The sequence below is a fragment of the Lethenteron reissneri genome, chromosome 67 (assembly GCF_015708825.2).
Source record: "Lethenteron reissneri isolate LAM-NWPU_2019-01 chromosome 67, ASM1570882v1, whole genome shotgun sequence".
In the NCBI taxonomy this organism is placed as follows: domain Eukaryota; kingdom Metazoa; phylum Chordata; class Hyperoartia; order Petromyzontiformes; family Petromyzontidae; genus Lethenteron; species Lethenteron reissneri.
Window position 1 is genome coordinate 2,521,365 of NC_083845.1, and position 68,330 is coordinate 2,589,694.

A 68,330-nucleotide genomic window follows, 5' to 3' on the forward strand; every position below is an offset into this window, starting at 1 on the left:
GCTGCTACTGCTGCTGCTTGCTACTGCTGCTGCTTGCTGCTGCTGCTACTGCTGCTGCTTGCTGCTGCTGCTACTACTGCTGCTGCTTGCTGCTGCTGCTACTGCTGCTGCTACTGCTGCTGCTACTTGCTGCTTGCTGCTGCTGCTACTGCTGCTGCTACTGATGCTGCTAGTGCTGCTGCTGCTTGCTGCTGCTGCTACTTGCTGCTACTGCTGCTTGCTGCTGCTGCTACTGCTGGTGCTACTGATGCTGCTGCTTGCTGCTGCTGCTACTTGCTGCTGCTACTGCTGCTGCTTGCTACTGCTGCTACTGCTGCTGCTACTGATGCTGCTGCTTGCTGCTGCTGCTACTTGCTGCTACTGCTGCTTGCTGCTGCTGCTACTGCTGCTGCTTGCTACTGCTGCTACTGCTTCTGCTACTGATGCTGCTGCTTGCTGCTGCTACTTGCTGCTACTGCTGCTGCTGCTTAGTGCTGCTGCTTGCTACTGCTGCTGCTACTGCTGCTGCTTGCTGCTGCTGCTACTGCTGCTGCTACTGATGCTGCTGCTTGCTGCTGCTGCTACTTGCTGCTACTGCTGCTTGCTGCTGCTGCTACTGCTGCTGCTTGCTACTGCTGCTACTGCTTCTGCTACTGATGCTGCTGCTTGCTGCTGCTACTTGCTGCTACTGCTGCTGCTACTGCTGCTGCTTGCTGCTGCTGCTACTGCTTGCTACTGCTGCTGCTCGCCACGGGGAATTTCAGCCGACGAGGAAGTGTTCGCTGTTGATGGAAAAAAAACCTGTTCTATGACCCGCCAGCATCGAGTGAACATTCACACCCCATGCGTGTATAGAGTAGAGCAAGGCCGTAATTATAATAGATATTGGGGGGGGGGGGGGGCATCACCCCCCAAATATTCAAATATGCTCAAAATATCCCCCCCAATTTATTGCTATAAAATAGATTTATGTTTATATGATTGTGGTTATGGTTGTACTTTATTCATCCCTAATCTTGGCCATTACATCACAATGAAACAAGAAATGGTAAAAAAGTAAAAACAGAGCAATGTAATACAATACAATATTAGACATTATTGTAAAAAAAAAAGTCCATCCCATGTGTTAGTGAATTTTTTAATATTTTAGGCAGGAAATGAGTTTTGAAATTTAGATTTTTTTTTCTGGTGGGGGGGGGGGGACCCCCAGACCCCCTGGAAGATTTGGTCCCCCCAATGTTGACTCCATGGCTACAGCCTTGCAGTATAAAGTCCATTCTCATCGATCCATTATCCAGCCCTCTGCGGTCGATAAAGGACGCGTGGTTGTCTCATGGTGAGTCCGGTCACCCCTCCCCCAAGCCCGTCATGGGAATGTGGAATTTCCACCACCGGCTCTGCTGTAGGGCTGGGTACAGGTAATTACCACCAACGCCTCTCAGTGGTCGTGTGAGCAGGACATCACGTGTTTGACTTGTTAGATCCACTGCTGAATTAGGTCTTTCCTGCACAGGTTCATGGTGGGGGGGGGGGGGGGGTGAGGTTATTTGACCATACTTCACCACCCTGGCCAGCACTGCGGGTGATGGAAACGGCAGGGAGCGTCGTCGCGGGAGCATAGAAGTAGAGCACAACAGTGTATGCCGTCGCCCCGACGCAGCCGATGCCGACGTGTTCGCCATGGGTGTTTGGTCACTTATGCAAGAAGCACAGGAACCAGTGCAGTCTGGGCGATTTGGCACGACGTTTGTCAGCGTTATTTTAAATAAATATAAATAAATATATAACGTTTCCACACCTGGACTTATCAATTTCTGTGGTTTATGGAAATTCGCCGAATTTAACTTTCCAAATTCAATATGGTCACTCCATTCATGTAAGGCGCTGTGGTTATTTACAGCTGCTGCGACAACGCAAAAACGAAGTTCAATCCCCGGCCACGACTAACGCCAGCGGTGAGTCACTGCGCAACCCCCAGGCACACGCACCGCAATCGCAAACTCGCACGGACCAGAGCGGTGAAGTATGGCCGGTCAACTCACGTGACCGACACGGCGTGGATTGACCTCGCAATGAGTTGACAATTCAACAGTAACCAGCGGCCAACCTGCGTTCGTTAAATTCTGATTATTTTCTCGGGAGCACGTGGTTACGGGCAGTTCTCGGCTTACGAACACAATTCAGGAACGAATTGTGTTCATCGTAAGACGAACGGTTCCCAAGTCGAAACACAATTACGCACCGTTGTATTTAAGTGCCCTATACGGCCTGTGTTGTGAAATGTTCAACAGAAAGAGAAGCCACTGTTAAACTCATTATATCTCGCGAAGGATCGCTCCTTGGAACAAAATCGATTCTGCGGTTCAGTTTACAAGCGCGAGTTCGCGTTTAAAGTCAATGTCATTTGTTATTTTTCATGGAAGCTGGTTCGTAAGTACGGGCGTTCGTAAGTACGGGCGTTCGTAAGTGCGGTTGTTCGTAAGTCGATGACTGTCTGTACACAGGCCGTCGTGCTATCGTTGTGCGTTCCCGCAGTGGCCAATCACTGCGTTCGTTACTGACATCCCACTGGAATCGGTTACCGGTTACTGACCTTTGTTAATCGGTTCTGAACCGGTTACCAGTTGACCGGTTGACAACCCAGCAAAGCACTCAACACTCATCGCGTTCATCAATATCAGGAGATACAAATATAAATGCAGGGACTTCTCTACTTACGAACGAGTTAGGTTCCAGATGTCTGTTCGTAAGTCGCTTTGTTTGTAAGTCCAACGTTACTCCTGTCGATTCCAAACATGCTGTATGGCATGTACACTAAACACGCGGAATGGCTTCATAAGTTGTATAATCTGCTTTAGACGTAGATTCCACTGCTTCTTCACGTTCTACAGATGTAGATGCCACTGGTTCTTCACGTTCTAGAGATGTAGATGCCACTGGTTCTTCACGTTCTACAGATGTAGATGCCACTTGTTCTTCACGTTCTAGAGATGTAGATGCCACTGGTTCTTCACGTTCTACAGATGTAGATGCCACTGGTTCTTCACGTTCTACAGATGTAGATGCCACTGGTTCTTCACGTTCTAGAGATGTAGATGCCACTGGTTCTTCACGTTCTAGAGATGTAGATGCCACTGGTTCTTCACGTTCTGTAGATGCCACTGGTTCTTCACGTTCTAGAGATGTAGATGCCACTGGTTCTTCACGTTCTGTAGATGTAGATGCCACTGGTTCTTCACGTTCTGTAGATGTAGATGCCACTGGTTCTTTATATTCTGCAGATGTAGATGCCACTGGTTCTTCACGTTCTAGAGATGTAGATGCCACTGGTTCTTCGCGTTCTGCAGATGTAGATGCCACTGGTTCTTCACGTTCTAGAGATGTAGATGCCACTGGTTCTTCACGTTCTGCAGATGTAGATGCCACTGGTTCTTCACGTTCTAGAGATGTAGATGCCACTGGTTCTTCACGTTCTAGAGATGTAGATGCCACTGGTTCTTCACGTTCTAGAGATGTAGATGCCACTGGTTCTTCACGTTCTAGAGATGTAGATGCCACTGGTTCTTCACGTTCTAGAGATGTAGATGCCACCACCGCCATCTACTGCGCGGCGATTGAACTCGCGACTCTCGGTCCGAACAGGCAACTGGAACACGCGGGACCAGGTTTGTTCGTATCTCTGAAAGTTCGTCAGTAGAGGAGTCCCTGTTACTGGTAGGAACCTCCTGGTTACACCAGCCCACAGGGGATTATTGTGTCCGTCCGTCGTGCAGGGAGGGGATGGGTGGGGAGGGGCTGGGTGGGGAGGGTGGGGCTGGATGGGTGGTGGGAGGGGCTGGGTGGGGAGGGTGGGGCTGGGTGGGGGGTGGGAGGGGTGGGGCTGGGTGGGGAGGGGCTGGTCACTCCGTGGTGCCCTTATAAAACTCAACGTTTAACCTACTCACGCCGGCTTGTGCCCGCCCTCACAGTCGGGCATATTTGCGGAATACACCACGCCGCCGTTGACCCTGGCCATTGACCGAGCAACCCAACGTTCCTACCAGCTCCCTCCGCAGGAATGTGTTAAAGATGACATTTTTGGATAATGGACCCTTCTTCATAGCACTTAAGGGTCATTGCCTGAAACGTCGCCTGTCAAACGTTTGCTCCTTCGTTGACGAATGTGTTCGGCTGTTGTTCGTGAGCTGCTCTCGAGACCGCTGCCAACGTAGCAGTAAGGGCCCGTCCATAAATGACGTCACGCGATTTTTGACCCCCCCCCCCCCTCGTCACACGACGTCACAAAGAGTCAGACCCCCCCCTCAAATATGACGTCACAAAGCTCTGCCGACCCCCCCTCCCAAATAAAACATGCTTCAAATCGCTTTAAACTATTGTCATTGTAGTGCGTATTTAATGTGGCGCTGCACTCTGATGTTGTGGGATAAAACATGTATTAAAAAGTCTATTTAATTAAGTAGAACGTGTTGTCTATATTTATTTAAAGTTGCGCATTTTGATGTGACGTCACATTTCTCAAACCCTCCCCCCCCCCTTGTCACACATCGTCACAAATATCTGACCCCCATCCCCCCCACTAGGTGCGTGACGTCATTTATGGACGGCTCCGCAAGCAGGTCGCGTGCCAGCCACGCGGGACTTCAACTTCAGTCTCCAGGGAACTTTGAACTCGAGCGCCACCTGCCGTTGCTTCAAGCGCGTCGGCGCCTTCCTCCTGCTGTGGCTCCTGTTGATTGCGGCTGGGCACAGCCACCGGCTGCGCTTGCCACATGAAGGTGGTCAAGCTCACACAGCCGTAGCGCCAGCAGCCAGCGAGGTGGTGCAGCGTCATCGCTGTGGTGTCTCTATGGGTCTGTGCGTGTCTATGGGTCTCTGTGAGTCTGTGGGTCTCTATGAGCCTGGGTCTATAATCGTCTCTGGAACTGAGTCTCCACGGATCTCTTAGTCTCTGTGGGTGTATACGAGTCTCTCGGGGTCTCTGTGAGTCTCTGGGCTTCTGAGTCTCTGTGAGTCTCTATAGGTCTCTAAATCTCTGTAAGTCTCCATTGCTCAATGGGTCTCTGCTGTTGTGGAGTAACACATGCAGCCAGCTATGGCTGCAGGGTTTTGGTAGTACATGTTGTTTATGTCATTGTGAAAATTCCGTCACAGTTACTATGATCACTTTCATTGCTTTCATGGCTTTATTTTGGTGATTTCGAAAAGTGTATTGGTTTGGCCATGTTTGTTTGTTGTAGTACAGAGTTAGACTGATGGCTTTAATCTAAGTTGTCTTGTGGTTGTTGTTGTTTGACTTGCATCCTACTGGGATTTTTGCACACTGTGTTGGTGTACGGTGCTTTTTCTGCAAGATTTTGTTGTCTTTTCTTGTATTTTCTGTTTGCAGTCACATATTCACTTTAAGATGTTTTTTTGTTCATGTTTTAGTTTTTTGTTTGTTGCGGTTGCACCCGATTCAAAAACCGAATGGCTCACAGGGAAATACATAATAAATGAACTTGAACTTGAGTCTCTGGGCCTCTGAGTTTGTGAGTCTCTGTAGGGAGGCGGAGTCGGTGGTGGGCGGGCGGGGGGGATGGGGGGCAGGCGGAGGAGGATCTTCTGCACTGCACCTAAAGAGGCAGTGGTGAATGAATGATGATAATGTTCATGACTTAGGCCCATCTATGGCAGTAATTGGCCGTGGCCTTGCCCATACAAGGAATCCTGGAACGGGAGTCGACGAGTTTTTGACGATGCAATGCTCGATTGAACGGGAATCGACCGATAGTTTTACGAAACAAAGCTCCATCCATGCTCGAACACGCAGGCACGTGTACTCATCATGTCATAGCCATGCTTCATCCTCGAGCAAAATTCCTTTCATCCTGTTACAGCGCCGGCTGACTGCGGCTCACTGCAAGGCCCCCACCCCCAGCCCCCCCCCCCCCCCCAGCTTGGGGTTGCACGGCCACCACAGTCCGGCACCACGACGCGACTCGCAGTCTGCATCGTCTCGACGAGTCTCCACCACACGGGGCTGCACCTCGCTCCCGCTCTCCACGTGGTGGCCGCGTGGATTTGTCTCCGCGTTTGGAGTCTTGCGTGGGTGTCTCTGTGGGTCTCCTCTGGAGGAGGCTCGTGAAGGACGCTGCTGCTGCTGGGCAGCTGGAGGCAGTCGCCCTCCAGCAACAACGGATGGCAGAGGAGCGACGCTCACAACAACGTGCAGAGCGCCGGGCGGATAAAATACAGCAAGTTGGGGGTACATCTACCAGTCATCTCAGTCAGCCAACCCATGGCACCTGCTGGGTCTGTCCCGAGACCTCCTGTCAGCGAACCTTCGACACTTCACGTGGCCTCAAAGTGCACCTGGCCTGGCACAGGCACCGTGGTTACGTCACTAAGTGGCGAATGGCGGGGATTGGTATGGGTCTCCACAAGTCTGTGTGGATAGTATAGGTCGATATGTATCTCTATGGATTGCTATGAATCAAAATCAATGTACCATATGAACCTTGTGGCGGGACCCCGGGGTCCCGAATAACCGGAAGTCAAACTCGTAACTAATTTATTTTTGGCGACTCCGTCCCACCGCGCACATGAACGCCGCGACCCGCCTGGCGCGGATCGTTCTGTTGTCGTGTCGTGTCCAAGCGCAGCGGCGGCGAGGACGAACGCGCACAAGAGCTGAACAAGCGAATGCTGCACTCCGTGCTCGGGTACGGGCAGGATCATCGGCAATCCCTGTCTGCATCCGCTATTCGGCGAATCGCTCGCCGTTCCCGAGGACTTCCAGAAAACATTCGGCGGCAATTTCATCGCGAGTCGATGCAAGGGGCGCATCATTGAGTACGTCAGCCTTTCCAGCGGCACGTGCCCAGCGGCACCATCCACGGCCACGGCGCCGTGCCCGACATCGTCGGCGGCAGCGTCGCCATCATCTGCTACGTCGTCTCGCATGACAACACGGTTGTCCTCAAAATTGTCGACTGTCCAGCAGCGAAAGCAGTCGTCGAACGCGCCGTAGTCGTATCAACTTTGATTTGTGCATCGTGCAGAGCTCGTCGAGAGGAACAGATTGCCGTGTCGTTCGCCTTCAACAGACATAAAATGACGTCGCAACGCAGTTTATGCGAAAGCCGGGGGCTTATGGGACCCCGGGGGCTTATGGGACCCCGGGGTCCCGCCATAACGTTCAACTTAACTCTGTATCGCTATGGGTCTCTAAAGAGTATCTTATCTATACAAGTGAAATGACAGTAGAGTCAATCTGTGGTGTGAGTGGACTGGTGGCCACGGGAGGTAATGACAGGGGAGTCAGCTTGCAGTACGAATGGACTAGTGGCCACGGGAGGTAATGACAGGGGAGTCAGCTTGCAGTACGAATGGACTAGTGGCCACGGGAGGTAATGAGAGGGGGTCAGCTTGCACTACGAATGGACTAGTGGCCACGGGAGGTAATGAGAGGGGGGTCAGCTTGCACTACGAATGGACTAGTGGCCACGGTAGGTAATGACAGGGGAGTCAGCTTGCAGTACGAGGGGACTGGTGGTTACGGGAATAGGAGCGTGGCCAGGTGACAGAAGAAGCCGTCAGAGTCTGCTGGTGAAGCGAGTGGTCTACAACCAGCGAGAAGGTTCGGGAATGGGGGCGTGGCCTCGGACCGTATGTAAGGGGGAGATGGCGCTGGAGACTCGGGGCTGTCGCAGTGGGGTCTATTCGAGTGATCATGTCTCTACAATAAAGAAACCATCTCAGGACGAGTGTGCCAAGTCGTCATTACACATGCATCTATTGGCCTACGCGTCAAACTCTCCCCACAGGTTTTCTATAGGGCCCATAATTTAGGTCGTGTGGCCACAATCACACGACTACTGCGGCTGGGTCTTTAACTCCCATTCATGAATCGGCAATGATGTTGCGATGCGGGTGATGGTTAACCCCCCCCCCCCCCCCGTGTCTTCGATGAGTAATGTCAAAGGCAAGAGGAGGTGCGGCAACGACGACGATGATGATGTTTGAGTCTCGAATGAAGAGGTGCTTATGATTCTGAATGTCCGCGTTGCTCCACTCCGTTCGCGCAGCAGCAGCGGTGGCGGCGTTCCTCCGGATCTGGGTGGTGGGATGAGAGCGACACCCGATGAGGCGAGTTCGTCGAGGTTCTGGTTGAGGTGGTTGTCGCTGGCAAGACGTCAACGCGTAAACTCCCACCGCACGCAAATCATTCCTCTTACAGTCCTCCGTCACCAACACCCCCACCTCTACTCCATAGCACATCATCATCATCCTCCTACTCCCTGCCCTGGCACCCCAGCTATGACCAGGCCAACCCCTATCAGTACCCCAACACCAACCCTTATCACTACACCAACCCCTATCTCTATCCCTACACCAATCCCTACAGCAAACCCCTATCACCACCACCCCTACACCTATACCAAACCGATCATTACCCCTATTCTTATCACTACACCCCCAACACCAAACCCTATCACTACCCCACCTCAACCACTCCCAGCTGTCCTCCCGTCACCATAACGACACAACCCCCACTCTTCTCCATCTCCACCACGGTCATCTCACGTGCACATTGTATCACTGCTGTCAAGCGCCTTGGAAAGAAGACGCTGCTGCGACCGAGAGACGAGACGTTCAGCTACGCCCGCGCGTCGTCTCTGCGGGTATCTGGTGGCAGACACAGGCAGCGATGACTGCCCTCGATACGGCAAGCCACGCGCGATGGGCCAAGCGGTCCTCCCTTCCACTCGGCTACCACCAACCCCCCAGGGGCTCAGCAACACCATCATCATCATCATCACCATCATCACCATCAACACCATCAACACCATCATCATCACTATCAACACCATCAACACCATCATCAACACCACCATCAACACCACCATCAACACCACCATCATCAACACCATCATCAACACCATCATCAACACCATCATCAACACCACCATCATCAACACCACCATCAACACCACCATCAACACCATCATCAACACCACCATCAACACCACCATCAACACCACCAACACCACCATCAACACCACCATCAACACCACCATCAACACCACCATCAACACCACCATCAACACCACCATCAACACCAGCAACAACACCACCAACACCACCATCATCACTGCAATCGCGGCAGCCCTTGCACTTATTTGTTCAAACCAGTGCCAGTGTGCGGCAAGCGACTTGCGAGCGAAGCGTCGTCGCGACGGGCAGGGTACGTGTGGTGCTTTATTTGCGCGACAGTAACCCTGTGTGTGCACAGTGCCGCTACGCCGCCAATCTCTTACAGACGTTCGCTTATCCGACCCTTGCACAGATCCGCCGATACACCAAGTCTACCGCATGCCACGCACAACATCTACACCGAAGCACTGCGCGCGCAATTATTCTGTAGAGCGACCCATTGCATAAGTGTTGTGCACGATCGTATAATGCGTCTGTGTGTTTACGTCTGTGGCGAGTTCGTAGTTCAGCGATTCGCGCGCTGAACTACGAACCCCGGCGACCCGAGTTTGATTCTGCGCTCACGGCTACCAACCACAGGCACTGGCACTCTCTGCGGGACAGGAGGGGGGGACAGGAGGGGGGGACAGGAGGGGGGGACAGGAGGGGGGGACAGGAGGGGGGGACAGGAGGGGGGGACAGGAGGTGATGACACGCAAACGCCGCAACACGGAGGCAGCCCGAGGTGGGAATCCAACCCCGGCGTCCGTCTTGCTGCGACTTCTCTCCCGCTCCACCACGTGCTGGGACCTTCTTCACAGCAGCCCGGTTCAATAACCACAACCACCACAAGACAAAGATCCCCCGTATAGCCTCAACAGGCTGTTGGGGCAAGTGCTGTAAACGAGCAGCACCTATGAAGGCCGGCACGGCACACGAGGGGGTGGGTGGCCAGCACCGCGCCAGGCCGCCTTTGTCTCCCGAGTGCCGATGTTTACACACCGCACCAGGTACTCAGTTTAGGCCGAGTCAACCTAGGGGGAGGCTCAGAACAGGTTCAGACAATCGTGTTGGCCGTACCCAGGTCGCCGGGTGTTGTAGCGCAGCGACCTAACCGCTGCGCCACCGCTCCCCACCACCACCGAAACATCGGACACCGTTGCCAAACAACGAGCGGCACAACCCCCGCACGTCGTGTGGGCACGCGGGGGGGGGGGAGGTTGTTTGACCGTACTTCACCACGCCGGTCGCTGCGGTTTGGTAAAGACGTAAGGGAGCCTTCCGTGAGACGTGGGAGCTCGCAAGTCCCGAGTGCCACGCTCGGCCTTGCTGCCCACCACGTAGCCCAGCAGCAGCACTAAGCCTATAACACCTGTTATGCACGGTGGTGGTGGTGATTCCACCCCCCCCGCCCCCATATTCTCCAAGAGAAACGACCGAAGGCACGGAGACGCGAGGGCGACAGAAACTCGCGCAAAGTTACCGGGACGGACGCAGCAGCAGCCCGGCAAACGCCTTTCGCGAGGGGCCACAAAATTTGCCGCATCACAAATACGTGTCGCCCAATGACGACGACGTCTCTCTCCGCACGGCAACAAACAACGACGTCGTACATTCGCTCTCCGCGCGCGCCGCTCTTTACGCACACGAGGCCATCGGCGAAGGGGCTGCGTTTCGCGGGCGGCTATCGAAAATGCCCTGCCAGGCGGGGGGTGCCCGGTGGCTGCCATCCACGTGGTGGGCTGTGCCCCACGGGTGGATGGCGTCTCTCCTCCGGACACGGAGCCGACTGCTCGGCCTCACCCTACAGTTACGAGAGGGAGAGAACTCACTAAAGTTACAAACGCCCGCATGGCCCGGGGCTGTCGTCAGGTGGAAAAAGAAAACGGCGTTGATTTTTACAAAAGAGAAAGAAAAAAAAGACGCCCATTTGTTGCAGGTGATCCTGACGACTATTTTAATTGCATGGCTAAACAATTAACTAACAACAGGGAGGATAATAACGCTACGTACAGGGGGGGGGGGGGGGGGCCTTGGCTTCAAGAAAAGGCGCTTTCAAAAAAATCGAGATTATTTTGATTAAATTGCCCCCTCAACCCCAATGTTTAATTCCCAAAGTTGTACAACAACGCCATCGCACGCTCCACGGGATTTAGATGATTTTCATTTAAATGTTTCATCTCGCACTTGCAAAGTGGGCCGGCGTAGACGTGACTATATATATATATGTTTATATACTTGGGTCAATCCCCGCACAGCCGGCAGCTATTAACCAGGGTGACCAGTCGCCGAGTCTCAACTGAGCGGCGTAATCCCTTGAGGTCAGCTCACGATGCACCGTTCCCCGACACCGGGAGGGAGGGAATGTTTGCGTTCTGTGCAGAAGGCCACGTCATTGTTTAGTTATGATAACCACATTATAATGATCAGGCCCTGTTTATACCCGGCCAGGAAAGCGTCACCGAGTCGCTTGACTCTTTAGTAACGAGGGTCCTGCTGAGTTTTTCGCAGTTCGGGGGGGGGGGGGGGGGGGGGGGGGGCGATGGTTGCCGTGTACGATTCCAAATCGAGTGATTTGCGGTGTGATTTTGCGACGAAAATTTGGCAACATTCTTACCACAACACCGGCACACAGCGGCCTACTAGCTCTTGCGAACGACGCCACTGGTATTTTTAGCGTCCGCTGCGAGTAAAATTGGACGGCCGCGCCATATTATTATTTTGACTGTCAAAACACAGACACGCGCGCGTGCACACACACCGCGGTGTTAACCAGGGTGGCCTGCCGGATTCGAACCGCGACCGCCGGGCCACGGCTGGGCCACGGCGGGGCCACCGCCCCTTCGCCGGGAGAGCGTGACGGCCGAAAACCACAACAGCCCATTAAAAAAGCAAAAAGACACCGATTTAGTGATCTCCGTACAAAATACAGAACCCCCGGCGTCGGACGAGGTGACGACGCAGGGGGAAGGAGGTATCTTCATTTTGTTTATATATATAAAATTTACATTTTGTTGATAAGGCCTTGCTTCACCTAACATCGATCGCCGCAAACCAGGGCTCGATTGCCACCGACTGTGTTCTGTGTGGCCGGCAGACTCCAGAAGGTGCCGGCAAGCCGGCGGAGAGTAAAAAGTAAAAACCGCGGCGAGAGAGGCGGTGCGCGAGACGCGGCGCGCCGGGCGCAGGAAACACCCCACTGCGTCGCCGGGAGACGGTAGTGGCAGGGCCCCCAGAGAGGAGCACGTGACCAGTAACCGCAGGCGCCGCGAGAGGAATCCTGGATGCGGCGTGACGGCCGAGCACAGGCGCGCTTTGTAAACGAAGGCCCGGCCCACCCCCCCCCCCCCCCCCCGCCGGTGAAACGACGGCCACCTCGGCTTCTCCGGCCAGTGCCCCTCCGCGGTCGGTCCACGTTGGGCTAGAAAAGTGTAAAAATAGAGGAGGTCTTTAGGCTCCGTGGCGAGTGCAGAAGATGTTGAGCGGTTAATAAAAATAGATATATACAATCGTTACGCGACACGCGGCTCCCGACAACGCCCCGAGGCGCGTCACGGGGGCCCAGACCGAGAGGCCAATCGGCACACTGGCGTCATGTGACCTCGAACCACCAATCGCAGACTCCCGCAGGTCACCGACAATTTTTTTTTTTAAGGCTTTCCCAAACGAGGTTGAGAACGTTTTTCCTGCGGCTCTGTCCGTCTGTCTGTAACGGCGGGACCGGGGGGGGGTTGGAGGGGGGGGGGATTGGAGGGGGGGGGGGGTTGGAGGTGCGGGGGGTGGGAGGGATTCACGATAGCGCTCGTCAAGGCGGTCCGATCTGAACGAAACTTTCGGTATGAAGTTGCGTCGCTTTAAGGGACTCGGCAAAACCGGACAAACGTTCACCGCGCCCCCCACCCCTCGGCGGAGCCGCTCTCAGAGCCCCCCTCGGTCCCCATCGCCGTGTTGGATGCGCGCGATTCTTTCCAGATAGCTTTGGTCCCAAGGTGGACAGTTCCCCCCGGCCACCGCCACCGTCGCCACCAGCACCGCCACTCGTGCCGCCGCACGCGACCACCAGCCGGCGTGCGGGGGGGGGGTCCCCCTCGCGCTACGACACGGTGGTTTTCTGGTTTTCCGCTCGGCCATTCGCCGAGCCAGAAACCGGCGTGGCTCCGTTTTGTGCCCGTGGATTAAAAAAGGAGCGGACGCTGCTGCTGCTGCTGCTGCTGGCGGCGACGGCGGCGACGACCGGGGCGTGAGGCCCGCTCAGAGCGTGAGGCGCGAGAACGTCTCGGCCAGCGCGGCGCGGGCGCTGGCGTGGGCCCGCGGGGCCGCAGCGGCGACGGAGGAGAAGGAGGATGAGGAGGAGGCGGAGGAGGCGGAGTGGTGGGATGGCGAGGAGGGTGCCGCCCCCCCCCGCCGGCGCCCCGAGGAGCGCTTGCGCAGAATGAAGTTGTAGCTGGGCGAGGTGACCATGGCGTAGTAGACGTTGGAGCCGTCCGGGATCGCAAACTCTGCACGGCAGAGAGGGGGGGGGGGGGGGGCACCCAGCACAGGTGACCCGGCGTGGGAGGTGAGCACGGCAATTGTAAAGCGACACACTTCTCTGTTCCATGGAATTCGGTGAACCTGTGCTTTTGGATAGCTCCGGTATTCAGAATCAGAATGTTTGTTTCTTTCTACTGCAGGAGGAATCCGATGAGCTTTAAAGCTCTTTTTTACAGATGTAGGGGCACGGGGTAAGAACGTCACAACAACAAACAATACAACAAACACGATAGGAAAGGTAAATCAATTATATCCTTGGTTCTTTCGGTAAAGTCACGTAGAAGGGATGATGATTGCAACACAAGCAATCATCATCAGGTGTGAAAACCAGAGCAAGAATTTTATAAAAAAAATATGATTGCTTGTGTTGTAATGAAAACGTCGTGAGAATTGTATTGTTTTACTTTTATTATTTCCCTTCAACGTGACTTTACCGAAAGAACCAAGAATAAGAATCCCTGCAGTCACGAAAGCTTTAAATGTAAATAAATCATTTAAAGATGTACAAACACAACTAGTTTTTTATCTCACCAGGAAAAGACCACTGAGGCATTAACTGATGTTTCAGAAGTGGCCTGGCCACAAGCAATAGCTCAACAAAGTGTCAAGTCACATGGATATTTATAGCAGCAAAACAATCTAAATCATGAGATGTTGTGTCACGTGGTTTGTGAGATGTTTGGGTCACGTGGTTTGTGAGATGTTGGGGTCACGTGGTTTGTGAGATGTTTGGGTCACGTGGTTTGTGAGATGTTGGGTCACGTGGTTTGTGAGATGTTGGGGTCACGTGGTTTGTGAGATGTTGGGGTCACGTGGTTTGTGAGATGTTTGGGTCACGTGGTTTGTGAGATGTTGGGTCACGTGGTTTGTGAGATGTTTGGGTCACATGGTTTGTGAGATGTTGGGTCACGTGGTTTGTGAGATGTTTGGGTCACATGGTTTGTGAGATGTTTGGGTCACATGGTTTGTGAGATGTTGGGTCACGTGGTTTGTGAGATGTTTGGGTCACATGGTTTGTGAGATGTTTGGGTCACGTGGTTTGTGAGATGTTGGGTCACGTGGTTTGTGAGATGTTTGGGGTCACGTGGTTTGTGAGATGTTTGGGGTCACGTGGTTTGTGAGATGTTGGGTCACGTGGTTTGTGAGATGTTTGGGTCACATGGTTTGTGAGATGTTGGGTCACGTGGTTTGTGAGATGTTTGGGTCACATGGTTTGTGAGATGTTTGGGTCACATGGTTTGTGAGATGTTGGGTCACGTGGTTTGTGAGATGTTTGGGTCACATGGTTTGTGAGATGTTTGGGTCACGTGGTTTGTGAGATGTTGGGTCACGTGGTTTGTGAGATGTTTGGGGTCACGTGGTTTGTGAGATGTTTGGGGTCACGTGGTTTGTGAGATGTTTGGGGTCACGTGGTTTGTGAGATGTTTGGGGTCACGTGGTTTGTGAGATGTTGGGTCACGTGGTTTGTGAGATGTTTGGGTCACGTGGTTTGTGAGATGTTTGGGTCACGTGGTTTGTGAGATGTTTGGGTCACGTGGTTTGTGAGATGTTTGGGTCACGTGGTTTGTGAGAGGCTTGGGTGAGGTGGTCTGCGAGCCGCTCGCTCTACCGCTGAGCCATCCGGCCAAATTGCACCTCCATTGATGCTGGTAGTTGCTGGCCACTTGGCGTTTTTGGGCCTTTGGGCCTGTGCTCAGCAAATGTGATTTAAAAATAATAATAAATATAATGGCAAACGCACAATCATGATAAAATTGCAGAATTTTAATTTTTTTACAATTGAATAAAGATACGAAAGTGGGACGCTCGATAAACGGTCGTTGCGAGCGTTGTCCTCTGACCTTTGCCCTCGCCGATGACCTGCACGAGCAGGAAGTCATCCGGATTCTCGGCCTCCATGTTGTGCTTGGTCATGGCCTTGCGGATGGCCACCGGCGTCTTGTCCTGGCTCGTCAGCTGAGAGGACAGAGAGAGGGGAAAGTGTCACGGTGCGTCACGGCGCGTCACCATGAACGCGCGCCACAGCGTGTCACTGTCACGACTCACCAGCACGCTCTTGTAGAGGTTGCCGTTGGCCCTCTCCAGGCTGACGCGCACGATGCACTCCCCCTCCGAGCGGCGGCTGCACGCGGGCGACGCGGCGCGCGCGGCGCTCGGCACGTCCGATCCCGAGCGCTTGTGCGTCCGCGCCCCCGCCGGCCTCGACGAAGGGGCCGCCAGCATCGCGCCGTCGACGGCGGTCGCCGCCGCGGCCCGGGGCCTCTTCTCGGGAGACCCCGGCGTCGAGGCGGAGGCGGCCGCCCGGGGGGGGGGAGCCAGCGATGCGTCCGAGCTGCCCTCGAAAGCCGTGTCCGTGTCGTCCCACTGATGCATTGTGGGAGCGCGGCGAGAGAGACGGGGGATCATTCGTTGTTGTTGTTGCGTTTGTTTCCTCGGGAAACTCACGACCTCGCGAGGCTTCCGTCCCGACCCGGACGCCTGCCGCAGTATACAGGGTGCTTCAAAAAAATGTTTAACACTCATATGGGACTATCGTTTTTAATGGAAAAAGGAACGGATAATAACAACACACTGTACCACGATAACAAATGTCACGTTAATAGCTACAAAAAGTCAAAGAGTCTCCACGTGTTGGCCATCGTTGCGACGCGTGCCTGGAATCTCCTCCAGGTGGTCCCCAGAGCCCGGAGGCGGCACCACTTCTCGTGGCGTTGTTGCAAATTCTCGGAAGTGTTCACATGTTGTTGAAGCACCCCCCTGTGTTTGGAGTCTGCGTCTCTCTCTCTCCCCGTGGTCACGTGGATATTTCTCCGGGTCCTCCGGTTCCCCCCCCCCCACATTTACAATCAACCACGGGTTTAGAGAGTATTTGGCTGCGGTAGATTTCCAGGTGATGATGATGACGACGATGATGATGATGATAAGCCACTTCGTAGAGCTGTCATTTGTGATGGCAAAGTCGCTTCTGACGAAGAGCGATATGGCTCAGCGGGCATTAGCTGGTGACATTAAAAAGATGGTTTGATAGAGCATCAACATCCTTGGTGTAGCGGGAGGGTCCTGCAAGGCTGTCCCAGGAGGGGCGGTGTTGCTGTGACTGCTACGCTCAGGGATTCGCAGGCATTTTTGAGCACTGAGATTGTGTTGCTCAAAACCAGCTACGTTCAGTCTCACACTCCTTCTCTCACACTCTCACTCGCTCACACGCTCACACACTCCCCCTCACACTCTCCCACACTCCCTCTCTCACACTCTCTCTCTCACACTCGCTCACTCGCTCACACACTCCCTCTCACACTCTCCCACACTCCCTCTATCACACTCCCTCTCTCACACTCGCTCACTCGCTCACTCGCTCACACACTCCCCCTCACACTCTCCCACACTCCCTCTATCACACTCTCTCTCTCACACTCGCTCACTCGCTCACACACTCCCCCTCACACTCTCCCACACTCCCTCTATCACACTCTCTCTCTCACACTCCCTCTCTCACACATGCTCACACTCCCTCTCTCTCTCTCTCCCCCTCACACTCTCCCCCCCTCACACTTTCACACTCTCTCTCAGACTTTCTCTCTCACACTCTCACACTCTCTCTCACACTCTCCCCCCCTCACACTTTCACACTTTCTCTCACACTCTCCCACACTCCCTCTATCACACTCTCTCTCTCACACTCCCTCTCTCTCTCTCCCCCTCACACTCTCCCCCCCTCACACTTTCACACTTTCTCTCACACTCTCTCTCCCTCTCTCCCCCCCACCCACCACCCCCCTCCCTCACTCACCTCTGACCCCTCCGGGCCGGGTGGCATCACAAAGATGCGGATCTCCGGCTCCGAGCCGCTCGTGCGGATTTGGGGGGCCGCCCGCCCCCCGGCGGCGGTGGGGGAGGGGGGGGGCGGCGTTGGGGGGGGGCCCTCCCCCTCCGAGGCGCTGCCGCTTGAGCCGACGCGGCCCGACTGGCAGCGCCGCACCCTGGGCCCCCCCCCCTCGGCCGCCAGGAACGGGGAGTCGGCCCCGGAGAAGACCCTGCTGAGATAGGGAGAGGCACCGGGGCGGGGAGTGGGACGACAACAACAACAACGATGTCAACAACAACAACAACAATTATTACTCCGGAGAAGACGCTGCTGAGATAGGAAGGGACATCGGGGCGGGGAGTGGGACGACAACAACAACAACGTCAACAACAACGTCAACAACAATTATTACTCCGGAGAAGACGCTGCTGAGATAGGAAGGGACATCGGGGCGGGGAGTGGGACGACAACAACAACAACAATTATTACTCCGCTTCTTCTAAACTATAAACTCACACATTATGTAGTTAACCAGGTGAGCCGCACGGAGCGACGGAGATAACTTGTTACACGCTTTCATTTAACTCGCTCTGTCTGTTGTTGTTGTTGTCGTTGTTGTATCCTCAAATCTTGTAACTAAATTTTAACCCACTTCCCAATGTGGTATCGACTGCAAACTTGGTGTACGTACGTCATACCGATGACAATACTAAATTCTATCATAAAAACAACAAAATATATATTTTTAAACATTATTTTTTATATGTTATGTTTCAGCTTGGGTCTAATTGTCCACGGTCAACTCACGTTGGCTGTAATTGGCCACGGCCCCTACGTTACAGCAAGCTTCGGGGCCATTTCCTGGAGTCGTGGAGTTCTGCCATTACTAGTACAATTCAGAAAAGCGTGTTTTTTTTAAGTTTAAAAAAAATATTACTTATTCAGTAGCGACCTAGCCATCACAAATGGTATGCTCAAAGGGAGTGGAAATTCATAGCAGCAGTCGAATACTCGTGAGCGCGCGTCGATTCTCAAAACGCGTGAGGGGTAAAACCTGAGGACCCGGAGAACGATCCACGCCACCACGTGGAGAGAGAGAGAGACACGCAAACTCCAAACATACAGCTGCAGGCGTCAGGGTCGGGGTCGAACCCACGACCTCCTGTACACCAGGCGAGGTAGTTAACATCTCCTAGCCACCGTGATGATGATGAGAGGGACACGCAAACTCCAAATATACAGCAGCAGGCATCAGGGTCGGGATCGAACCCACGACCTCCTGTACACGGCAATGCGAACGGCGAGTGGATGAGCGGATAAGAGGGTGAGCGGGTGAGTGGGGGAGCGGGTGAGTGGGTGAGTGGGTGAGCAGGTGAGTGGGGGAGCGGGTGAGTGGGGGAATGGGTGAGCGGGGGAGAGGTGAGCCGGTGAGCGGGGGAGAGGTGAGCCGGTGAGCAGCGAGCGGGTGAGTGGGTGAGCGGGTGAGCGGGGGAGCGGGTGAGCGGGTGAGTGGGGGAACGGGTGAGCGGGGGAGAGGTGAGCGGGTGAGCAGCGAGCGGGGTGAGTGGGTGAGCGGGTGAGCGGGTGAGTGGGTGAGCGGGTGAGTGGGTAGAGGTGAGCGGGTGAGCGGGGGAGTGGGTAAGCAGGTGAGCGGGTGAGCGGGTGAGCTGGTGAGCGGGTGAGCGGGGGAGAGGTGAGCGGGTGAGCGGGGGAGTGGGTAAGCAGGTGAGCGGGTGAGAGGTGAGCGGGTGAGCGGGGGAGTGGGTAAGCAGGTGAGCGGGTGAGCGGGTGAGCGGGTGAGCGGGGGAGAGGTGAGCGGGTGAGCGGGGGAGCGGGTGAGTGGGTGAGCGGGGGAGCGGGTGAGTGGGGGAGCGGGTGAGCGGGGGAGAGGTGAGCGGGTGAGCAGCGAGCGGGTGAGTGGGTGAGTGGGTGAGCGGGTGAGCGGGTGAGTGGGTGAGCGGGTGAGCGGGGGAGAGGTGAGCGGGTGAGCGGGGGAGAGGTGAGCGGGTGAGCGGGGGAGTGGGTAAGCAGGTGAGCGGGGGAGCGGGTGAGCGGGTGAGCGGGGGAGCGGGTGAGCGGGGGAGTGGGTAAGCAGGTGAGCGGGTGAGCGGGTGAGCAGCTGAGTGGGGGAGCGGGTGAGTGGGGGAGCGGGTGAGCGGGGGAGCGGGTAAGCAGGTGAGCGGGTGAGCGGGTGAGCGGGTGAGTGGGAGAACGGGGGAGCGGGTGAGAGGTGAGCGGCCGAGCGGGTGAGCGGGTGGGCGGGTGAGCGCTAGCGACGCCCATCTGTCTCACCCGCTGAAGTGGCGGATCACTTTCTTGCGGGGGCACGGGGACAGCGTGCTCTCCACGGGCGGCTCCAGCTGGCGCGACAACAAGTAGCTGGAACACAACAGCATCGTCGTCATCGCCGTCGTCATCGCCGTCATCATCGCCACCAACGGCGTGACCATCACAGTCATCATCATCGTCGCCAGCATCATCATTGTCATCATCGTCATCGCCCTGATCATCATCATCATCGCCACCACCGTCTACATGACCATCACTGTACCATCATCATCAACATCATCGCCACCGCCATCGGCGTGACCATCACGGTCATCGTCGTCGTCAGCGTCGTCACCACCACTCGCTGGGCCACTCCAATCCATTGCTCTTCCCCCCTCGCGCTGGGAGAAGCTCGCCACCGCCCGCGCCGCCACCGCCGCCGGGTACCTCTGCTGCACGCACACACACTAGGTACCTCTGCTCCTCGGAGAGGCTCGGTTGGCTGTGGAACCAGGCGAGGAAGCGCTCCTCGGGGCGGAGGCTGTAGCTGTTGCACGCCGACTGCAGCAGCTTGATCTGGGCCAGCACCTCGAACTCCTGAGGCGGAGACGCAGCGACACGCACGGTCGAGACGCGCGGGGCGGGCGGGGCGGGCGGGGCGGGTGGGGCGGGCGGGGCGGGCGGGGAGGGCAGGGCAGGCAGGGCAGGCGGGGCAGGCGGGGCGGGCAGGGCGGGCGGGGCGGGGCGGGCGGGGCAGGCGGGGCGGGCGGGGCAGGCGGGGCGGGCGGGGCAGGCGGGGCGGGCGGGGCGGGCGGGGCAGGCGGGGAGGGCGGGGCGGGTGGGGCAGGCGGGGAAAGCAGGGCAGGCAGGGCAGGCGGGGCAGGCGGGGCAGGCGGGGCGGGCGGGGCGGGTGGGGCAGGCGGAGAGGGCGGGGCGGGCAGGGAAGGAGGGGCGGGCGGATGAAGGGGAGGAATTATGGACTGACGGATCACTGGATGGTGATGATGGCGGTGGTGCGAATGAGAGGCTTTCACAACCAATATCGTACATAATAAAAAGTGTTTTTTTGGTTCCCCCGCTTAAATATTAAATTAATATTGATATAAATACAAAATGTATACAAATATATTAATATTACATTTAACATATTACATGTATAGAAATATAAATGTTACATTTATGCGATCTAACCTAAAAAAAACTATTATGGTGCGAATGATGATGGTGATGATGGTGATGATAATGATAATGGTGGTGATAGTAATGATGGTGGTGGTGATGATGATGATGGTGGTGGTGGTGATGATGATAATGATGATGATAATGGTGATGATAATGATGATGGTGGTGGTGGTGATAATGATGACGGTGGTGGTGATGATGATGACGGTGGTGGTGATGATGAAGGTGGTGATGATAATGATGATGGTGATGATAATGATGAGGGTGGTGGTGATGATGACGGTGGTGATGATAATGATGATGGTGATGATAATGATGAGGGTGGTGATGATAATGATGGTGGTGGTGGTGACAATAATGATGGTGGTGGTGGCAGTGATGGACAGATGAACGGAAAAAGGATGTGCAGATGGATGAAATGGTAAGTGGACGGATTGACAGAAAGGTGGACGGTTTCAAGCATTGGATAGACATATGGATTGATGGACAGCTTGATGGATGGATGTATTGATGGATGGATGTGTGTATTGACTGATTGATGGATAGATGGGTGGTTGGAGTGATGGGTGGAGGGAATGATGGGTGGTTAGTGCGGACTGCCCGAGTGTACGAAGGCACCCACCCGTCTCCTCTTCTCAAAGTTGACGAGTCCTCCCTGTGACACGCCATACAAATGAAACGAATGAAAGCGATAAACATCGGCGATTTTAAGCGAGGTATTAGCGCCGAGCCAAGAAAGCCCTGCCGAGTCCCGAGACTCACTCGGTCGGGAAGGCCCCGCGGCCGATGAATGTTTAGCCGATTCCACTCGGCGTAGCATGGCTTGATGTGTGTGAGGAAACCTGCAGTTCGCATGTAAGGCTACAGTGAATGCGAGTGAGTGTGTGGTTGAGTGAGAGCGAGTCTGAAAGAGTGAGTGTGTGGGTAAGTGTGAGTATGCGAGTGAGTGCGAGTGTGAGTGAGTGTGTGGGTGAGTGCGAGTGAGTGAGTGGGTGAGTGAGTGAGTGTGTGGGTGAGTGTGTGAGTGAGTGGGTGTGTGAGTGAGTGAGTGTGTGGGTGAGTGAGTGGGTGAGTGTGTGGGTGAGTGTGTGAGTGAGTGGGTGTGTGAGTGAGTGTGTGGGTGAGTGTGTGAGTGAGTGGGTGTGTGAGTGAGTGAGTGTGTGGGTGAGTGAGTGGGTGAGTGAGTGTGTGGGTGAGTGCGATTGAGTGAGTGGGTGAGTGAGTGTGTGGGTGAGTGCGATTGAGTGGGTGGGTGAGTGAGTGCGAGCGAGTGCGTGAGTTTAGTGCGAGTGTAGTGGTCAGCACACTGTACGACCAACCCGGTGACCCGAATTCGATTCCCGCTCACGGCCAACGCCGGTGACGATTATCTGAACCGGTCCTGGGCCTCCCCTAGGTCGACTCAGCCTCAAATGAGTACCTGGTGCGGTGTGTAAACATCGCCACTGGGGAGACAAAGGCGGCCGGGCGTGGTGCTGGCCACCCACCCCCTCATGTGCCGTGCCGGCCTTCATAGGTGCTCACACACAGCACTTGCCCTAAGGCAACACGGCGGACCTCAGTGTGCGTGTGGGTGAGTGAGCGGGTGGGTGAGTGCGTGTGGGTGAGTGTGCGTGTGAGTGAGTGCGCGTGTGGGTGAGTGCGCGTGTGGGTGAGTGCGCGTGTGGGTGAGTGAGTGGGTGGGTGAGTGTGCGTGTGGGTGAGTGAGTGGGTGGGTGAGTGTGCGTGTGGGTGAGTGAGTGGGTGGGTGAGTGTGCGTGTGGGCGAGTGAGTGGGTGCGTGAGTGAGTGGGTGCGAGAATGTGCGTGTGGGTGAGTGTGCGTGTGAGTGAGTGGGTGAGTGTGCGTGTGGGTGAGTGTGCGTGTGGATGAGTGTGCGTGTGCGTGAGTGTGCGTGTGGGTGAGTGTGCGTGTGGGTAAGTGAGTGGGTGCGAGAGTGTGCGTGTGGGTGAGTGAGTGGGTGGGTGAGTGTGCGTGTGGGTGAGTGAGTGGGTGCGTGAGTGAGTGGGTGCGAGAATGTGCGTGTGGGTGAGTGTGCGTGTGAGTGAGTGGGTGAGTGTGCGTGTGGGTGAGTGTGCGTGTGGATGAGTGTGCGTGAGTGTGCGTGTGGGTGAGTGTGCGTGTGGGTGAGTGAGTGGGTGCGAGAGTGTGCGTGTGGGTGAGTGTGCGTGTGGGTGAGTGTGCGTGTGGGTGAGTGTGCGTGTGGATGAGTGTGCGTGTGCGTGTGTGTGCGTGTGGGTGAGTGTGCGTGAGTGTGCGTGTGCGAGAGTGTGCGTGTGGGTGAGTGAGCGCCCCTTACCTGCACGTGGTCAGGCAGTGCGGTGTCCAGCATGGTGAGGTCGGTGAGGAACGTGCCCAGGTAGGGGACAGTCCCCTGCACAGCGCCCTGCCACACAACGACAACAACGACGACGACGTTCAGCACAGAGTGGAACAACGCGGAAGCCCAGAATAAACACCTCCTCACTCACCACCAAAACGTCACCGCACCCCCTCCTGGCGTTGACATTTCTTCTCCTCCACAAAGCCACCGGTGGGACCAGCCACTGACTCACTAATTCACTCACTCACCGCCGGTGGAGCCAGCAACTGACTCACTAATTCACTCACTCACCACCGGTGGGACCAGCAACTGACTCACTAATTCACTCACTCACCATCGGTGGGGCCAGCAACTGACTCACTAATTCACTCACTCACCACCGGTGGGACCAGCAACTGACTCACTAATTCACTCACCACCGGTGGGACCGGCAATCGCATTGGAACATCAGCAGGCCGATGCGCGCATCTCCTTCATATGCGTCAAATTAAAAACGTGGGTCACAGCGGTGCGACTGTGGCCATGCAACCCACAGCTACGGACCGCACGGTGAACCCACTGTGGTCGTCTGGGCTCCTTCAACGCCGCATCGCCAGTTCGCTCGCCCGCTCACCACTCGCTCACCGCCCACTCACCGCGCGCTCACCGCGCGCTCACCGCTCGCTCACCGCCCGCTCACCGCCCGCTCACCGCGCGCTCACCGCCCGCTCACCACTCGCTCACCGCCCGCTCACCGCCCGCTCACCGCGCGCTCACCGCTCGCTCACCGCCTGCCCGCTCACCGCTCGCTCACCGCCCGCCCGCTCACCGCTCGCTCACCGCGTGCCCGCTCACCGCTCGCTCACCGCCCGTCCGCTCACCGCGCGCTCACCACTCGCTCACCGCCCGTCCGCTCACCGCACGCTCACCGCGCGCTCACCGCCCGCTCACCGCGCGCTCACCGCTCGCTCACCGCTCGCTCACCGCGCGCTCACCGCTCGCTCACCGCTCGCTCACCGCGCGCTCACCGCTCGCTCACCGCTCGCTCACCGCGCGCTCACCGCTCGCTCACCGCGCGCTCACCGCTCGCTCACCGCGCGCTCACCGCGCGCTCACCGCGCGCTCACCGCGCGCTCACCGCGCGCTCACCGCGCGCTCACCGCGCGCTCACCGCGCGCTCACCGCGCGCTCACCGCTCGCTCACCGCTCGCTCACCGCGCGCTCACCGCGCGCTCACCGCTCGCTCACCGCCCGTCCGCTCACCGCGCGCTCACCGCTCGCTCACCGCCCGCTCACCGCCCGCTCACCGCCCGCTCACCGCGCGCTCACCGCCCGCTCACCGCGCGCTCACCGCCCGTCCGCTCACCGCGCGCTCACCGTTTCCTTCTGCATCTGCAGGCGCTTCTGCACCTTCTTGTGGTTGTCCTTGATGTGGCTCTCGAGCGTCGCGAACTTGGAGCTCGCCTCCTTGAGGAGCAACTCGCGGCTGTTCAGGTGGTTGTTGTCTCCCGAGAAGATGTCGGAGAGCTCCTCGAACAGCGCGCTCGTGTCCCTGCGCCGGCGGGAAGGACCCCACCCCCCGGCAGCGTCACGCCCGTCCTCGCGCCCACGCTCGCGCTCATCCCACCCGAGTCTACGGGAGCCCATGGGCCTCTGTACGAGTCTATAGGTCTCCACGTGGGTCTATGGGTCTCTGCGATTCGGTGGGTATCAATGTGAGTCTACGTGAGCCTATGGGTCTGAGTCTGTGGGTGCCTGTGTGAGAATGTGGGCATCTGTGCGAGTCCATGGGCCTCTGTACGGGTCTATGGGTCTCCATGCGATTCTATGGGCCTCCATGTGAGTCTGTGGGTCTCTGCGATTCGGTGGGTATCTATGTGAGTCTACGTCAGCCCATGAGTCTCTAGCCTATTTAGATTATCGTGCTGCTACAAAATGTTCAAATGATAAGCAACATTGTTGAGACATCATTTGTGGCCAGGCCGCTGTTGGACAATCAGTCAACACCTCGGTAGGCTTTGGGAGAATGGGGATGGTTCAGTTTCATTTGGATGTGTTTGGGCCATTCGTTTACCTTTCCTGTACTTTGTAATACAATGTGTTTGTCGTTATAACGATCTCACCCCGTGCCCCGACTGCACATCTGTAACGACCTAGGGGAGGCCTAGGACTGGTTCGGATATCCGGCCCTGTGAGTGGTCGCGGGCGGGAATCAAACTCGGGTGGCAGGGGGATCGTAGCGCAGCGCGGCAACCGCTTACAATCTCACGCACATGCACGCACGCACACACACACCGACACACACACACACACATCGACACACATGCGCACACACCGACACGCACACACCGACCCACATGCACGCACACACACACATCGACACACACGCACACACACACACCCCGACACGCACGCACGCACAGACACACCCCGACACACACGCACGCACACACACACCCCGACACACACGCACGCACACGCACACCCGCACGCACACACACACCCCGACACACACGCACACACACACACCGACACACACGCACACACACGCATACCTTGACACACACACAAACACAAGCACAAACGCACGCACACACACACACCGACACACACACACACCCTGACACACACACACACCGACACACACCCTGACACACACACACACACGCACGCACACACGCACGCACGCACCTCGCCACCACAGCCCAGGTGCGCTTGAGCCTGTAGATGGGGTTGGACTGCAGCGCAGAGACGACCGCACGCAGCGACGAGAAGTTCTTTAGCAGGCGGCATTCCTGCACGAGGGGAGGGGGAAAGAGGGGGGGACGGAGAGAGGGGGGGAAGGGAGGGGGGGAAGGGAGGGGGGGAGTGGAGAGAGGGGGGGAAGGGAGGGGGGGGAAGGGAGGGGGGGAAGGGAGGGGGGGAAGGGAGGGGGGGAAGGGAGGGGGGGAGTGGAGAGAGGGGGGGAAGGGAGGGGGGTGGAGAGAGGGGGGGAAGGGAGGGGGGTGGAGAGAGGGGGGTGGGGTAATGGTTTAATATGCTAATGGTCTCCGGGTGCTCTGGTTTCCTGAACACATCGTACAGATAAAAGCCCCAAAACATCAGCAGCAGCAGCAGTAGCTTCACCCTCCTGAAACTGACCCAGTGCGGCTCCTCCCCAGGTTAATGAATTAAATTGTTATTATTGTTGTTATTGTTGTTGTTGTTATTGTTGTTGTTGTTATCACATCTTAACAAGGGGTTGCTTAGGAGGCCGTTGTAAACAGCATAAAGTCGCAGCCCTGCAATCTCTTTGCCCGTGCCCCTGCTGGTGGAAGGGTCTCCCAGTCGAGCGCGTGTAAGAGACCCGCCGCTCTCCGAAAGGGCATTTTTGGCCTACTCTTCCACGAGACAAAGACCTCTCGTATAGCCTTAACGGACTGTTGGGACAAGTGCTGTCGAGAGAGTGCACGGAGGGGGTGGGTGACCAGCACCACACCCGGCCGCCTTTGTCTCCCCAGTGGCGATGTTTACACACCGAGGACTGGGTAGTCCTCTACTTACGATGGAGGTGCGTTACGACGACCCCATCGTAAGTCAAAAATATTGTAAGTCGAAGATGGCCTAGCCTACCCAGGAGTCTTAAAGAATGGTGATAATTTAGCAAAACAGAGCAATTTGCAGTAGCGTACTGTATACACTATATACTGTATGTATTTATTAATTACAATACTGTATTGCACAGTAAAATGTTAAGTAAAAAAACAGGGTAAATTCTTAGCCTACCTATATGAACTGCAATTGAATAGAAAGCTTTCTTCAGGAAACAATCCTATCTGCACCACACAAGGCGGGAGATGCGTATCGTACCTCGTACGCCGCTGCGTTTGCCTGCCGGCGCAAATTTAAAATATTTAACAATTTTAGCCGTATCGCCATCGTAAGATCGAAATATGATAAGTCGGACCATCGTAACTCGGGGACTATCTGTACTCATTGGAGGCCGAGTCGACCTAGGGGAGGCCCAGGACCGGTTCAGACAATCGTCGCGGGTGTTGGGTGGCGGCGACCGGGAATCGAACTCGCGTGTCTCTGGCGGGTCCGCAGGGCGGCTGGCTCACCTGTGCGACCGTCACCCAGCGCTGGATGACCTTGGCCCTGTGAGCGGGTCGAGCGAGGGCCCCGTCCAGCACGGTGGACACCACGCACCCCGCCACGGCGTTGAACTGCCGCACGGTGGCTCTCACCGACCCCGAGCGGCCGCCGCCGCCGCCGCCGGCGCCGCCGCAGAGGTCCCGGCGCGACCACACGCTGCCCAGGCAGTCGTGCGGAACCACTCGCTTGAAGAGTTCCTGGGGAGACGGTGGCATGAGTACGGGGGACGTGAGGACGCCGACAGCGACGGCGACTCCTAACGACGCTGACGCTGACCAGGGACTTTAACGTTTGCCCGTCGGCCTGCGGCTGCATCTGCGGCACAAAAGCTACGCTGCTGCTTAAGCTGCCTGCTGCTGCTGCTGCCTGCTGCTGCCTGCTGCTGCCGCTGCTGCCTGCTGCTGCTGCCTGCCGCTGCTACCTGCTGCTGCTGCCTGCTGCTGCTGCTGCTACCTGCTGCTGCTTCTGCTGCCTGGTTCTGCTTCTGCCTGCTGCTGTACGTGTTTGATTCTTTGCTTCTGTTACCTGAACTCAACAGGGAAGTTCAGCCTCCATTGGAGGCGCCCTCCATACTCCTTAGGCCCCGCCCCTTCCTGACTAAGCCCCGCCCCTCGCTGATTAGGTCCCGCCTATTCCCTTCCCTTCCTGATTAGCCCCCCGACCCCTTCCTGATTAGGCCTCCCATCTGTGTCTTTCCTGACCCCACCCCCCCCCACCACCACCAACCCCCACCAAGCCTCGTCATGGCCGGCGCGACTCACGGCGTCCATGAAGGTGAGCTGCGATGCCACAACGTCGGCGGAGAACGACAGAAAGTCGGGACGCGTCTCCCCCGCCGGCCACGGACCCACGGCTCCCGAGCTCCCTGCGGAGGCCAACACGGACGGGTTCCATCGCCGTCACGGAGGTTGAAGATGCAGGCCCCTGGAAAAACTGCTCGCTCGCTCGTACCGGCGGCGGCGGCGAAATGCCTCACCGTCGTCACGCGAATATGCGTAGCAGCCAAATGCTCGGAATGCGCGACGTTGATTTTAAATGTGGCGGGGGGGAAACCGGAGAAGAATCCACGCGACCACGGGGAGATATACACCACAAACTCCAAATACACAGCAGGCGTCAGGGTCTGGACCGAACCCACGACCTCCTGTATGCCTGGCGAGGCAATTACCATCTCGTAGCCACCGCGACATCCTCTGGATGGAAGCAACGGAAAGGGACGAAAAACGATTCGGGCAAACCGAGGCGACGGAGAGAAATGGCGACGACGACGATGTCATGGTGACAGCGGAACACGGTGTGGCGGCAGGGGGTGGGGGTGGCGGTAGGGCAGGGGGGGGGGGGCGGGATGGAGAGGTGCGGGGGGTCCTCACTCCACGCAGTGCCCAGTTGCTGCTGCTGCTGCTGCTGCGGCTGCTGCAGCTGGGCGAGGAGCGTGTGGGCGCGCCGCTCCACGTCGGAGCCGGGCAGCGAGTGCGCCGCGTGCGACAGCAGCAGCCGCAGGCTCTCAAAGTCGGGCGGCTCGCGGAAGTCCTCGCCGTAGCCGTCCAGCCAGGCCCCCAGGATGGAGCAGAGGCACCTGCAGAGAGCCAGGCGCCCCACAAAACGCCGCCCACCCACCCATACAGCCCGCCCGGTTAGCCGCTTGTGCACTTGTGTGTGTGTCACCACGTGTGAGCAACAACAGGCTGTCCCGGCCCGTAGTACAACCACAACAGTCAGTCGCACCACCAAGTTCTGGTTTCACTTTCAGAGTTGGATTCGGTTACACGGTACGGTATATGTGTGTGTGTGGGTATGTGTGTGGGGAGCGGTAGCGTAGCGATTAGCGCTACGCTGCGCTACGAACCCGGCGACCCGAGTTCGATGCCAGCGCACGGCCGAGAGTGACAATTATCTGAACCGGTCCTGGGCTTCCCGTAGGTCGACTCAGCCTCAAATGAGCACCTGATACGGTGTGTAAACATCGCCACTGGGGAGACAAAGGCGGCCGGGCGTGGTGCTGGCCACCCACCCCTCGTGTGCGTGTCGGCCTTCATAGATGCTGCTCGCTAACAGCACTTGCCCTAAAAGTCTGTTTAAGGCTACAAGGGCGATCTTTGTCTCTTGTGTGAAACACTATTCCACACACGCCGGACGCTTCAAAGTCGCGTGGTGACGTGGCTGCGATAAAGCCACAGGGGTTAACAACGATGACGACGACGACTCGTGGCCATTACTGCGAGTGCCTGGGTTGCCCGCACACACACACACGAGGGGCTCTGCAAGGCGAGGGGGCACACACACACGAGGGGCTCTGCAAGGCGAGGGGGCACACACAGGTGTGAGGGGCTCTGCAAGGCGAGGGGGCACACACAGGTGTGAGGGGCTCTGCAATGTGAGGAGGCACACAAACGTGATGGGTTCTGCAAGGTGAGGAGACACACACACACGTGATGGGTTCTGCAGGTGAGGAGGCACACACACACACGTGATGGGTTCTGCAAGGTGAGGAGACACACACACACACGTGATGGGCTCTGCAGGTGAGGAGGCACACACACGCCCCTTACCCGTTGAGCTCCTCGGTCGCGGCCTGGGACTGGCTCTGCTCCAGCTCCTCGGCGCTCACGAGGCCCTGCAGGGTGGCAAACCTGCGCGGCACAGAGGCGGGCGGGCGGGCACATTAGCGTGGTACCTGGCGGACCCCGGCACGTACGATGATACGGTAACGGCGCTTCAGCAGTGTGAGGTCAGGAGAGGTCATCGCCGTCCACGCGAGAGCGCTGTCGCCAAAGGGGCAAGCGCTGTTCAGCGAGCAGCAGCACCGATGAAGGCCGGCACGGCACACGAGGGGGTGGGTGGCCAAAACCACGCCCGGCCGCCTTTGTCTCCTTAGCGATGATGTTTACACACCGCACTGGGTACTCATTTGCGGTTGAGTCGACCTGAGGGAAGCCCAGGACCGGTTCGGATTAATCGTCACTGGTGTTGGCCACGAGCAGGAATCAAACCCAGGTCGCAGAGTTCGTAGCACAGCGCGCAAACCGCTACACTACCGCTCCCCGTGAATATAGATACACACACATGTACACACACAAAGATAAAGATCCCCCGTATAGCCTGAACAGACTGTAGGGGCAAGTGCTGTTAGCGAGCACCTATGAAGGCCGGAACGGTACACGAGGGGGTGGGTGGCCAGCACCACGCCCGACCGCCTTTGTCTCCCTAGTGGCGATGTTTACTACACACCGCACCAGGTACTCATTTAAGGCTGAGTCGACCTAGGGGAGGCCCAGGACCGGTTCAGATAATCGTCACTGGTGTTAGCCGTGAGCGGGAATCGAACCCGGGTCGCCAGGTTCATAGCGCAGCGCGCTAACCGCTACACTACCGCACACAGACACACATACGTGTACACAGACTCACACGTTTACACACACACACGTGTACACATACACATGTGTACACATACGAACACACGCACACATGTGTTCACACACACGTGTACACACAAACACACACGTGTACACAGACACCACCAGACAATTTTCTTGTCATAAACAAGCAGACAATACCATGAGCCTCCTTCCCATATCTGTACCTCCCAAGTAAAAAACTTCAACGCGAATAAAAGTCGACGTTATTGTATACATCCCAATGGCCACACGGCCTTCCTTCTTCCGGGAGCGCATCATGCTCTGCAGCGTCGGTTCGACGCCGACATTCTTCGTCGGCGGGGGGGGGGAGGTGGACCGCGAAGGGACGGACGGCGGCACCGTCGCCGCAGTCGGCGACGTTTGGCACCTTCGCGACAATATAACCGGGGCGGCCTCCCCGGGGTTCGAACCGCGACGAGCACCGGCTAAGGCGGCGGGGGGGGGGGGCACCTGTCGAGCAGCATCTGCAGGACGCGGAGCGGCGTGGCGAAGGTGCGGAAGGTGGCGAGGAAGACGGTGACGAAGGAGGAGTCGTGCAGGCGCCGCGACGCCAGCAGATGCTCCACCAGGCGCTCGAGCGTGGCGGCGCGCAGGACGCGCGCTCGCCGCGTGTCCGAGCGGCTCTCCACGAAGCCGCCGCCCTCCTCGCCGCTCTCAACCGCCTGGGGGGGTGGGCGGGCGGGCAGACAGTCAGACGCACAGTCACAGTCAGACGCACAGTCACAGTCAGACGCACAGTCACAGTCAGACGCACAGTCACAGTCAGACGCACAGTCACAGTCAGACGCACAGTCACAGTCAGACAATCAGACGCACAGTCACAATCAGACGCACAGTCACAATCAGACGCACGGTCACAGTCAGACAATCAGACGCACAGTCACAGTCAGACGCACAGTCACAGTCAGACAATCAGACGCACATTCACAGTCAGACAATCAGACGCACAGTCACAGTCAGACAATCAGATGCACAGTCACAGTCAGACAATCAGACGCACGGACACAATCAGACACTAGACACAGATACACATTCGTACTCCGTGATGTTGTCCATGTCGCGTGATGTTGTAAGTGATATGGCGTGTCATGTCCCCCGGTGATGACCCCCGGTGATGGTCCCCGGTGAAGTCCCCTCACCCCGAGCCAGCGTGCCCCCTTGCTCAGGCCCTGTGTGATGTGGACCCGGCGGAGACACACGGTGTAGATGGCTCCCTCTTCCCTCTCCTCGCCCCACTCCGTCACCTCCCCAGCCTGCGCCACAACCACCACCACCACAACATCAACCACAACATCAACCACAACAACATCAACCACAACAACGCCCTACCAGCAGCCCCCAGTCGCGGCCGTACCTGTGCGACACATGGCAACTGGCTTTGCAAACAGGCACAAGTCTAGCAGTAGGGGGTGGGGGCGCGGGGGGGAGGGTTGGGGGCACGGGGGGGGCGCGGGGGTGGGGGCGTGGGGGATAGGGGCGGCGATGATTGTTGCCATGTGTGATCCCAAGCGAGTAATTTGCGGTGTAATTTTTTTTAATTTTGCCAAATGTGGCCAGTGAGGCCGGCACGCGATGGTCTCCTCTCGCGGCAGACGCCGCGGCATCTAGAACGTCGAGCTGTGCGGCAGGCGGCACGGAGTCGTAGCAGTCGTGGTATTGTGTGGCTAATACGCACACCTCGGTACAACTGCCGAGCGTGAAGAACCAGCGGCATCTACAGGAGATTATACAACGATTAAAGCCATTCCCCGTGTTTAGTGTACATGCCGTACAACATGTTTGGAATTGCCAGCAGTAAATTTGGACTTGCGAACTTGTTCCCTTACGAATGAACCTTTGGAACTCGTTCGTAAGTCGAGGAGCTGCAGAGGCAGCAGATCACTGGCAGAGATGTCGTGAAACTCCCCTCTCCCGTGGGCGTCCAGCCGGAGCCGTACCCCGGCTCAATAGAAGGCAATGCAGCAAAGTGCGGACTACCACGAGCCATCACTTCCATGCAAGTGCATCCCTCAAGATGCTCCGGTTTCCTCCCACGCCCGTAAACAACTCGTCAAGCAGCATCGAAAAGCATCCTGATAGAGGGGACAGCAGAGCTCGGGCAATCGTTGGTTGCGGCGGGCACCCTCGCTGCCTGGCTGGCCGCTTTGCGGGTCCGTGGTTACCCCGGCGATTGCGAGCGACGCAATCCACGGGAACGATGACGGGCGTCGTAGGCAAATAGACGTCGACATCTCTGCTCCGAGAGAGCCGTGTGCGCTGTACACCGCTCAGCTGTACACCGCTCAGCTGTACACCGCTCAGCTGTACACCGCGCAGCTGTACACCGCTCAGCTGTACACCGCTCAGCTGTACACCGCTCAGCTGTACACCGCTCAGCTGTACACCGCACAGCTGTACACCGCTCAGCTGTACACCGCTCAGCTGTACACCGCTCAGCGAAGGCTTACGCGAAACGAAAGTTGGCCGCCAGCGACGAGGCACTTTGCCTCCCCCGTGGGCGGCTGGCGAACCTCCCCGCGCGATCGCGAGGGGCTCCATCCTCCAGTAGGCGCAGGAGCCTCGTGGAAACCGGGCGGGGAGGGGAGGGGAAGGAAGGGGAGGGAAGGGCGGCCCCCGTTTGTGTCGAGCGGGAAGGGGGGGAGAAGCGAGGAAGCATCGGGGGAGGAAATGGCTCGTCGCCTCCCTCACGCCGAGCCGTTCGCTGGGCGGGGGGGAGAGGGGGGGGGGAGTTCAAAAACTCGCCCCCCCCCCATTGTTTTAACCTGCGGTGGCACCGGGAGATAGAATCGAGTAGATGCCCTCTCGATTGCGAGTGCAACGTGGTGACCTTCACAGCGCACGACTTCCCGTCCCGCGTGGACGCACTGCGGAAACAAAAACACTGATCGGACTTACGCTGCCGATAAAAAATGAGAAGCCATATCTAACAGAGAGGGGTGGGTCCATGCCCCTACAACATCTGGCAGTTCACAAGCATTGCCCCAAGCAAGCCCGAGTCCGCTGATAAGACTGAAGAATGTTGAAAGCGCTCTCAAGAATTCTCCTCGCATTGAACCAACGCCGCAGAATATGATGCGCTCCCAGTAGAAGGGAAGGCCACGTTGCTGATGGGATGTGTAAAAGACGTAGTAATGTCCGCTTGTTCATAATGACAAGGAAACTAATCTTGTGGTGTGTGTCTGTGTGTGTGTGTCGTTGTCCGTCATCTCAGTCAGTCGACTCGTGGCACCTGCTGGGTCTGCTCCGTGACCTCCTGCCAGGGGGCGTTCGACACTTCACGTGGCCTCAAGGTGCACATGGCCTGGCACAAGCGTCGTGGTGACGTCACCGCCACTTAGTGGCGAATGGCAGTTGTTGTTCTTGTCGTCATTGTCTGGAGACCAGGGCAGCCTTCGCAGGTGCAGCTCGCTGAACGGCGCTTGTCCGTTCAGGCGATACGGGCGGCGGGGCGAGGGGTGATCTTCGTCACATTAGACATGCGCTCTGGCACAATCTGGTGGCCACTAAAAACACCTTCCCACCCACCCACCCCTCAGCAACGCCCGAACCCCTTGATGGGATCGCCTCGTCTTGCGGCTACGATGCTCCGCCAAGCCACTCTGCAGACCGCCTCCGCCGAGGGAGGCGCGCGGCAAACCCCGTTTGCCGCCTTTGAAAACGAGAAGAAAAAAAGTTGACGAAATAAATGAAATCACTCGAGGGAGGCCGCTTTTTTTACTCGCTCGCTTGAAACGAGGCAACGATGCTGATCTTGGCGTGGAAAAACCCGGCCGCCGCTTTCTGTCACTTTTGGCAAAAGTCCGCCCCGTGTGTCCCTGTGGCAACCGAGGGCAAAAGCACTGCACTGTACAGCGGGGGGGGGGGGTAAAGCACTCGCAGCAGACGCGGTGCGCGGGGTACACGGTGTGCCGCACTACTGGTGAACGACGGCCGAACATTGGTAATCGCCCCGCAGAGTTATTGCTTTGCGTTGGACGAAACGCTGCTGACGACATTAACGCGGCTCTCCCAGACGGGATGTCGCGGCTGATGGGATATGTAAAATTGCTTTCTGTCCCGAGGGGCAGAGCACAGTAGGTCGTGCTGTGCAGATGTACGAGCACATTGGCACAGCACTGATGAGTGGTGGTGCTGGACTATTTGGGGGCCATGGGGAGACATTTCCAGGGGGCTCCCTGCCCCCCCTACTAACGATGTATACACTCCTCGGGAGCGTGCGTGTTCACGTGTGTGTTCATGAGCGGAGCGCCGGGTGGCTAAAGCACAGCAAGTTGGTACAGTAGGGGGCACAGGTGGTGCATCAGCCAGTCATCTCGGTCATCTCGGTCAGTCGACCCGTGGCACCTGGGTCTGCCCCGTGACCTCCTGCCAGCGGGCGTTCGACACTTCACGTGGCCTTAAGGTGCACTTGGCCTGGCACAAGCATCGTGGTGACGTCACTGCCACTTAGTGGCGAATGGCGGTTGTTGTTGTTGTTGTGTGAGCTGCGTGCGAACGGTAGTGTAGCGGTTAGCGCTACGCTGCGCTACGAACCCGGCGACCCAAGTTCGATTCCCGCTCACGGCCAACAACACCAGTGACGATTATCTTAACTGGTCCCGGGCCTCCCCTAGGTCGACTCAGCATCAAATGAGTACCTGGTGCGATGTGTAAAAACATCGCCACTGGGCGGACAAAGGCGGTCGGGCGTGGTACTGGCCACCCACCCCCTCGTGTGCCGTGCCGGACTTCATAGGTGCTCGCTCACAGCACTTGCCCCTACAGTCTGTTAAGGCTACACGGGGATCTTTGTGTGCGTGTGTGCGGTGGTGTCACGGTTAGCGCACTTAGCCCGAGTTCACTTCCCGCTCGCGGCCGGTAACGGCAGCGAACAATTGAACCGGTCCTGGGGCCTTCCCCTAGGTCAACTCAGCCTTCACACGTGCGTGCCAGCTGCAGTTGTGTAAACATCGGCACCGAGGAGAGACGCGGCGGCTCCCACGTGTGCCGCGCCAGCCTTGGACAGCGCTTGCCACCGAAGGGCAACCGGAGTCGCGTCGAAGGCCATGCGGGTTGATCGTTGTCTTTGTTGACACGCCGCACAATGACGAGCGGCGACGCCTCCGTCGATTATCCACTCTCCTGACGCTTGCCGCACGCGCGTCCCCCGATCGCTGCCCTCTGTACCCCTGGCAGCGGCACGGCTCGGTGCAGGAGGTGACCCAAACTCACGGATCCCTCCGCAGCGGCGTGGACACCAAAACCGCGAGCGTGACAAGACACCCGATGCTCCCGCGGGCATTTGCCGTCGGCTCAAACGCGCCACGGAGCTGTCCCGCCAGGCACTGAGCTCGTCGGGACTTTTAGTCGAAGCCGAATTCGGGTTGGCGAAGCGGCTCTCTTCCGGCGGCGGCGGCGGAGCGGAGCGAGGGGGACGGAGCGGAACGCGGGTCGCAGAGACGACGCCGCGCGACCGCCAGCCGGTCAAAAAACTAAAAACGAACGCCGGAGAACGCAGAAGGCACCGGGTCGCCAAACTTTTTGGCACCAGGGAACCGGTTTCGTGGAAGACAATTTTTTCACGGACCGGGGGGGGGGGGGGGGGGGAGTTTATCATTGGGTCATTCCCCCTTTTCAAAGAAGCTCTCCAGCGACGTTTATTTATTACTCATGTTGGCCAGGGGTCAACTTGTGGGCTCACCAACACTGCGACTGCTGATACAAGTGCGCGGTGCGGGAGAGAGGCACGGACGGAAGTGGTCAATAATAAAGTAACAGGGGCGGGCCACGCGCAGACTAAAATAAGTGTCGGATCGTGACTTCTCATAAGGAGCGCGCAACTCAGATCCCTGGCGTGCGCAGTTGACACAGTGGGGCTCGCGCTCCTACGAGAATCTCATGCCGCCGCTGATCTGACAGGAGGCGGAGCTCAGCCTGGAGGCGAGCGATGGGGAGCGGCTGTCAACACAGACAATGAAGCTTCATCATCTGTCAACACAGATGATGAAGCTTCATCATCTGTCAACACAGATGATGAAGCTTCATCATCTGTCAACACAGACGGTGAAGCTTCATCATCTGTCAACACAGACGAGGAAGCTTCATCATCTGTCAACACAGACGATGAAGCTTCATCATCTGTCAACACCGACGAGGAAGCGTCGCTCGCTCGCCCACCGCTCTCACATCCTGCTGCTGCTGAGCGGCCCGGTGTCTCACAGGCCGCGGAGCGGTAGCGGTCCACGGCCCGGGGGTTGTGGACCGCCGGCTTCAGGGACGCCAGGGGAAGGAACGGAGACAGAAGAGGGTGGTGGGTTGAGGGGCACGGAGAGGATTCGCGCAAAAAGTAGGAAGACGGTGGAGTGGGAACAGCGGAGTAGAAGGGGGGCAAGGAGGGGGAGAGGATACAAAGGAGTGGGGGGCACCGGGGGGCTCGAGGCGATCCTGGCGGGGTACGGGTTGTGAGGGGGGGCCGTGGACAAGTGTGGGCTGGGGGTGAATAAAGGACGCAGCGCTCCCCCCCCCCGCAACCTCACGTCGGCTCGGACTTTACCAGCGTACAAACATTGTTTTCACAACCCTCTCCGCCCGCGAAGGCAGCGATGTTTTTTTTATTCTCCCCGCAGTCGATTTATGTTTTTCTTTGGGGAGGGAGGGAGGGAGGCTGGGAGGGGGGGTTTGTTTGTGTTGAGAAGGCAGCTCTCTCGGGGTGACCGCGTTGCTGCCGAGTAGGGGGCGGGGGGGGAAGAGAGACAGATTTGTCCCAAGATGGAATTATTAAAATAGACGTTTGGCTTAAATGTCCTAGCAATGCGCACATTTACTAAAACCAAGCACCACCCGGTCCCCACCCCTCCGCCTGAGCCAGCAGTCGTATTACAAGTTATAGTGCTGCGTCACACAGGCAGATTGTGTACGGTGGGGTATAATGTGGGTAATCCCAACTCTCTCCAGGTGTGTGGCCGGCAAGGACGAGACGGGGGTAGACCACGCTCAAAGCGTTCGTGACGGCAGGAATTCACACTCTTTGGGTCTTTCGGTAAAGTCACGGAGATAGGTTCAAAGAAAATAACAAAAAAATAACTACAAGTTTTTTTCTTATAACAAAAACAACGACAAAACTAAACGTTTTTTTGTTATTTTTGCTGTTTTCTTTGAACCTATCTACGTGACTTTACCAAAAGACCCAAAGGATATGGAGGCACCTTCTGCGCCAACTGGCAGTGGCACGAGCAGGCGATTGCAGGGCTGCACCTTTGCCTCTTTCGCAAAGCATCTGAAGCGGAGGTGGGGGGGAGGATCTTCCGGAGCGATGATTGTCAACCTGGGGAACCCCGCGGTGATGTGGATCTATGGGACGCGTCGTGGGATATTAATCTGTGGGTCAAAAAAAAAAATTCGGTCTTAAAGCCGGTCGACCCATGGCACCTGGGTCTGTCCCGTGACCTCCTGCCAGCGAGCCCTCGGCACTTCACGTGATAGCCTCAAGGTGCTCCTCACCTGGAATAGGCACCGTGGTGACGTCACCGCCACTGGTGGCTGTTGTTGATGTGGGGAGCGGTGGTGCAGCGGTTAGCGCTACGCTGCGCTACGAACCCGGCGACCTGAGTTCGATTCCCACTCACTGCCCAACACCAGTCAGGAATATTTGAAGCGGCCACGGGCCTCCACTAGGTCGATTCAGCCTCAAATGAGTACCTGATGCGAAGTGTAAATATCGCCAGTGGGGAGACAAAGGTGACCGGGCGTGGTGCTGGCCACCCACCCCCTCGTGTGCCGTGCTGGCCTTCATAGGTGCTCGCACACAGTACTTACCCAAACAGTCTGTTCAGGCTATACCAGGGTCTTTGTATTTGTCATCACACCGAACAAACGCGTTCCGTGTCAACAGCACTGTGTGCAGCCTTAATAAGGATGTTTATTTCATAGTTGACGTTTCAGGTGTCTGGCCTTCTTCACGGCACGTAAGTGCTCCGAAGGACGCACCGGCAACCTTTTACGATTATACTTTTTAAGATGAGAGTAGTCACACTGCACTTTGTGATTATTGAAGGGTTTGTTACTCAAACGTCGCTATTCGTGAACCTGGAGCACCCAGAGAAAACTCTATCCCACACAGATTGGAACTATTAAACTAATTTATATTTTACCAGGTAAGGCCCACTGAGCTATATCACTCTTTTTCAGAAGTGACCTGCCCACAAATCGATAGCTCAACCAAGTGGCTCATCACGTAAGGAATGTATCGCTGCCAAATGCTCCCAATGCATGTTTATGAATTGTGGAGGGAGAAACCAGAGGACGCTGACAAATATCCATGCGACCACGAGGAGAGAGACACCCACGAGACCTCCCATATACCAGGCGAGGTAGTTAACATCTCCTAGCCACCGTGATGATGATGAGAAAGAGAGACGCAAACTCCAAATATACAGCAGCAGGCGTCAGGGTCGGGGTCGAACCCACGACCTCCTGTACACCAGGCGAGGTAGTTAACATCTCCTAGCCACCGTGATGATGATGAGAGAGACACGCAAACTCCAAACATACAGCAGCAGGCGTCAGGGTCGGGATCGAACCCACGACCTCCTGTATACCAGGCAAGAGAGTTAACATCTCCTAGCTACCGTGATGATAATGAGAGAGAGAGACACGCAAACTCCAAATATTCAGCAGCAGGCGTCAGGGTCGGGGTCGAACCCACGACCTCCTGTACACCAGGCGAGGTAGTTAACATCTCCTAGCCACCCTGGCGCCCCTGCACCGCGTCCTGCCGATCGAGGGTTACGGGGCTCCTCCTCGACGCCCAGCGCTGCTGCGTGTGCAGGCCACGTGCGTCGTGGCCGCCTCCAAGTCGCCGCTGGGCTTCCTGCTGCCCGAATGAGCACCGAGGCCTCGGATCTCATCATCTCCCGTCTTTGCAAGCCCCGCCAAGAGCCGGGGGTGGAATTTCGACGTTCCGATGGCGGCGAAGGGGGGGGGGCGAGTCGATCCGTAGGACAACCGCCCAATAGACAAGGTGGCGTTTGTAGGATTTAGTATTTTTTGTTCACGGGTGAGCTCTTCCCAGCGCGATCTTCCGCATGGAAACTTGCGCTCCGGTTGGCGTTGGGCGGTGGCCATGGAGCCTGAGAAATTGACGGCTGGAAACTTGACACCGCAATTCAACCCAGGTCAGCGGACCTCAGCGGTGAATACAGTAACACAGCCATCACTCTTACACAAAGACAGAGATCCCCCACCCCCCTCGCCACCCGCAAAGCCTCAACAGACTGTCGGGGCAAGCGTTGTTAGCGAGCGCCTATTTAGGCCGCCACAGCGCAGCTATGAAGGAGCGGGTGGGCCAGCACTCGCTCCTGGCCCCCTTCGTCTTCGCAGGTGACGATGTTTTTCCATTGTGCCAGGTACTCGTTTAAGGCCGAGTCGACCTAGGGAATGGCCCAGAACCGACTCAAACAATTCGCCGTCACCGTTATTGGTCAACGAGCAGTATTTAAACTCGGGTCGACATGCTCGTAGCACAGGGCGCTAACCACTGCGCCACCGCTCGCACACACGCGCGCGCACACACACACCCACGCATGCACGCGCACACACACACATGCACGCGCACACACACACGTGCACGCACACACGGCAAGTGCGCACAGAAACGCATTCTCTCCAACACAACAACGCAAGGTGTAGAGTTACTGGCTCCCCCATTCACCTTCACGCCGTCATTGTGACGCCCGTAACCCGAAACCCGAAACCCATCACCACTAACATCTCGCGTAGGTGTGGGTCACGCCAGAACACATCACGAGGGAGGGGGGGCGACCGCCGCGGAGAGACGGAGTGACGGGAGCAGCATTGGCGCACGAGCGATGGTGGCCACGGTTGGGGAGGCCTTCATCCAGCAGGGGATAGACAATGGCTGACGATGAGGACCAACGCGCGTTGCCGATGCCACCCGACCCACACCCAACCTGCCCTCAACGACGCAACGGCACGTTCCGGCCAGCAATGTCAATCCAAAGGGTGGCATCCAAAACAGGGCCCGACCAATCACGCCGAGGGGAAGGTGTTATGTTGTGACCTTGAGCAAAGTGGCTGACGCCAAACCCTTCGATCGCCTTTCCACGGCCGAGTCCACATTCGCGTCCACGCCGTTCCGACGGCGCAGGGCGACCGTCACGGGCGCCGTTGCCTGCCGCCGCGCTGCTCAGACGCCGCAGGCCACGGCAGCGTCCTGGTAGGGGGCGGCGTTGCCGCCGTGCGCAATCACAATTGAGCGATGTCGCGACTTCTTTTGTGTCGCCGTCAAAGTCGCCAAATCTGCACCGCGACGCCGGGCGCGCGGCGGCCTCCTCTCCTTGCGCTCGGCGCAGGCCGAGGGGGGCAGCCCTGCAACCCGCCTGAGAGGGAGCTCGTTCTACGATGGCCAACGTGGGGGGGGGGGGGGCCCAACGCTGACCTTTGACCCCGCCGCACGCGACCTCCCCGATCGACGGCGACGGCCACGCCGGGCGGATGGAGTCGACCCGGCGACCGTCGGACCGCGGGGCCCAGTGGCGCCGGCCGTCACGGCGCCACCGCGCCGGCGTCCCGCCCGTAACGACGACGACGATCGGACGGCCCTTCGTCAAATCCGCCGCTGGGTGAAGGTCTCCCCGCAAATGCCGTGTCGGCCTTCTCCTCCACGGTTTAAATTGCGGCAGATTTAAGGACGTCACTTGAGATTTGCCACCCACTCAATTGCTGCCCGTTCAGAAGCGGGGTGGATCCCGTCCACGCTCCTCACTGGAAGGAGTGAACACAGCGGGGTGTTTACGATGCTGCCGATGGCTGCGTCGGTTGTGGGGGGGGGTGGTGGGGGAGGTTGTTCAAAACCTGCCCGTCGTTTCAAATGCTCCACGCGGTACTGACCAGGGCGGGCCGCGTGCCTCGCAACCCGCGGATCTCCGATACACGAAGCGCCGCACGTGCTGGCGGCCGGCCCTTGCCATCGCTCACCCGAGAGGCCTCGTCGGTGCGTTTTGCCGATTGAAGGTAATGGATACGCCATTCATAATGTACGACACTGGACAATGGAGCCATCGGTCAGCGAGCGCGGCCAGTCAGGTAGCGCCTATTTTAGCAGGCCGGTACGGCTCCCGCAAGGCCGGCGTGGTGCGGCCGGCGCGGCTGTCGGCGTGGTGCGGCCGGGACAACGCCTGGCCGCCTTCGCCTCCCCAGGTGCGGATGTTTCCACACCGAACCGGGGAGTCATTTTTGAAGGCTGAGTCGACCTAGGGAGCGGTTTGGATGTCACTCGCACCACTGATGCTCGAGCCCCGGCCGGGAATGGAATGTGGGTCGCCGAGTTCGTGGCGCGCTGCACTAACAACTGCGCCACAAACTCGTCATACGCGCACATCCACGCAGCAGACGTCGGCTGTTGGGGAAAGTGCTGTTAGCGAGCGCCTATTAAGACCGGCGCGACTCGCAAGGTCAGGGTGGTGTGAACCACGCCCGGCCACCTTTGTCTCTCTGATGTTTACACACACTGCACCAGGTACTTATTTTAAGGCTGAGTCGACCTAGGGGAGGCCCGCGACCGGTTCAGATATTCACCGCCGATGACAGCCGTGATCTAGAATCGAACTCGTGCTAACCACTGCACCACCGCTCCCATCAACAGCGGCGGCGATCTCCATTCGACACCGGGCGGCGGTGACGTCACCACAGGGCTTGTACCAGGCTACGTGCACTTTGAGGCTCCTATCAAAAACGACCGTTGGGGCAAGCGCTGTTGGCGATCATCCTGCGAAGGCGGCCACAGCATCAGAGCGGGGGAGGGTGGCGTGCGCCACGCCCCAAAGTCGTTGTGAGCGTCGCTCCTCCGCCCTCCGTTGTCGCTGGAGGGCGACTGCCTCCAACTGCCCAGTAGCAGCAGCGTCCTCCTCCACAGAGGCCGATCTGGATCAGGTTCACATCCTCTCGTACCACATTGGCCCATTTTCTTTTCTAGCCAGCGCAGTGCCCGTTTAGCCCCCTCGATCCAGCCAAACAGAAGCTGCTTGGGCATGCAGTGACTGGACATGCGGGCTGCGTGACCCGGCCCCGTGTAGCCTGTAACAGACTGTAGGGGCAAGTGCTGTTAACGAGCACCTACGAAGGGCGGAACGGCACACGAGGGGGTGGGTGGCCAGCACCACGGCCGACCGCCTTTGTCTCCCCAGTGGCGATGTTTACACACCAAGTACTCATTGGAGGCTGAGTCGACCTAGGGGAGACCCAGGACCGGTTCAGATAATCGTCACTGGGTGTTGGCCGTGAGCGGGAATCGGACTCGGGTCGCCGGGTTCGTAGCGCTAACCGCTACACCACCGCTCCCCATCACACACACACTCACGAAGGTGATCACATACAACACAAACTAATTATACACACACAAACTAATTATACACACACAAACTAATTATACACACACAAACTAATTATACACACACAAACTAATTATACACACACAAACTAATTATACACAACACAAACTAATTATACACACACAAACTAATTATACACAACACAAACTAATTATACACACACAAACTAATTATACACAACACAAACTAATTATACACAAACTAATTATACACACACAAACTAATTATACACACACAAACGAGAGTTACATATATAGACCAAACTATCTCTAGGGCAGTACATGGCGCAACAGGGCGAAATATACAGTGCATGTAAATCACAGGACACACCAACACAATGAACAATGCAGCGGGCTGACCACACATCCGAACGGGCCCCTTTAGGAATACAAGGGCCTTGGCACTCGTGAACAGACAGTACCCTGGCTAGAAATGTGTTTCCCCAGTGTCTGCATACGAAAGCGGAAGTTGAACATTTGTCCCCAATTGTATCCCTGGCGATGATGATAACGATGATTTCAATCACCGTCACCGTCATCGTCAAACTTGAGTGAAGGGTAGACGTTTGATTGCCAGCGTCAACCATCCCTCCAACTGCAGCCCTCTCTCTCTCTCTGAGTCGTCCTCTCTCTCTCTGAGTCGTCCTCTCTCGACACGCGACCCAGATCCAGGAGAACCGCCGGCAAACGGAGCGACGGGGTCGTCCAGAACAAACACCGCCTCATTCGAGTCCCCAGACACCCCAGACACCGTGGCACATCCTTGGCTTTGAAGCATCATCAGAACATCAGCGCCGGGCCGATGCCGCGTCTCCTTCGTGAAGGGAACATGGAAAGACAAAAGCTGAGGCGGTGCGATTGTGGCTGCTGCTGCTGCTGCCCTCCCACTCAGCTCTCTCTCTGAGTCGTCCTCTCTCTCTCGCTCTCTCTGAGTCGTCCCCTCTCTCTCTCTGAGTCGTCCTCTCTCTCTCTCTCTGAGTCGTCCTCTCTCTCTCTCAGAGTCGTCCTCTCTCTGAGTCGTCCTCTCTCTCAGAGTCGTCCTCTCTCTCTCTGAGTCGTCCTCTCTCTAAGTCGTCCCCTCTCTCTCTAAGTCGTCCCCTCTCTCTCTAAGTCGTCCCCTCTCTCTCCGAGTCGTCCACTCTCTCTCCCCCTCTCCGAGTCGTCCTCTCTCCACGAGAGCGAGCAGCGGACGCTGGGCGGTGGTGGCGGTGGCGGTGCAGTGTAATGCGTTGACATTATTATGAGAGCCATGTTTACTCTCAAAGTCAAAATTCAAAGCCACTCGCTACTTAACCCAGCAATGTTTGCGGTGTTACTATCTGTCGGCGCTCCGAAGCTTGTGATGGAATTCTTCATTCCTATGGCAGGGTCCAGTTTGCCCATCCCAACAACCGTCATGTTGTTTTTTTACTGTTAAATATAAGAAAGTCACGTCGTCCCGCACAGCTCCTTGAGTCAATTCCGTGCTGGGTGAGGGCATCACCGCGCTGTGTTGGCCGTCGGGGGCGACACGACCAGGCGTCGCCACGCCGGCTCAGGCGAGTCGACCGCCCCGACGTTGGTCAACTCAACCCCGAGCCGCCAAGTGGACCGCGCGGTGCGCCCAACCGCTGCCCCACCACTCCCCCCCTCATTATATAAGAAACAGCTGGCAAGTGAAGATTGTTTGTGCGGTGCCCCAAGGCCCTAGCAATGCAGATGACAGCTGCACAGCTGCCCATGATGAACAATATCTCCATCTGTAATCGCGTTCGGTCAAGGGGGCCCCGTGGCAAAAAGTTACCATCCAGCTAAAATGTTGACTCACCATGTGCACAACGGGTCCACACAGACCCATAGATTTACATAGAGACCCACATGCAGACCCTCACACAGAGACCCGTAGGATCACGGACTCACGTAGAGTTCCACGGACTGAGAGACTCGCGCAGATACCCACAGACGGAGACCCACACACGCACACCAACATACATATCTGGAGACCCATAGACCTACATAGAGACCCATAGACTTAACAGAGACCTATATATAGACTAGCGGAGACTCGTCGGCTTACAAATAGTCCAATAGAGACCTACGCGTGCCCAAGTGTGACGTGCGCAGCCCTTCATCAATCCGCTGCTGGATCAGGGCCTCCCGCTCCCTGCGGGAAGCGCCAGGTGGGTTTGACCGTACTTCACCACCCTGGTCAGCGCGGGTCGGCAAAGGCGGGAGGCGCAAGTTCTGTACTCACAACGTTGGATGTGCGCTGCCCACTGGCGACACGTTGATAAGCAATCGCAAACGAACTGGAATCCCACCCACTAACTTAGGCCCCGAGGAAAATCTCCAATTCCCTAAATCGGTGCGAATCTCATCGCACGGCGGCACACGCGGATTACGTTAACCCCGTGCGGATGTCCTGTACAGTCCAGGAGCTACCCTTCATCTTCAAAAAGGGCCCTTAAATGTTGAGTTAGTTCACCCGTAATGCTGGGACATTTCTGACGGTGCCACCGTGCTCTTCCACGACCCTTGCGAGCAGCAACCCCTCGGGTTGATGTGAATTTCTCAAGTGGTGCTGCGGTTTTATTGTTGAGGAACCACAAAACGGCCACCCACAGAGAGCGGACGCATCAATAGCGCACGCAGCCCGGGGGCCATCTGCATCTTTCGCCGCTGATCATCTCGAACAAACAACTTTGACCTGTATTCTTGGTTCTGTCGGTAAAGTCGGGAAATAATAAAATAAAATAAAAACAATACAATTATCACGACGTTTCGATTGCAACACAAGCAATCATAAGCAGGTGTGAAAAGCACAGCAAGAAAATGTGGAAAAAAAATTATTGCTGTGAAAATGTTTTTCTTGCTGTGGTTTTCCCACCTGATGATGATTGCTTGTGTTGCAATCGAAACGTCGTGAGAATTTGTATTATGTTTTATTTTTATCATTTTATTATTTCCCTCCTACGTGACTTTACCGAAAGAACCAAGAATATGAATCCCTGCAGTCAAGAAAGCTTTAAATCGAAATTCGAGTTGTACTCGTTAAGAGTTTAACATTGTCTCGCGAATTTAGCGAGGTTATTTATTATTTCAAGAGCTTGGGGATGAGGGATGACGACGACGATGATGGGCGAAGGGAATTCCCAGGTGCAGCAGTGGCGACGGAAGAGGCATAAAGAGAAGTGAGGTGACCCGCAGTGTGGCGAGTGGACGAGTGTGTGGGGGGGCGAGTGAGGTGAGCGTGTGAGAATGTGTGCGAGTGGCTGCGTGAGTGAGTGGGTGAGTGTTTTTGGCGAGTGACAGGGAGGGAGGGTGGGTGAGTGTGTGAGTTTGTCGTTGATGTGACCTGCAATATGACCGAGACGAACATGTCTGGTGGGCCAAGCCCTCATACGTTCAAGTGAACGGTTTCGATGGCAGTAGGAGTGATGGTATACAGATACGCGATATACAAATCCAAAACGACAAAAAAATATTTAAAGCTCACACGTAAACTCTTCTCCTCACAGCAGGGACATCGGTGGCCAGCACAAAGCACGATAAACCCACTCACCCGAGCTCGAATCCTGGTCACGGCTAACATCGATGGCAAGTGAGATCTCAACTGATCCTGCACAAATCCTTGTCAGCAATCGGCATTGACCGCATGGGTCAAGTAGAGTCAAACGACCTCCATGACAAGGGGCTGTTAATTATGATTACATTATGAGACTTGCATACTCGCACAGAGACGCACTGACTAACATAGACTCGCTGAAACCCATTGACTCAAGAATAGACTCATAAACTCACATCAACCCATATACAGCACCCACACAGAGACCCATAGACTCACCTAGAGATCTACAAACTCACAGAGACCTCCTAATACTTTCCTAGAAACCCCATAGGCTTAGAGACCCATACACTGTACTTGCATCAGGACCCAGTAGCATATATAGGCCGACCGATGTACAGAAATCCAGCGATTTCACCAACCCGCACGGATCAGCGCGGTGAAGTATGGTCAGACAACCCTCACGACCGGGACAAAGCTTCAGGCCTCCAATGCAGCAGTGAACTGAACAGAGGGCCGTAGACGATTATTTCTATCATCAGCCATGGTCATTCCACTGCTGGATGAAGGACTTCTCAAGCCCCCTCACGATTCTGCGATGTGATTGATCCACCCAGCAGCACCTGCCATGTGAGGCCATCTCATGGCTCCATCTCCTCGACGGACGTGCTCTTTGCCGATAATGGCACGAAAAAATCAACACATTCGTCAATGGCACCGTGGTCTTAAAAAGGATAAATATATACGAACGTACGAATAACTGGCGCAATGGCCCTCATTCAATGGCGGAGCCAGGATTTTCAGGTAGGGGGGCAACCCCTCCAGCAATGAACAATGATAGAGGAGTTGTTAGTGAGTAAGGGCTTGTCACTTGCTTTCTATTCGACGCGTGTGCGGCGATGATGCAGCCATCGATCGAGGGTCGAATTTGAACCGTGTTGTGTGATCGGCATCGCGCTCACTGAAGGTGAATGCCTTCAGGGAAGTCGTGTACTGTATACGCAAATGCGCACAATTCTGCGAGTCACTTATAACCGCTTTGCCGTTACTTATTGCCAATTATGGACTCAGACTGTTGTCCTATCATCTCATAGAATCCCTGCCACGTAATAATATGCTACACAGTGGCAGTGGGGGTCGCAAAATGCCGATTTATTACTAATAAACCCCAATGATGCGATCGAAATTAGGGATTTTGATCGGATCATTGGGGGGGCACGTGCCACTCCCCCCCCCACTGGCTCCACCAGTGCACTTATTCATAGCACATAGGAAAACAGCGAGGCCAGAGAAAGCCGGAGTGCCTAACGAGAGTTGGAGACTGCACCATTGGGACCTGGTGAGAATTATATTTTTAGACTCGCAAAAAGACCCACAGACTCACAAAGAGACCCAGACACACACAGAGACCAACAGAATGATAGACAGGCCCATAGATTGACATAGCGGCCCATAGATTGACAGAGAACCATAGACTCATATAGAGACCCATAGTCTCACACAGAGACCCATAGACTCAAACAGAGACCCATAGACTCACACAGAGACCCATAGACTCACACAGAGACCCATGGACTCACACAGAGACCCATGGACTCACACAGAGACCCATGGACTCACACAGAGACCCATAGACTCACACAGAGACCCATAGACTCACACAGAAACCCATAGACTCACACAGAGACCCATAGATTGACAGAGACCCATAGACTCACACAAAGACCCATAGACTCACACAGAGACCCATAGACTCACACAGAGACCCATAGACTTACACAGAGACCCATAGACTCACACAGAGACCCATAGACTCACACAGAGACCCATAGACTCACAGAGAGACCCAGACTCACACAGAGACCCATATACTCACACAGAGACCCATAGACTCACACAGAGACCCATAGACTCACACAGAGACCCATAGACTCACGTAGAGACCCATAGACTCTATAGAGACCCATAGACTCACAGAGAGACCCATAGACTCACACAAAGACCCATAGAATGACAGGGGCCCACAGAATGACGTGGAGACACGTCTGAAAAGGACAAATATAATCGGCGACGTTCCGGCCAATGGCCCTTTGTCAGTGCTGTTGTAGTTAATTATCTCTTACCTTTACTCCCATCATCGTCGGGGATGGAGGTTTCAGTCTCCTTACATTTCAGCTCAGCCACTTCCAGGACGCGTAGACGAAACGGTGTGTACAGTACAACTAACTACACACGCACACAGAAACACAGAGATACAGCTCCCCATACAGACAACACAGGCGGTTAGGGCAAGTGCTGTTAGCGAGCACCTATTAAGGCCACTGCAGGACACGTGGTGTTGTTGGCAGTGGTGGTAGCTGATGTCTTCAATAACAGCGCGCCCGGCCGCCTTTGTCTCCCCAGTTATCACGGCTACCAAGTTGATCAAATCCGCTCTCGCCACTGAGGCTCGCCGTGGTTTTGTAGCGCGAGTGTGCTAACCACTGCGCCACCGCTCCCCCACCAACCCCACCACAAACACTATGAACACACAACCCACGCATCATACACAATGAGCATTTATACCGGAGGAATCCGATCAGCTATAAAGCTCTTTGTCGTCGCTTTTAAACTACTGGGGAGCACGTGCTGCTGTTAGCGAGCCACGCACGGCCCAGACAGCCGCCACCGAAGTTAGCCGAATACAAGTGGCGCTAACCACTGCGCCACCGCCCCCCCCCCCTCACCACCACCACCACCACTCAACGCAAAGCTCCCCCGTGTAGCCTCAGACTTGTCAGGGCCAAGTGCTGTTAGCACACAAACACACGAGGCTGGGCGATGGGCGGCCGCCTACCACGCCAGCTCGCTCGCCCCGGACCGCCTTTGTCTCCCCAGCGGAGATGTTCACCGAAACCCGGGTGCTAGTTTGAGGCCGAGTCGACCTAGGGGAGGCCCCGGCAGGACCGGTTCGGATAATCGGTTCGGATAATCGTCACTAACTCGGTTCAGGCGGGGTCGTGGCGCTAACCACTGCGCCACCGCTCCCCGCCGCCGCCACAATCAACAGAGAGACAAACAACAACAACAACAACTCACCACATCACGGCGTCGGCAGCGACCTGCGAGCTCCCATCATCAATAGCGACGACGCCTGCCGCTTGTTTATCGCGAGAGAGGCACGGGTCCACTACAGCGCACCATCACACGCGCGTGTACACAGCGCGTCGTTATACATCACCACCACCATCACCACCACCATCGTCGTCGTGTGCGGCGTGATGTCGTTAACGTGACACTTGTTGTTGCGTTGTGGTTGTTGTTGCGTTGTGGTTGTTGTTGCGTTGTGGTTGTGGCCGCCTGTCGCGCTTGGCGCCTGCGTGAGAGCGTGTGGACATGGAGCGCCCGACGAGGATATCATCAATTGGTGACGCGCGCGAGATGCATAAATTATGTTAATATGTGAGGCCCATATATGGAGTTATTGGGCGTGGCTTTGTCCATATAAGGAACACCGGATAACGTGACGTGATCAATCCGTGACAGCAGAGATGCATAAATTATGTTAATATGGAGGCCATTATGGAGTTATTGGGCGTGGCTTTTGCCCATATAAGGAGCACCGTGATAACGTGAGTATTCAACCGTGACAGCAGAGATGTCATAAATTATGTTAATCTGTGAGGCCCTATATGGAGTATTGGGCGTGGCTTTGCCCACATAAGGAACACCGGATAAAGTGACGTAATCAATCGTGACAGCAGAGATGCATAAATATGTAAATCTGTGATGCCCATATATGGAGTTATTGGGCGTGGCTTTTCCCATATAAGGAACACAGGATAACGTGACGTTATTCAATCGTGACAGCATAAGGAACACCGGATAACGTGACGTATTCAATCCGTGACAGCAGAGATGCATAAATTATGTTAATCTGTGAGGCCCATATATGGAGTTATTGGGCGTGGCTTTGCCCATAGAAGGAACACCGGATAACGTATATAATGAATCCGTGACAGAGCGAGCTAATAAATTATGTTAATATTTGAGGCCCATATATGGAATCTTTGGGCGTGGCTTTGACCATATAAGGAGCACCGGATAACGTGATATAATCAATGCGTGACAGAGCGAGAGCTCATAAATTATGTTAAAATATGAGGCCCATATATGGAGTTTTGGGCGTGGCTTTGACCATATTAGGAATACTGGAAATGGGATTTCGACCGATTTCTTAACGATTCGAAGACCAAACCCCACTTCCCCCAAAGTGCCCGTGTCCGAGCAGTGATGGAGGCTGTTTCATTCCTGTCCCATGATCTCTTGATCAGAAAGAGACATTTCTGGAATCAAAACTAAATCCCATATTAGGCCCGAACGTTGACGCCGATTCGGCTTTCCAAAACATTAACATAATATATATTTATAAACATAACATGTATCATTAACGTCTTGACTTAAAGCTTTCGTGACTGCAGGAATTCATATTTTTGGGGTCTTTTGGCAAAGTCACGTAGATAGGTTGACCTATCTACGTGGCTTTGTTGACCTATGGGGCCGTCCATAAATGACGTCACGCACCTGGGGGGGGGGGGTCAGACATTTGTGACGATGTGTGATGAGGGGGGGGGTTAGAAATGTGACGTCACATCAAAATGCGCAACTTTAAATAAATATAGAATTGTTATAACAACACTAATTGTTATGACAACACTGCTACAACATCAAAGTGCAGCGCCACATTAAATACGCACTACAATGACAATAGTACTGGTAGGAACCTCCTGATTACACCAGCCCACAGGGGATTATTGTGTCCGTCCGTCGTGCATCCAAAATGGGAGGGGTGGGGCTGGGTGGGGCTGGGTGGAGAAGGGAGGGTGAGGAGTGGCTGGGTGGGGAGGGTGGGGAGGGGCTGGGTGGGGAGGGTGGGGAGGGGCTGGGTGGGGAGGGTGGGGAGGGGCTGGGTGGGGGGTGGGAGGGGTGGGGCTGGGTGGGGAGGGGTTGGCCACCCCGTGGTGCCCTTATAAAACTGAACGTTTAACCTACTCACGCCGGCTTGTGCCCGCCCTCACAGTCGGCCATATTTGCGGAATACACCACGCCGCCGTTGACCCTGGCCATTGACCGAGCAACCCAACGTTCCTACCAGCTCCCTCCCCAGGAATGTGTTTTAAAGCGATTTGAAGCACGTGGTTCGTCAGTAGAGGAGTTCCATGTATCGCGTTCCAGCGCCCTCTATGGGCAACAGTCAACGTGTACGAGTTGGATTTTTAGACGTTCACCGTTTATCGAAAGTAAAGAGTCGCTTTTTATACTTTGCAATGATAGTGTCCTTAAAGAGCCGCTGGTTACCGACCCCTCAGCATGGGGAATGGCTTTAAAAGTTGTATAATCTCCTATAGACATAGATGCAACTGGTTCTTCACGTTTTGCAGACGTAGATGCCACTGGTCTGCTGATGTAGATGCCACTGGTTCTTCATGTTCTGCAGATGTAGATGGCGCTGGTTCTTCACGTTCTGCTGATGTAGATGCCACTGGCTCTTCACGTTCTGCAGATGTAGATGCCACTGGTTCTTTACGTTGTGCAGATGTAGATGCCACTGGTTATTCATGTTCTGCAGATGTAGATGCCACTGGTTGTTCACGTTCTACAGATGTAGATGGCGCTGGTTCTTCACGTTCTGCAGATGTAGATGCCACTGGCTCTTCACGTTCTGCAGATGTAGATGCCACTGGTTCTTTACATTGTGCAGATGTAGATGCCACTGGTTATTCATGTTCTACCTATGTAGATACCACTGGTTCTTCATGTTCTGCAGACGTAGATGGCACTGGTTCTTCATGTTCTGCAGATGTAGATGTCACTGGTTGTTCACTTTCTACAGACGTAGATGCCACTGGTTCTTCACGTTCTGCAGATGTAGATGCCATTGGTTCTTCACGATCTGCAGATGTAGATGCCACTGGTTTTTCATGTTCTGCAGATGTAGATGCCACTGGTTCTTCACGTTCTGTAGATGTAGATGCCACTGGTTATTCACGTTCTGTAGATGTAGATGCCACTGGTTCTTCATGTTCTGTAGATGCAACTGGTTCTTCAAGTTCTACAGATGTAGATGCCACTGGTTCTTCAATTTCTACAGATATAGATGCCACTGGTTCGTCACGTTCTGCAGATGTAGATGCCACTGGTTCTTCACGTTCTGCAGATGTAGATGCCACTGGTTCTTCACGTTCTGTAGATGTAGATGCCACTGGGTCTTCACGTTCTACAGATGTAGATGCCACTTGTTATTCACGTTCTACAGATGTAGATGCCACTGGGTCTTCACGTTCTGCAGATGTAGATGCCACTGGTTCTTCACGTTCTACAGATGTAGATGCCACTGGTTCTTCAAGTTCTACAGATGTAGATGCCACTGGTTCGTCACGTTCTGCAGATGTAGATGCCACTGGTTCTTCATGTTCTGCAGATGTAGATGTCACTGGTTGTTCACGTTCTACAGACGTAGATGCCACTGGTTCTTCACGTTCTGCAGATGTAGATGCCACAAGTTCTTAACGTTCTACAGATGTAGATGCCACTGGTTCTTCACGTTCTACAGATGAATATGCCACTGGTTCTTCACGTTCTGCAGATGTAGATGCCACTGGTTCTTCACGTTCTGTAGATGTAGATGCCACTGGGTCTTCACGTTCTACAGATGTAGAAGCCACTGGTTCGTCACGTTCTGCAGATGTAGATGCCACTGGTTCTTCACGTTCTGCAGATGTGGATACCACTTGTTCATCACGTTCTACAGATGTAGATGCCACTGGTTCTTCACGTTCTACAGATGTAGATGCCACTGGTTCTTCAAGTTCTATAGATGTAGATGCCACTGGTTCGTCACGTTCTGCAGATGTAGATGCCACTGGTTCTTCACTTTCTGCAGATGTAGATGCCACTGGTTCTTCACGTTCTATTGATGTAGATGCCACTGGATCTTCACGTTCTACAGATGTAGAAGCCACTGGTTCGTCACGTTCTGCAGATGTAGATGCCACTGGTTCTTCACGTTCTGCAGATGTAGATGCCACTTGTTCTTCACGTTCTACAGATGTAGATGCCACTGGTTCTTCACGATCTGCAGATGTAGATGCCACTGGTTTTTCATGTTCTGCAGATGTAGATGACACTGGTTCTTCACGTTCTGTAGATGTAGATGCCACTGGTTATTCACGTTCTGCAGATGTAGAAGCCACTGGTTCGTCACGTTCTGCAGATGTAGATGCCACTGGTTCTTCACGTTCTGCAGATGTAGATGCCACTGGTTCTTCACGTTCTACAGATGTAGATGCCACTGGTTCTTCACGATCTGCAGATGTAGATGCCACTGGTTTTTCATGTTCTGCAGATGTAGATGCCACTGGTTTTTCATGTTCTGCAGATGTAGATGCCACTGGTTCTTCACGTTCCGTAGATGTAGATGCCACTGGGTCTTCACGTTCTACAGATGTAGAAGCCACTGGTTCGTCACGTTCTGCAGATGTAGATGCCGCTGGTTCTTCGCGTTCTGCAGATGTAGATGCCACTGGTTCTTCATGTTCTGTAGATGCAACTGGTTCTTCACGTTCTGCAGATGTAGAAGCCACTGGTTCTTCACTTTCTGCAGATGTAGATGCCACTGGTTCTTCACGTTCTATAGATGTAGATGCCACTGGGTCTTCACGTTCTACAGATGTAGAAGCCACTGGTTGCGTCACGTTCTGCAGATGTAGATGCCGCTGGTTCTTCACGTTCTGCAGATGTAGATGCCACTTGTTCTTCACGTTCTACAGATGTAGATGCCACTGGTTCGTCACGTTCTGCAGATGTAGATGCCACTGGTTCTTCACTTTCTGCAGATGTAGATGCCACTGGTTCTTCACGTTCTATTGATGTAGATGCCACTGGATCTTCACGTTCTACAGATGTAGAAGCCACTGGTTCTGTCACGTTCTGCAGATGTAGATGCCACTGGTTCGTCACGTTCTGCAGATGTAGATGCCACTGGTTCTTCACGTTCTATTGATGTAGATGCCACTGGTTCTTCACGTTCTACAGATGTAGAAGCCACTGGTTCGTCACGTTCTGCAGATGTAGATGCCACTGGTTCGTCACGTTCTGCAGATGTAGATGCCACTGGTTCTTCACGTTCTGCAGATGTAGATGCCACTGGTTCTTCACGTTCTAGCAGATGTAGATGCCACGGTTCTTCAAGTTCTACAGATGTAGATGCCACTGGGTCGTCACGTTCTGCAGATGTAGATGCCACTGGTTCTTCACTTTCTGCAGATGTAGATGCCACTGGTTCTTCAAGTTCTATAGATGTAGATGCCACTGGGTTCGTCACGTTCTGCAGATGTAGATGCCACTGGTTCTTCACTTTCTGCAGATGTAGATGCCACTGGTTCTTCACGTTCTATTGATGTAGATGCCACTGGGTTTTCACGTTCTACAGATGTAGAAGCCACTGGTTCTTCACGTTCTGTAGATGTAGATGCCACTGGTTCTTCACGTTCTGCAGATGTAGATGCCACTTGTTTTTCACGTTCTACAGATGTAGATGCCACTGGTTCGTCACGTTCTGCAGATGTAGATGCCACTGGTTCGTCACGTTCTGCAGATGTAGATGCCACTGGTTCTTCACTTTCTGCAGATGTAGATGCCACTGGTTCTTCACGTTCTATTGATGTAGATGCCACTGGATCTTCACGTTCTACAGATGTAGAAGCCACTGGTTCGTGACGTTCTGCAGATGTAGATGCCACTGGTTCTTCACTTTCTGCAGATGTAGATGCCACTGGTTCTTCACGTTCTATTGATGTAGATGCCACTGGATCTTCACGTTCTACAGATGTAGAAGCCACTGGTTCGTCACGTTCTGCAGATGTAGATGCCACTGGTTCGTCACGTTCTGCAGATGTAGATGCCACTGGTTCTTCACGTTCTGCAGATGTAGATGCCACTGGTTCTTCAAGTTCTATAGATGTAGATGCCACTGGTTCTTCAAGTTCTACAGATGTAGATGCCACTGGGTCGTCACGTTCTGCAGATGTAGATGCCACTGGTTCTTCACTTTCTGCAGATGTAGATGCCACTGGTTCTTCAAGTTCTATAGATGTAGATGCCACTGGGTCGTCACGTTCTGCAGATGTAGATGCCACTGGTTCTTCACTTTCTGCAGATGTAGATGCCACTGGTTCTTCACGTTCTATTGATGTAGATGCCACTGGGTTTTCACGTTCTACAGATGTAGAAGCCACTGGTTCTTCACGTTCTGTAGATGTAGATGCCACTGGTTCTTCACGTTCTGCAGATGTAGATGCCACTTGTTTTTCACGTTCTACAGATGTAGATGCCACTGGTTCTTCACGTTCTGCAGATGTAGATGCCACTGGTTCTTCACGTTCTGTAGATGTAGATGCCACTGGGTCTTCACGTTCTGCAGATGTAGATGCCACTGGTTCGTCACGTTCTGTAGATGTAGATGCCACTGGTTCTTCATGTTCTGCAGATGTAGATGCCACTTGTTCTTCACGTTCTGCAGATGTAGATGCCACTGGTTCTTCACGTTCTACAGATGTAGATGCCACTGGTTCTTCACGTTCTACAGATGTAGATGCCACTGGTTCTTCACGTTTTATAATTATTGTGTCCTTAAAGAGCCGCATGCGGCTCGGAGCCGCCGGTTGCCGAACCCCTGGGCATGACGCACAAAGTGGAACAACAGGAGTGGGTTCATCAAAGCTGACGACCACTCAGATATCAAACAGCGCTTCCATATTGCCGCGTTGGCAAGCCAGCAGAGGTCGCTGTAGAGTTAAGAGAGAAGAGAAAGATGAGTTGAGTTGTATACATATCCTGTTCGCGTCAGCATCCCTGATGACCCACACGGTTTAGCCCGCATTCTTGTACAGGGGAGTTGAGTTGTCAGCTCCATGCGGCGTACAGCCGTATCAACACGGGCACAATTTTTGTGTTGGTCAATTTGTTTGTGTTTCTCCCTTGTGATGGGACTTTGTGGGATGAACGTTGAGATTTGTAAGGGCAAGTGGTGACATATACGGTTTGAATTGGTCTGTAATAAGGCAGAGGGCCGTTAATAAATGACGCCACGCACCTGGGGGGGGGGGGGGTCAGACATTAGTGACGATATGTGGCGAGGGGGGCGTTTGAGAAATGTGACGTCACATCAAAATGCGCAACTTTAAATAAATATAGACAACACGTTCTACTTAATTAAATAGACTTTTTAATAAATGTTTTCTCTTACAACATCAAAGTGCAGCGCCACATTAAATACGCACTACAATGACAATAGTTTAAAGCGATTTGAGGCATGTTTTATATTTTTTTCGGGGGGGGGGGCATAGCTTTGTGACGTCATATTTGAGGGGGGGTCTGACTTTTGTGACGCCGTTTGACGAAGGGGGGGGGGGGGGTCAAAAATCGTCCAAAATCGCGTGACGTCATTTATGGACGGCCCCAGTCTACGTGACTTTACCGAAAGACCCAAAGAATATTAACATCATGTACACTCATTAACATAATATATTCTTGGTGAAAATGTGTTTTGAAGTGTGGTTCATTGGTGGTCTTAGCCCCGTCACCAATGACTCACATTGAGATAGACCCACGGACTGACACGTAGACTCCTAGAGCGAGAAATGCACGTGTAGAAACCGGTTACATTCACATCAAAGCCCTAATTATAATATATATTTTGGGGGGGACACCCCCCCCCCCAATATATTATTATAAAAAAAATATGATTGCTATGCTATGTAAATAAAAATAACAATTTGCTAAACTTTGGCCACAATATCTGGACTTGTCTTCTTATAAATCAATGCGTACATTTATGTTTATATGATTGTGGATATGGTTGTACTTTATTAATCCCCAATCTCTGCCACTACATACAATGAAACAAGAAATGGTAAAAAAGTAAAAACAGAGCAATGTAATACAATACACTATTAGACATTTTTGTAAAACATAAATAAAAAGTCCATCCCATGTGTTAGTGAATTTTTTAAATATTTTTTCAAATGTAGATATTTCCTGGGTTGGGACCCCCAGACCCCCTGGAAGATTTGGTCCCCCCAATATTGACTCCATGGCTACGGCCTTGCTGCACATAGACACCCGTAGACTTGTTTAGACATCCATAGGCACAGACACAGAGGCCCATAGACGTAAGAAATACACAGACAAATATCCCCCGTATAGCCTTAACAGACTGTTGGGGCAAGTGCTGTTTGCGAACACCTATGAAGGTCGACACGGCACACAAAGGGGTGGGTAGCCATCACCACGCCCAGCCGCCTTTGTCTCCCTAGTGGAGATGTTTACACATCGCACCAGGTACGCATTTGTGGCTGAGTCGACCTAGGGGCGGCCAAGCACTGCTGCAGATAATCGTCACTGGTGTTGGTTGGCCGTGAGCTGGAATCGAACTCGGATCGGCGGGTTCGTAGCGCAGCGCGCTAAACGCAAACGCACCCACAGACCTCCATACGGACACGAGACTTCCATAGACTGCATAGAGACCCACATAGACTTACGCGACCCTCATACTACATTGCAACATATATCCTTAAATAGAGACCAACAGACTTAACACAGAGACCCATAGACTAACACGGAGAGCCATAGACTAACACAGAGACCCATAGACTAACACAGAGACCCATAGACTAACACAGAGAGCCATAGACTTAACAGAAACCCATAGACTAACACAGAGAGCCATAGACTTAACAGAGACCTACAGACTAACACAGAAAGCCATAGACTTAACAGAGACCCATAGACTAACACAGAGGCCCATAGACTAACACAGATACCCATAGACTTAACAGAGACCCATAGACTAACACAGAGAGCCATAGACTTAACAGCGATCCATAGGCTAACACAGAGAGCCATAGACTTAACAGAGAACCATAGACTAACACAGAGACCCATAGACTAACACAGAGACCCATAGACTTAACAGAGACCCATAGACTAACACAGAGAGCCATAGACTTAACAGAGACCCATAGACTAACACAGAGACCCATAGACTAACACAGAGACCCATAGACTTAACAGAGACCCATAGACTAACACAGAGAGCCATAGACTTAACAGAGACCCATAGACTAACACAGAGACCCATAGACTAACACAGAGACCCATAGACTTAACAGAGACCCATAGACTAACACAGAGAGCCATAGACTTAACAGAGACCCATAGACTAACACATAGAGCCATAGACTTAACAGAGACCCATAGACTAACACAGAGACCCATAGACTTAACAGAGACCCATAGACTAACACAGAGAGCCATAGACTTAATAGAGACCCATAGACAAGCAGAGACTTGCAATGACTACACACAACACACCCCAGTTTATTGGCATCCCATTGCCATTCCACCGCTGGATGACGCCACCCCCGACACCACGTCCGCTACGTCGGATGTTTGACCATACTTCTCCGCGCTGGTCAGTGCGGTATAGGTGAAGGGGGTCGGGCGAGCGGGAGGGGATGGGAGGAGACTTTCACTCGCCACTGATGTTAGCCGTGAACTCACGTGGCCGTCGTGTTCGTAGCAGCAGCGCGCTAACCTCTGCCCCACCGCTCCACCCCAGGCAGTAGATGAATGTCGTGCAATCGAGATGCCGTGTATCGTACTCGTTGGTTCGTTCGGTAAAGTCACGTAGGTAGTAAAGTAATCGATCACGACGTTTCGATCGCAACACAAGCACAGCAAGAACAAATTGCTGTGGTTGTCCCACCTGATGACGATTGCTTGTGTTGCGATCGAAACGTCGTGATCGATTATTTTTCTACCGACGTGACTTTACCGAATGAACCAGTCACGAAAGCTTCAAGTCAAGATTTAATGCCGCTTATTGTATTGTGATATACATGTGATGCTGTTCACGTCTGATTCGATGATGACGATGATGACGCCAGTATTTTTCGTTGAGTCAGTGTTGAAAAGGTGGATCATTTATGATGATGATGATGATTTAAAGGGTGACGATATTGCTGTTGGTGATTGAATCAATGATGAAAACCTAATGATGATGACATCTGGTGCAATGAATAATGAATACTATTAGTGTGTGATGATGATGATGACGACGGTTATCGTGACATCATCCTGATCGTAGTAACAATCGGTGTCGTCTGATGATGATGAGGATCATGATGGTAAGAATGACGTCCCCATCATCATAATCGTAGTCCAAATCAGTGTCGTTTAATGATGATGACGATCATCATAATGGTAAGAATGACGTCTCCATCATCATAATCGTAGTCCAAATCAGTGTCGCCTGATGATGATGATGATCATGATGGTGTGAATGACGTCTCCACCCTGTCACCCCCCCCCCCCACCCTCTCGCAGGAGATGAAGGGGGGGGGGGACTGTGGGAAGAGGAGGCTGCGAGCGCTTGACCCTAGTGCCGGGTGAACCCCCAATGAGGGCAGTTTAACCCCCGCGACGGGGTCAGGAGTGGGGTCAGCCCTATCCCAGCGCCTCCCCATAATATGTCACTTACACATGGATGCGTGCGTCCTTAGACACGCACGCGCGTGCATTAGACACGCACGCGCGTAACAGACGGTGCATTCAGGTGTACACATCTTAGCCGTGTGTCAAGCCACTGCTTGGTGAAGGACTCCCCGCACCTCGTGTCCGTGGTGTCGCCTGTTTGACCATACTTCACCCCGCTGGTCGGTGCTGGCAGGTAAAAGTTGGCGGAGCGGTGCCGGGCCCGTTCAGAGATCCATACTCTTTGGTTCTGTCGGTAAAGTCACGTGGGTAGAAAATAAAATGAATTAAATCACCACGTTTCGGGCGCTTGTGTTGCGCCCGAAACGTCGTGATCTAATTTATGGATCCCTGCAGTAACGAAAACTTCAAATCTAGATTAGTTCACCGCTGATGTGGCCTCGTATCGAACTCAGGTTTGCGAGTTCATTGCGCACAGACGCACTGCCACACACCCATGCGTTCACCGACTACACACGCACGCATACAAAGATAAAGATCCCCCAGGTAGCCTTAACAGATTGTTGGCGCAAGTGCGCTGAGCGAGCACTTATGAACGTGGGCACGGCAACGAGGGGGTGGGTGGCCAGCAACCACGCGCGCTCGCCTTTGTCTCCCTCGTGGCGATGTTTACACACCGTTCCAGGTACTCATTTGGGGGCTGAGTCGACCTAGGGGAGGCCCAGGACCGGTTCAGATAATCGTCACTGTGGGTGTTGGCCTTGAGCGGGAAATCGAACCCGGTTCGCCGGGTTCGTAGCGCAGCGCTAACCGCTACACTACCGCTCCCCACAAATGACGCAGATACACATACTGACACGTGTGTACATACACGCGGCGTGTGTACATACACGCGGCGTGTGTACATACACGCATGAGTAAGCGTACACGCATCACGCACACGCATCATTACTCGTGCGGAAACAAACATCCTACGATCCACAAATATCCCCCGGGCCAGGTCCCGCTGACTGCAAACGAGGTGGTTGCATGGCGCCACAATGCTCGGCCGCCTTTGTCTCTCCAGTGTTTGATATTCGCCACCCCACGCCGCGTTCTTCTTTGAACTCTGAGTCGAACCGATGGGACGCTCGGTTCGCGCGCAAATATTCGCAGCGAGCGGGAATCGAACTCGGGTCGCCGGGGGGTTTTGTCGCGCAGTGCGCTCACCACTGCGCCACCGCTCTGTAAGCGCACACGTGGAGTGGGTTTCATGTACGCGTGAAGAACACAGTGTATGCATGCACACACTGCTGCCTATATACACATAAAGACAAAGTTCCCCCGTATAGCCTGTAGGGGCAAGTGCTGTTAGTGAGCACCTATGAAGGCCGGCACGGCACACGAGGGGATGGGTGGCCAGCACCACGCCCGACCGCCTTTGTCTCCCCAGTGGCGATGCTTACACACCGCACCAGGTACTCATTTGAGGCTGAGTCGACCTAGGGGAGGCCCAGGACCGGCTCAGATAATCGTCTCTGATGGTGTTGGCCGTGAGCGGGAATCCAACTCGGGTCGCCGGGTTCATAGCGCAGCGTAGCGCTAACCGCTACACCACCGCTCCTCACATACAAACACATTCAAATACACACGAAGACGAGGGTGGAGCGGTGGCGCAGTGGTTAGCGCTCTGTGCGATGAGCCCTGCTCGGCTGCTAAAACATCACATTGCGTAGAAGACAAAGAACCCCCGTATAGCCTTCACCAGACTGCTGGGGCAAGTGGTGTTAGCGGGTCGATCCGGCAGGCGAGGGCGTGGGCGGTCAATACCTCGCCCGGCCGCCTTTGTCTCGTTTCTAGGCCGAGTGGATCTGCGGGAGGCCCACGACGGATCGCGTCACACATTCGTCACCGATGTCGGCGGCCGTGAGCTGGAATCGTTGAACTCGGGTGGCCGGGTTCGTAGCGCGGTGACCGCCGCGACCCGGCCACCCGAGTTCCATTCCCAATGACGGTCCCGGGCCTCCCCGAGGTCGACTCAGCCTCAAATGAGTAACGTGGTGCGGTGTGTAAGCATCGCCACTGGGGAGACAAAGGCGGTCGGGCGTGATGCTGGCCACCCTCCCCCTCGTGTGCCGCCCAGGGCTGTATCGGTGCTGCTACTCGCTCAGAGCGCACACAGAGACACACACAAAGACACACGCAGAGGCACGCAGAGACACACGCAGAGACACACACAGAGAGACACACACACAGAGACACACACAGAGAGACACACAGAGACACACACAGAGACACACACAGAGACACACACACGGAGACACTCACAGAGACACTCACAGAGACATACACAGAGACACACACAGATACACACACAGAGACACTCACAGAGACACTCACAGAGACACTCACAGAGACACACAGAGACACACACACAGAGACACACAGAGACACACACAGAGACACACACACAAAGACACACAGAGACACACACAGAGACACATACAGACACACACAGAGACACACACAGAGAGACACACACAGAGACACACAGAGACACACAGAGAGACACAGAGACACACACAGAGACAAACACAGAGACACACGCGCGCGGTCCGCAAATGAACCCCTGCCCATTGTCATCCCCCAGTCAGCGGCACGCAATCGATGCCCGCGTGTGGGTTATCGATGCCCGCGTGTGGGTTATCGATGCCCGCGTGTGGGTTATCGCCGCCACCACTCGACTGTTGCAACACGCGACCCACAGCCAAGACCACTGACCCCCTCCTACGAAGAGAAAGACCCCGAAACAGACTGTTGGGGCAAGAGCTCTGAGCGAGGAAGCATCTATACAGCCCGGGGTGGAACACGAGGGGCTGGGTGGCCAGCATCACGCCCGATCGCCTTTGTCTCTCTTGTGGCGATTCTTACACATTGCACCGGGTATTCATTTGAGGCTGAGTCGACCTAGGGGAGGTCCCGGTACCGGTTCGGATAATCGTCACTGGGTGTTGGCCGTGAGCGGGAATCGAACCCGGGTTGCCGGGTTCGTAGCGCAACGCAGAGCTAACCGCTACACTACCCGCGCACACACACACAGACACACACACTCACACACAGACACACACACACTACACACACACAAACACACACAGACACACACACACACAGACACACAAACACACACAGACACACACACAGACACAAGACAAAGATAAAGATCCCCCGTATAGCCTTAACAGACTGTAGGGGCAAGTGCTGTTAGCGAGCACCTACGAAGGCCGAAACGGTACACGAGGGGGTGGGTGGCCAGCACCACGCCCGACCGCCTTTGTCTCCCCAGTGGCGATGTTTACACACCGCACCAGGTACTCATTTAAGGCTGAGTCGACCTAGGGGAGGCCCAGGACCCGGTTCAGATATTCGTCAAACAGACACACACTAACACACACACAGACACACACATAGACACACAGACACACACATAGAGACACAAACACAAACAGACACAGACGCACACATACTCACACACACACTAACACACACAGACACACACAAACTAACACACACACAAACAGACACACACAAACAGACACACACTAACACACACACACTAACACACACACACACAGACACACACTCACACACAGACATAGACACACACAGACACACACAAACTCACACACACACAGACACACACACTAACACACAGACACACACACACTGACACACACACACAGACACACACTCACACACAGACATAGACACACAAACACAAACAGACACACACAGACACACACAAACTCACACACACACAGACACACACAAACTCACACACACACAAACTCACACACTAACACACACACAGACACACAGACACACACATAGACACACAAACACACACTCACACACACACTAACACACACAAACACATACCCACTAACACACACACAGACACACACAGTAACACACACACAGACACACAGACACACACATAGACACACAAACACACACACATAGACACACACACACTAACACGCAGACACACACACACAGACACACACTAACACACACACAGACACACACACTAACACACACACACAGACACACACACAGACACACACATAGACACACAAACACAAACAGACACACACATAGACACACACACACTAACACACAGACACACAGACACACAAACACACACAGACACACACATAGACACACAAACACAAACAGACACACACATAGACACACACACACTAACACACAGACACACTCACACTAACACACACAGACACACAAACTAACACACACACACAGACACACACACACAGACACACACACACTCACACACACAGACACACACACTAACACACACACAGACACACAAACACACACAGACACACACATAGACACACAAACACAAACACACATAGACACACACACACTAACACACAGACACACACACACTAACACACACACACACACTAACACACAGACACACACACTAACACACACACACACACTAACACACAGACACACACACTCACACACACACACACTAACACACACACACAGACACACACACACAGACACACAGACACACACACTAACACACTAACACACACACAGACACAGACACACACACTAACACACTAACACACACACAGACACAGACACACACACACTAACACACACACACAAACACATACCCACTAACACACACACACACAGGCGGGCGACGCGATAGCTGGGTCCGGGCTGTATATCACCTGGAGCAGGGAGGGCTCGTCCCGAGTTCATCTGCCGGCCAGCTGATAAGAGACACATGGTGGGGTGGGGGGGTAAGGGTCGCACCAACTCCACGCCCAAAATGTGTCTCGTCGATGTCCTCCGCCACCCGACGCGTATGCAAGTGCTGCTGGGCAGTTGGAGGCAGTCGCCCTCCAACAACAACGGAGGGCGGAGGAGCGACGCTCACAACAACGAGCGGGTGGCTAAAGCACAGCAAGTTGGTACAGTAGGGGGCACAGGTGGTGCATCAGCCAGTCATCTCGTTCATCTCGGTCAGTCGACCCGTGGCACCTGCTGGGTCTGCCCCGTGACCTCCTGCCAGCGGGCGTTCGACACTTCACGTGGCCTCAAGGTGCACATGGCCTGGCACAAGCGTCGTGGTGACGTCACCGCCACTTAGTGGCGAATGGCGGTTGTTGTTGTGTGTGTGTGTACATTCATATGGCTGTGTACACGGTATATAGGGGCCGTCCATAAATGACGTCACGCACCTAGAGGGGGGGGGGGTCAGACATTTGTGACGATGTGTGACGAGGGGGGGGGGCGTTTGAAAAATGTGACGTCACATCAAAATGCGCAACTTTAAATAAATATAGACAACACGTTCTACTTGATTAAATATACTTTTTAATAAATGTTTTCTCCTACAACATCAGAGTACATCGCCATATTAAATACGCACTACAATGACAATAGTTTAAAGCGATTTGAAGCAAGTTTTATTTTCAAAATGGAAATATGTTTTTTGGGGGGGGGGGGCAGAGCTTTGTGACGTCATATTTGAGGGGGGGGGGTCTGATTTTTTGTGACGCCGTGTGACGAGGGGGGTGGGCGGGTCAAAAATCGTCCAAAATCGCGTGACGTCATTTATGGACGGCCCCATATGGATGTATGTGTATAGATAGATGCGTGCTTGATGTGTGAACGTCAGTCTATCTCTCTGTGTGTGAATATGCTTGTGTATACATGTGTGGGGAGCGGTGGCGCAGTGGTTAGCGTATTGTGCTACGAAGCCGGCGGCTCTAATATCAGTGGCGAATATTTTAACCGATCCAGGGCCTCCCCGAGGCGGGCTTGGGCAGGGTGCAGACATCGGCATCGGGAATGCTGCGCTGTTTCCGCCTTCATAAGAGCTCGCTCACAGCACTTGCCTCACCTGCCCGTTTTGCCTATACGGGGGAGCTTTGTCTTTGTATATCCGTGCTGTTATTCGCGTGTGTGAGTATTAACAGTCGACATGACGTCCTGCCCATAATGAGGCATCTGTGTTCATCTCCGAAACCAGTGGTGAAAATTCCACATTCCTATGGACGAGGGCGAGTGGGTTCATGGGAGAGGCCACTGTTGAATTCCCCACGAAGTGGTGCCAATTTTATAGACCCTGCGGGATGATGGGCTGAGTCAACCCCTAGGCAGGATGCGAACTGGCAGAGGGCAGGAAGCGATGGCGGTACGCGTCTCGATGATGACCTCTTGACCTTGAACTTAAATGCCCCCTCCCCCCTATCCACCACGCGCGTGAGTGGTTAGGGGGGGGCAGGAGAGAGATGGGGAGGGAGATGGGAGGGGGGGTCTGGGGGGAGATGAGATGGAGGGGAGGGGGGTGGGGGTCTGGGGGGGAGATGAGATGGAGGGGGAGGGGGGTGGGGGTCTGGGGGGAGATGAGATGAGATGGAGGGGGAGGGGGGTGGGGGTCTGGGGGGGGAGATGAGATGGAGGGAGATGGGAGGGGGGGTCTGGGGGGAGATGAGATGGAGGGGAGGGGGGTGGGGGTCTGGGGGGAGATGAGATGGGAGGGGAGGGGGGGTGGGGGTTTGGGGGGAGATGAGATGGGAGGGGAGGGGGGGTGGGGGTCTGGGGGGGGGGGATGAGATGGAGGGGAGGGGGGTCTGGGGGGAGATGAGATGAAAGGGGAGGGGGGGGGGGGTCTGGGGGGGAGATGAGATGGAGGGGGAGGGGGTGGGGGTTTGGGGGGGAGATGAGATGGAGGGGAGGGGGGTGGGGGTTTGGGGGGGGATGAGATGGAGGGGAGGGGGTGGGGGTTTGGGGGGGGATGAGATGGAGGGAGGGGGGGTGGGGGTTTGGGGGGGAGATGAGATGGAGGGGAGGGGGGTGGGGGTTTGGGGGGGAGATGAGATGGAGGGGAGGGGGTGGTGGGGGTTTGGGGGGGGATGAGATGGAGGGGAGGGGGGTGGGGGTTTGGGGGGAGATGAGATGGGAGGGGAGGGGGGGTGGGGGCCTGGAGGGGGAGATGAGATGGAGTGGGAGGGGGGTGGGGGTCTGGGGGGAGATGAGATGGAGGGGAGGGGGGGGGATCTGGGGGGAGATGAGATGAAAGAGGAGGGGGGTGGGGGTCTGGGGGGAGATGAGATGGGAGGGGAGGGGGGGTGGGGGTCTGGGGGGGGAGATGAGATGGAGGGGAGGGGGGTGGGGGTCTGGGGGGAGATGAGATGGAGGGGAGGGGGGTGGGGGTCTGGGGGGAGATGAGATGGAGGGGAGGGGGGTGGGGGTCTGGGGGGGAGATGTGATGGAGGGGAGGGGGGTGGGGGTCTGGGGGGAGATGAGATGGAGGGGAGGGGGGTGGGGGTCTGGGGGAGATGAGATGGGAGGGGAGGGGGGTGGGGGTCTGGGGGGAGATGAGATGGAGGGGAGGGGGGGTGGGGGTCTGGGGGGAGATGAGATGGGAGGGGAGGGGGGTGGGGGTCTGGGGGGAGATGAGATGGAGGGGAGGGGGGGTGGGGGTCTGGGGGGGGGAGATGAGATGGAGGGGAGTAGCTATAGACTGTATAATATACTGTATTGGAGACTGTAGCTACTGTAGCGACTGTAGTTATATCTCTGCCCCCCCCAACCATATTTCCATTTTAAATATAAAACACGCTTCAAATCGCTTTAAACTATTATCATTGCAGTGCGTATTTAATGTGGCGCTGCACTCTGATGTTGTAGGAGAAAACATTCATTAAAAAGTCTATTTAATTAAGTAGAACGTGTTGTCTATATTTATTTAAAGTTGCGCATTTTGATGTGACGTCACATTTCTCACCCCCCCCCCCTCGTCACACATCGTCACAAATGTCTGACCCCCCCCCCCCCCAGGTGCGTGACGTCATTTATGGACGGCCCCAATTCCAGGTCCCCCTACCCTTGTACTCGCGATCATTCACGAGTTTCACGACGGTGCAGAGGGCAGGGGGGGGACGTCTTCTGGCCTCTTAAATAATTAAACTTTATTTGTTTTCTACCTTCTGACCACGTGGCTCCAGGAGCCTTCCACGGCTGGGCCAGAGGAGTCTCCACGTGCCACAGAGACAACGGCAGCTCGATAAACGAGAGGCCGGGCCGCGGTCACGGAATGAATCCCGTGTGGGTGGTGATCGTGATATGCATGCTGATGATCTCGTATGGATCCAGTAACTGCTGCTCACTCTGAGAAGGAGGTAACGATTCTTCACGCGAACCCTGGAGCTTATCACCAATTCCCCCCCCCCCCCCCCATTTTATTTTTCCACTGGCACATCC

The 68,330-nt window shown here is 54.9% G+C and overlaps 1 protein-coding gene across 2 annotated transcripts; it reads right to left on the bottom strand.

Annotated features, from left to right (window-relative positions):
* Positions 1 to 12,697: 12,697 nt before the first annotated feature.
* Positions 12,698 to 49,898, bottom strand: LOC133360040 (ral guanine nucleotide dissociation stimulator-like 1). 2 transcript variants are annotated; one of them, XM_061578612.1, is made up of 18 exons: positions 49,581 to 49,898; positions 48,626 to 48,728; positions 31,713 to 31,826; positions 31,024 to 31,235; positions 29,707 to 29,787; positions 28,528 to 28,733; positions 27,919 to 28,022; positions 27,124 to 27,354; positions 25,715 to 25,818; positions 24,401 to 24,575; positions 23,021 to 23,107; positions 21,345 to 21,377; positions 20,016 to 20,137; positions 19,565 to 19,651; positions 17,258 to 17,501; positions 15,514 to 15,831; positions 15,309 to 15,423; positions 12,698 to 13,433 (listed from the first exon to the last, which is right to left on the bottom strand). In XM_061578612.1, exons 2-18 carry the CDS (start codon positions 48,638 to 48,640, stop codon positions 13,186 to 13,188), a joined length of 2,496 nt encoding a protein of 831 aa, XP_061434596.1. In that variant the 5' UTR covers positions 48,641 to 48,728; positions 49,581 to 49,898; the 3' UTR covers positions 12,698 to 13,185. The 2 variants fall into 2 exon arrangements, with proteins under 2 accessions (XP_061434596.1, XP_061434595.1); XM_061578611.1 differs by having other exon boundaries at positions 17,258 to 17,504.
* Positions 49,899 to 68,330: the final 18,432 nt, after the last annotated feature.

Excerpts from the sequence above, each read along its gene's own strand:
- LOC133360040 (XM_061578611.1), bottom strand. Across the intron at positions 28,023-28,527 it reads GCAACTGGGCACTGCGTGGA|GGAGCTCGGGAGCCGTGGGT; the intron begins GTGAGGACCCCC and ends TGGCCTCCGCAG. Across the intron at positions 20,138-21,344 it reads ACTTTGAGAAGAGGAGACGG|GAGTTCGAGGTGCTGGCCCA; the intron begins GTGGGTGCCTTC and ends TCTCCGCCTCAG.